General features: G+C 34.6%; 2 protein-coding genes across 2 annotated transcripts in view; both read right to left on the bottom strand.

Moving 5' to 3' along the window:
* LOC117332136 overlaps positions 1-3,073 on the bottom strand; it is a 3,400-nt gene extending 327 nt beyond the window's left edge. Inside the window, exons 1-2 of the mRNA XM_033891020.1 lie at positions 1,577-3,073; positions 1-1,390 (exon numbers count right to left, since the gene is read on the bottom strand). The exon at positions 1-1,390 is cut by the window's left edge and continues 327 nt beyond it. Coding sequence (XP_033746911.1) covers positions 833-1,390; positions 1,577-2,308 — 1,290 coding nt within the window. The 5' untranslated portion in view covers positions 2,309-3,073 and the 3' untranslated portion in view covers positions 1-832. The remainder of the gene's footprint in view (positions 1,391-1,576) is intronic.
* Positions 3,074-46,151: 43,078 nt separating this feature from the next.
* Positions 46,152-63,022, bottom strand: LOC117333203 (multiple epidermal growth factor-like domains protein 11). Its single transcript, XM_033892377.1, has 12 exons — positions 62,915-63,022; positions 56,331-56,466; positions 55,326-55,513; positions 53,304-53,444; positions 52,681-52,815; positions 52,167-52,307; positions 51,561-51,698; positions 51,126-51,266; positions 50,530-50,664; positions 49,315-49,447; positions 47,222-47,346; positions 46,152-46,841 (listed from the first exon to the last, which is right to left on the bottom strand). Exons 1-12 carry the CDS (start codon positions 62,970-62,972, stop codon positions 46,810-46,812), a joined length of 1,503 nt encoding a protein of 500 aa, XP_033748268.1. The 5' UTR covers positions 62,973-63,022; the 3' UTR covers positions 46,152-46,809.
* Positions 63,023-72,089: the final 9,067 nt, after the last annotated feature.

The raw sequence follows: 72,089 nt of genomic DNA, 5'->3' as shown, positions 1-72,089 counted from the left end.
ATATCTGAAAAGTGTAACAGTCATAGCTTGACAAATGAATCATAAAATTTCATTTGGTGTGGCAATGATATATACAATTTACATATAATTCCAAATCTTGTGACACAAGAAAATATAATACAGATTCTGTTACAAAAAAGTAAATGTAATAGATGCAAAAGAAATCTACAAATTAACAGGAGACCAGGGGAATCTTGGTGTACACCATTGAACAATCTCTAATGGTTCTATGTCAGACTGATTTCATTACTTTTCCATTTCTTTTTTTCCCTCTTCATAATCTGATGACAAGAACAAGTGAAGTTTGCAAAACACTCCTCCAGTACTTTAAGAAATACAATGTAGCTACAAAAATCTTCTAGTTCTCAAAATCAAAGATGGCCACCTGTCAGTCATTTTGTTTTAACACAACTGGGAACTAAGGGGAACCTACTCATCATGTTATAGAAATGTACCTCCAGTACTTTGACATAATGATAACAAGGATTGTTATGGACATAGAGATGATGGATGCAGGGCGATTTGAATAGTCCACCATCTGATGATGGCAGGATAAAAATAGGAATGATGTGACAAGAATTTTCATCACTGAAATAAACTTGTTCAAAAATAATGAAATTAAAACCTTTTCAGGGTAATACAATTTCCTATCATAATTATAATGAATACCAAGTTTCAAAGAGATTGTTAGAAAAATGTAGGAGATAACAAAAATTAACAGACAGATAAACTACACCATAACACATTATTCATCAAATTTGACCAGTCCTAATAGAAATTGGAAGAGGAAGCTTTTCCAAACCAATTGGTAGCAATAATAAGCTATGAATGTCTATCTATACATGGCTTCACAGAAGCAGCATTCGTATTCCTCCTCGATGGCTGCCTTTGTCGGAATCCTGCAACACTTTGTGTGGAGCCAACGTCCACACACGCAACACTGGACCCATCTTTTGTGTCCTTTAGGTATCCTACAATCTGGCATGTCACACTTAGAGTCCGACTTTGCTGCTCCAGCATTGAGCAAAGATGCCTTAACATATTGTCTATATCTTTGGCAATGCACTTGTCTCATGACTGCTATGGGAACATCCTTGGCAATGCATTCCGCATTCATCAGGGTGAACACACCGCATGAATTACTGTCGGTCTGTTTGCTGCTTCTGATCTCCGGGAAGTTCCACACACCAAACTGTTCAGTAACATCTGGAAGTCTGTCCCGATTGGCCATGAATTCTGCCCACATCCTTGTCCATTTCTGACCAACCTCCCCATTCATAGAGTCCAGAACGTAGACAAGTCTTTGCTTTACGTCTGCAACCAGCAACACCCAGTGATTCCCATTGATGCATATTGGCAGGAATACATGAGTGTATTTGGAGAACTGAACCTGAAAATAACAAAATAGAATTGTAAAATTTCTGCTTAGTATATATAGAAAATTTTAAAAACCAACGCTGACGCCGGAGTGACAATTAACATAAGCTCTCACTCTTCTTCGAAGAGACGAGCCAAAAATTGCACATACAAATTTAATTCAATGCTTTTAAGCTGAATAATTAAGAACTGCTTTTACTTTGTCGTTTATCCACTTCCCATCCTCTAGAGTTGCCATGTCCACCGCCTCTAGTGTCTCGCCGCCAACTGTGAGTCTTTGTGTTGGGTAGAGTTGTGGGATCTCGTGAATGTCAACATCCTCAAGATGGCTTGGTACCTCCTTGAGTGTTTGTGCAATGGTCATCAGTGGCTGAAACTGATGACTGGCCATAACACATACTGCAGATGTAAGCATAGCCACTGATGTTTTCACTGACAAGTCCAAATCCAAATGTCTCAGATGAGGTAACAATAGTGTACCAAAGCACTCTAACTCTGCCTCCGATACACTGATAACCTCCTTCAAGAAACTCTGTTGTGGACAGTGGTGATATTGAAAACCTAAAGTGTTCAGAGATATCTTTGATAAGTTCAGTTCACTTATAAACTTAAAAAGTTCATTCAGACTGCCATCTGAACTGACATCTTCAATGTATTTCCCAACAGTGTCCTGCATACAAGAAACTGTACCCTCTTCAGAAGTATTGTCACAGGTGTCCTGCGCACACAAATCTGTCTCATGAGCGGTCTGATCTTTGAACAGTTTCAGGTGGTCTATGTTTGTTTTCCTCTTTAGAGTATGTCCTGAATCGTTCTGAAGAGTGGCACACTTGCCATCTATATTGACTACTTTATATGGACCATGGTAGTTCGGATCTAGATTTCCCTTCTTCTTTGTAGCAGCCTTCCTTGCATTATGAACCAGAACCATATTTCCCACACAAATGTCCTCATAACGCCTCCCTTTTCGCTGTCTTTCTTTGAAGTTTTTCTTTTGCTTTTCATGGGCTTTATCAATGTTCACCTTAGCTGTCTGGGCAATCCTCAGCGAGGCTTCTTCCCTCTGCTCAACATATTGACGTTTGGCCTCTTCCGTTGTTGTCGATGCCTCATGATCAGCCTGCAGTTAAAAGAAAACTATTATAAATGGAAATGCATCAATTGAAAATAGCATTCTCGGTAATTAAAAAAGAAAAGAACATTAAAATCTCAGAGCAAGGTTACTTCTTTTTTTTTCTTGCAAAGTACATAATTAGACTGACTCCCTTTTGTCATTTCATTCAATATTAATAAGCTGGAACACTTGCCCACTTTCTTCTGTTTGATAAGTAATGGAACACATTGAGTTTACTTATTGCCGTTTTAAACAGAGTCTTGAATTGAAACTCTACCAGGCCTATTTTTGAAACATTTACAACATGTACATTCATAACGAACGTTATTTCAACTAATTTCACAAATATATTACTATGGACACATATTACGAGCACATCATCATAACAGGATAAAAAGAAAATAATGTCCTTTCTTCGTCAACAATTCTGCGACCTGAACATTTTGTAGTGTTATAAACCTTTACCCCTTGATAAAATGATTAAGCTATATTATCCCCAAATATCCCATTAACTTTACTTCTCACCAGTTGCGCAAGAGTCCATTGTAACATAATTCCCTATAATGGATGTATTGAACAGGTGCATACCATCAAACTGTCATCCCAGGCAGATAATGTTAATCATGTTAGAATGAATCCCAATAGGTCAATTGGTTTAATTTGAGTCAACGATAACTATATATAGTAAGCCAGAGGTCCTGTGTTTGATCCCTAGCTCTCAGTTAGGTGCTGCAAGTATGGACTCGTGAATAATGAATTGCATTACATTTAAAAACATCTCTATAACTTATGGAAAATCAAGGAAACATTTTAACTTGAGAAGGAGTATATAATGAGCATGCATACAGTGTTTTTCCTGTCTGTATAACTGTGTGCGCAAAAGACTCCATTCCCCATCTGTTTTAGCCTTATTTTCCCCAAAAAGGCATTATAAATACCCAGTTGTGTCCATTGATTAAAACTTCCAAAAAACACAAAAAAATAAAATGGCAATTTACAGAAAACTACTGATCAGAGAAGAGGACAGTTAATGGTAAAAATTGGTGTGTGTGCCATGATATATACATCTAGAATTTAAACTGAATTATGAAACTTGTAAGCATGATATACCAGGGACGTATAATAAGATGTCCCTGGATATACTAATGAAAGAAGGCCATGTTTTTTAACATAATTTGGTCAATTGAAATTTTCCAAAAACACTGTCACAAAACTTGTTAGTCATGCAGAGGTCCCTATCGTTTGCTACATGTACCTTAATTGTAAAAGCATTAAAATAATTATACATGTAATTTATCATGGGAATATTATCTGCAGCATGGCCGTATATTTACCTGGTAACATATTTAAGATATAACTTATAAAATACACAAACTATATAATTTCAGATGGACGGTTGCTCATTGAATAGTATGTTTTAGGTTAGCTTCTTGTTGTTTCTATCTTTAAATTGCCTATGTCAATAATGTTGGGAAATTATCTTTTACTTGTACACGTGCTAAGCACCTATGCTCATCCAAGGAATAAGGAAATAATAAAATAAAGCAGTAAATTCCACAGTACATTTCTGCTATACTTACCTTTAATTTTGGTACACCTGCTTTCCCAACCGTTATATTTTTTTCTGCGTTGAATCTTTGTTTACATCTTGTATGCAAACGAGGTGTAACATACGCCGCTCACAGACAACGTTTTACAGATGCTAGCGTAGTATTCGCGGGTTTCCCGACACACTTAATATAATTATGTGATTCCAAGATCTTCACTGTGGTGTTTTCGAATGTTGACACATTTGATTATCATCATTAACAGTGAAATACTTGTATTATGATCTGAAAACTTGTAACTCTCACGGCGGAAATGACAATTTTCATTGCACATGCGCGCATGCAATTCTCACGGTACTTGCAAAGTACACGCTACACCGACACTGAGATTGACCTAACCAGTATCCCACCTAACCGCCGAATAAAACGACCGATGGAATGGCAGCCAAATATCGGTACATAGCAGGTAGTGTGAGCACATAAAAACATGAGGATTTCTTTTATTAGGTGTCACATATCAATTTATCTACATCTCTCCCTTCTTTAGCTTAGTAAACTCTGACTGCGTTAAAATTAGTGTAAAGCAGTGAAAACAAAAGGCTCAGCGGATTAATAAGCACAGGGAATCGATAACATAATTACGACGGCGTCTATTTGTGACGTTACATGAACGTCAACTAGACGGTGTCATTTTCAAAGGACTAATCTACGCAATTTTAGCGTTTCCACATTTTACCCGATGATCTCTGTACAGAAAGAAAATGTTAAGTGAGTATTTTGTCATAAATTAAACTGCAGATTGCGGAAATGAGTGAATATTTAACTTCTGCACCAGTTCGTATGGAACATTCGACCACGTCACTACTAAATCTGTGTCAATACATGCTGTGATTGACAACCATAGTTCATCCATGGTGGAACCTGTGAATTGTGAATGTATCAATTAATTAAAAAACGCGAAGGGCATTAAACAAAAATGTTGAGTTGTTTCTTTTCATTTTTAAGGATTAACATCAATAATTTTTTCTGTTATACAGTCATAACAGAAAAAAACTGGAGTGTACTCTCTTCATAAACCGCTTCGCGGTTTATTTAGAGTACACTCCAGTTTTTTCTGTTATGACTGTATAACAGAAAAAATAATTAATGTTAATTCTTATAATTTAATTTCGTCTTATACACACCAAGATATTTCACTTTCTTTGGCGAACTCTTTTCTGTGATAAATTATTACGCAACGTCATCAGCCAATCAAAAATGACGTTACATTTCGCAACGTCAAAAATTTTGTTATGGAGGTATAACAAAATTATTTCAGCCAATGAAAATGCGTGTTTCATACAAAATTAAATTATGTTAAGAATACTTGTGTATTCCCGTAGATCCATGTTATCTTAGCAACCATTTCTACCGTAGTTACCAACGTCGCAACACATCCCAACTTTTACTTTCTTCCTACAGTACGGTATTTCAACTATTTAACGATTTATTTGATGTAAATATTTGCATTGAACGATGTTTTCATTGTGTTTACGGTGGTATGAACGCAATGGGATAAAGACATATTCAATATATAGCGCTAACGCGCAATATAGAATATGTCTGTATCCTATTGCGTTTATACCACCGTAAGCACAATAAAACACCATTCAATCCCTATATACGTATACTGGGCCATGAATTAAAATTGAAACGTTTGCCATAAGCCATCATAGTTAACTTCCTAACACAGTACAGTTGTATATTCAGGAAAATAGATGCCAGTGTCTTTGAATTCTGCATTATAGAAAATAAATATTATAAAGACAGTTATTTTTCTGTTGTATTCTAGTAAAAAGTTAATGCCTTTTATCAGAACAAAACTTACAGTCTATTAAAACATATGTTATTTTCATCTTCTTATACACTATGTCCGAGAGTACAATTTACACGATCGATTTCCTTTACCTGATCAATTTCAATATCAAACATTGATCAGAATGGAAGTCGATCGATGTTTTACCGTGATGGGAAAACTAAGTACAATGGGAGAGAGTAATAATTTAGACAAATCCTACACTGACGGTTTGACGAGGAATCTAACAGGTTTGTATACACCAGACTTGTGTACAGTAGTCACATATTGATCGAGGCGCTTTAAACCGTGAATGACAGTCTTGATTTGGTCTAGCTAATGGACGCATGGCTAAGTTTGCTGAATGAGATAAAAGAATTTCGAATGGAAAAAAATCACAGGATTCCTGGTACAACACCAAGGCTCTCATCGAAATTCATTTATCTCATACAGCAAGCTTAGCCATGCGTTTTTTTTTAATAAAGATGCTACATTATATTACACTGGGAAATGGATGTTAGAACCTAATCCGTGTCAGTTTCTCCCTTTCGCTAAGCCAAAACTATTTTTCCCATTACTTCAATATAACTAACCTTTGAGACCATCTTTAGAAAACGTATAACCTCCACGTGTGATACCGCCATATTTCGCCCTATGAGCGTAAATATATTAATTAGTTTTTTTTTATCAGTTATTGCTTAACAGCTTAACCTAGTTATGTACACACATTTTCAACTTAAATTTCCTACTGAACTTCCAAACATGTGAATGAAACCGAGGTTAAGACGATAACTGAAGATATTATATCTAATCCATTCGTGAAATTGTACGTGCGTGTAACCGTTTCTGTTGGGTTTTTAATGACTATATCGTATCAATGTAGCGGTAAATGCAAAATGCAGATAAGCAGTTAAAAACGAAACAAAGATAAGATTGTATGCGGTAAATGCAAAATGCAGATGTACGGTTAAATACGAAACAAAGATAAGATTGAATGCAAGCTGAATAAATAGATTATCTTTTTAAATGACACATTATTAAAATCATATTCCTGATTCAAATCCAGTCTTATTATTAACAAAAATGATTCAAACTGATATAATTTTGTTATTCGTGATAAAACGCTTTAGTTCGTTATTTTTTTCACTATCAGTTTTACATTACAACCACCAGCATTAAAACCATGCCGTTTATCTTTTTTTAAGATATTTCTTGTTTGGATATGATTTTAAAACCATTATGCTCGTCTGTAAAAAGTTTCATTAAGGACGATTACGATTTTCTTTCACATTTACCAAGGACAGTTAAACCTGGCTCTAAGCTTGTCTCCTTTGATGTAGTAAGCTTTTATACCAATATACCCCATGATTTGGGCCATTACTTCATTGTTTATACCTAACACTGGCCATTACTGCATTGTTTATACCTAACACGGACCATTACTGCATTGTTTATACATAACACGGGCCATTACTGCATTGTTTATACATAACACGGGCCATTACTCCTTGTTTATACATAACACGGGCCATTACTGCATTGTTTATATACATAACACGAGCCATTACTGCATTGTTTATACATAACACGGGCCATTACTGCATTGTTTATATATAACACGGGCCATTACTGCATTGTTTATACATAACACGGGCCATTACTGCATTGTTTATACATAACAAGGGCCATTACTGCATTGTTTATACATAACACGGGCCATTACTGCATTGTTTATATATAACACGGGCCATTACTGCATTGTTTATACATAACACGGGCCATTACTGCATTGTTTATACATAACAAGGGCCATTACTGCATTGTTTATACATAACAAGGGCCATTACTGCATTGTTTATACATAACACGGGCCATTACTGCATTGTATATATATAACACGGGCCATTACTGCATTGTTTATACATAACACGGGCCATTACTGCATTGTTTATACATAACACGGGCCATTACTGTATTGTTTATACTTAACACGGGCCATTACTGCATTGTTTATGCATAAAACGGGTCATTCCCGCATTGTTTATATATCATTTTGGGCACGCACGCACGCACGCTTCAGACATTATCTACAAGAATATAATTTCGGAAAAGTCAATGTCAATGTTTTTTGCGTTATAGTAATTTTCATATTTTGAAGTTTGGTGGCCATATTGGATTTTGAACCATTTAAATGATTTAATCACATGTTCGTATTATGTCCTTTATTTTTACTATGAAAAAATATCTGTAAACGGTTTTAGAGACATTAATGCTAGAAAATGTCCAACGAAGAAACAGAAACATAACACAAGCAATTGGTGTTTTCACCGTTCTGTTTTATACATGTACATGTATTACAAATGATAATATTGTCAGCAAACAAACATTGTTTACCAGGCCGGACAAGATAGTTAAGGTAAAGGGAAGGTATCGCTATCATTCTCGCACCAACTTTTCATGCAACATCTTAGTGTTAACATCATATTTCGTTTCTTTAACCATGTGCCATGTGTGGTATTTGTTGTATCTGCTAATATCTATAGAAAGCTAATCGAATACATATTTGCAGTACACGTTTGACGATACAAATAACAAGAACCGTCGATATTCCATTGCAGCTTAAGAACCGATTTACACACACATTAAGCTATTTGAATTCATTTATACGTATAGCAAAGCACAAGGATCACAGCACCGTTAAGTAATTGTATACATCATAGTATGGCAATAGTAAAGGAGTACCTCACGTATCCAACTTTACTTTGTAACCTAACCATTAGAACTATATTCACATCATTTAAATACTAGTCAGAATGTGACCTAAGAGGTTCATTCATCCATATCTCCGCCGCCATAACTCTTTCGAACAATCCTCTTCACTACACACACGGTTTTGTCGCATACTCGAAAGTGATTAAAAACTCCGTTGCGTGGTCTGCTTCGTACCAATGATGATTAATTAGATTCATTAATGTTCTCCTCCTAGCATCGTCATTATTGTGTGCTCTTTCACATATCTGCACTTAAGTAGGATACATAACGTTGATGCTAGCGGGAAAGTACCGATATTTCATGGGTATGCCATTTTTATACTCAACGTCCCCATCTAGTGTCGTGATTCGCTGTCTGTGGTCGGTTATTCAATATTTCATTTCATTCAGTGTTTCTACCAATATTTATCTTTTTTTTTTCTTCTAAACATTCCTGTAGCTTGACCAAATCAGGTATGTGACTCACAGTTTAAATCGCTTTGCTCAATAGGTGACAACTGTGCACAACAAGTCTGGCGTATACAGTAAAAACCTGTTAGATTCCTCGTCAACCCGTCAATATAGGATTTATTTCAATTATCACTTTGTAATTATTCTCCCATCACAGTTTCACATCGATAGATTTCCATTCTGGTCAGTGTTTGATATCTACTTTAAAGGTCCTCGTACAATATCTTTTTTCCCATTCCAAACCCATTCAAACTCAGTGTGTTGTTCGGACTAGGGATTTAATCCTCGTACAACATCTTTTCAAAATCCATCCTTCAGTACATCCTTTCATTCTATTCCGTCCTTTTAGTTTCACTTGACACCTATTTTCGATTGCATCCTTAATGCGTGCCTTTTGTGTGTTGCTTCTCTGTAGCGTGTTCTTCTTGCTGTACAGTGTGCGCCAATTTGATTGGTTAGTACAGGGACATATTGATGCTGATTGGTCCCGATGAATTATCACGCACTGACTGAGCCCCAATGTTATATCAGCACAAAGTGTTCACGTGACAGCCGTAGGGGATCACCAACTGACAACATCTAACAGTGACCCCGGACTTATCACCATGCATTTATTCAGAACGGATGTCCTACCACGCTAATGCACCCGTTTTACCGCCAAACTCGCATACCGCCATCCGCCATCATATTTCCAGAACAAACGGTAAAACTAATATCATCTTGACCTCGTTAATATCGCCAAACTAAATCAGGAACTGCGGGACGTGTATTTATGTTATTATTACGTGACTGACTGCCGACTGACAGATAATTAGCTGTACACACCGTGAGCGCTTGTACACACATGAAATCAATGAACCATGGCTAATGATTTGTAGTTTTTCTTTATGTAAGTTTCGTAAGGTATGATGAATACAACTCATTTTTGTGATACCGCTTCACGCTTTTTTAAAATATCATGTGACTTCAGAGATAACAGTAAGATGTCGGATACACAGATGTATCGTACCACGTGTTGACGCAACGTTAACACTAATCGGAAACCCCGACAAAGATCTACAAGCATTATTCGCGCGAGTTAATGATGAAACGTTCTCGAAATTTCTAGAACACAAGCATTCTGCAGCTGAATAAGACATTCAGAATTCTCCAACTGTTTGTTTTGTCAGTTTGCCGGTTGAAGGCAAAACTGACGACAACTGACACGTTTCTCAGCGCCGGGTAGAACACGTACAGTTTAATTCCTTAAACGAGGTAACAGTGGAATTCATGTTACGATTACTAGATCTTGTGATGCAAATTACGATGACATTCTCCGGAAAATAGTCAAATTTGATATTTATTTCTTATCAAAGCATATATATGTAAAATTCGATGCAATATTTTGATATGAATAAATTGTTTTTGATTTTCAAAGTCAACAGTTTATTTATAGTGTTTGGACAGCAAACTTGGGTTTGAACGGCAAACCCGATATACCGCCAAACTTTATATATCGCCAAAATCGCGGAGAACAGAAGGTGTCGATATAGCGAGGTTTTACTGTACGTTAAGTATTAGCATGTATACATATAATTTCAACAATACATAAAACATGTGTAAAATTACCTCCTTACATAAATACATGTATATTTATTGCTTTTCAATAAACTAAATTTATGACAGCTAGGTAATCTGTTCAGAGACTGAAGCTTGTTTTGTTGCACATCATGGATAAAACAACAAGGGATTGAAATGTATTAAAAAGGTCATTTTATTAATGCTATTTATAAAAAAAAATTGACACTTTAAATGCACACTTTTAATGCATTCAAATATGATGTATATCATTTAAGCATTGATGTCATATTTTTTTAGTTTCATCGGGGTATGAAACAAATTTTGTTTGCAAACTGTATGAATCCGCGTAGCGGATTCTTACAGAATTTTGCAATAACAATAACAATTAATGCATTATATGATCATGAGATGGCATCTCTACCGGCTGAAGGCTTAACCAGGGTACCGCTCTGAGAGCTTCCTGAAATTGAAATCGAGACAGTTTGTCAGCAATGAGGTTTGTAAAACATGGAATGTGTTTTGCCCAAAACAATATGTTATATTTCAAGGTTGCTAATACCAAACGTCACACTAATTTCATCAACATGGTCTTCATGGTTCTACTGCTATAACAACTGGAAATAGTTCTTTCATTGTTATATGAAACATTTGTAATTGCTCTGTCCACTCCCCCACAAACCAATGATGACCAAGAACTGCCGCAAAGCCCCCATGTACACTCGTTGCATCCGAGAAATCTTTATTGTTTCTGTCAATTCCCAGATAGAAAACATGATCTTCATTTGTGTTCGCACAGAAAGTTTAGCCACCCTTGAATGTCAGCCCGAGTTTCTTTGTTCCGGCGTATATGATGTTTTTTTTTTTATCCCTATCGATAGATCAATCAAGCGTCTCAGGAAAGCCCGATCCGGAATGATAACTGTACAGCATAAGTTAAGTAGACCTATGACTGATTGGAGGTCCTGTAACTTAATTCTGCATTTGCCTGTGACTTTATGGAGCAAATACTTAATTTTCTCAATTTTATTAGTTGGCAATGAAGCTGTCATAGTATCTGAATTGATCTGAATGCCATATATGATGATCTTTGTGGAAGGACATTGATCTTTTCCGCTTTCATAGGGACGCCAATCTCTTTCGCTAGTATAAAAAAATTATAAGGTCATTTTTACACTCGTCTTAATTGGCTGGTCACACACAGAAAAAATCCAAAAGGTGAGACATGCTACAATTGTAGCTTTAAAGTCAGTTTTGATGATCCACTGCAACGAACGACTTAAACCATCTTGCATAATGATGAGTATCCCATAGGTTGACACTTATCGTAATAGTACTGATCTTTTAATTTAAAACCTAAAAATTTGAAATTAGATGAGTGAACAGGGATTATTCGAAAAGCATCTTCAATATTAGTTTTGGCGATGAGACAGTGAGTTCCTAGCTGCTTAATGAAGTCTATTGCATTTTCAATTGTTTCAAATTGTACCATGGGATGTTCCTTTGTAAGAAGGTTATTAACAGATCGACCTTCAGGATATGATGAATGGTCCTGCAATTCTTCCTAGTGTTATTTTCTTTCTAATTTTGAAATTATCACAGCGGAATTTTTTTAATGCCGAATCATGCTTCAATGGTTAAAAAAAACGGTGTGTGTCCATGTGAACCCCATGCAAAAAGCTTCTGAGAAACCTTTAAACAAAGGGGCCGTGATAGATGCCTCGCACATTTAAACAAACTTGGTAGATATTCATGCCAGCATGTTACAAAACAAATATTAGGTCCCTGGGTCTATTTGTTATTGGGAGGAAGTTGAAAATGTAATGCACCAACCTAAGCTCATCCATGTACATTGTTGACTATGATCATATATGTTACTGTTAGAAGTTAAGAATCCATAAAATCACATAGAAGATTGATGAACAACCCTAATTAACCAAGAACAGAGAAGTTATAACTTTCATACTTTACGTAAATCCAATATTGTAGCTTAACCCTCCATAATTTCACTGTGTAGAAGAAACGAGACGATTAATATGATGACATCATCTATTTCATATTTTTCAGTTTGATTAAAACCATTTAATTTCAATGTACTTGATATATACAGGAGTCTTCATCCAAGAGGAGGGATATTACCATTCAAACCTGCAAGCTGTAAAGGAAAGAGTGTCCTTCCTGAATGGAGAAATCATAATTATTTCCACAATCACTACATCTACAGAGGGGGAGTGGCCACCAAAACTGCGCAAGAAGAAAGGCAAAGAAGCGCAAGTATATTTTAGGAACTTGGGGTGAGAGGCAGATAGCAAACGCTGAGAAACTATGTTCCTGTCCAGTGGCAGACTCGAGAGCCAAATCAACTACCCTCTAATGCGTCAGCTTCTCGTTCTTCAATTGCCAGCTTTTTCCTTTTCAGTTCCAGAAGGGCTTCATATGTAGGAGATACATTCTGATTAACTTCGCTTCATAATGTTCAAAACAAAATACATGTATTCATCAGTGAAAAAATGCGAAATTTGACCTTGATATTTAGCCCTGTAACCTTGACGTTTGATCTTCATTATTGTCCTCAGTATGGAATTTTATGAATTTAACAACTTGATCAAATAGCTTGACTACTTAGATTAACTGATGAGAACTAAATTTGTGGATGGACAGAAAAAATAGACAACACAGTGATTACTATAGGGCTTCATATTTCCGCTATGGGTACCAAATTAAGACTAAATCTTGTCATTTCTACAACGACGGATAACAGATGATAGACTCCACTGTATGGCATAAACCAAACGAGCTAATAACAATCTATAACAAATTTTGTAAAGATACTCAAATACCCAAAACATCAATTCCGAACTCTACTTGTTTATTTATAAAATTTTATGAGCTGCATTACCGGTATTGGTTACTTAGACGTAAAAATTAATTCAATAATAGAAACAAAATCTTTCGCCTACCAGTTTAACAGCAGATGCTGTGTATACATAATTCAGGAAAGAATGAAATCTACAAAATAAAAATAGTCAGCCATTTGATTTAAATTCACAAAATGACAGTGTAATTGATTATCATATAACTGATACCCAAGTACAAGTCAACAGAAAATAATTGATCTTAACCAGAACTGGACTTTCATCCAGAGTCATCCTACATGTATCCTTGTCTTCTAAAATGTTATCATTATTATGACGGTCATTTAATTAAATATCATCGTTTTGAATCAACGAATTGAACTACATCAATACAAACATTGTTATCATTATCTGATATGGTTAGTTCAAAATCTAATTGTTAGAATGTAGCTGTCCATGCCTAGAGGTCAAATGTCAAGGTTATCGTTTCTATCGCTAGAAATTCAGTCCATGTACAATATCTTCTATTGAGTCGGTCAGTTGCACTCAACTATTATTCTAATGATTCCTAATGAGATTGCTTTTCAGACCAAACTGTTAAGTTCACTGTTTCAAAAGCTAGAACAGGAAACATGTTTTCAAAATACAGCACAATGGGCTTTGCGGGATGCCAAACTTTCTGATATTTTACGCTAGTTTTTTCTCAATTTGCAATAATCTAGCGTCTGCATCATTACTTAAAGATAAACGTGATAAAACGAAAAAGGAATGATTGAAATGTATTAATTGAATACATGATAATTACGGAAATATTTCGATATAGTATTTTTCAACAAAGAAACAATTACACATAAACAACAACAGAAGTCTTTTTTTTTCTTTAATCCGTGATATACCAGTAAAGAACTGTTGCAACAACTGTGTAACACTTGTAATGAAATCTATATACTGCTGCAAATTGTTATTTTACTATCATTTAATACAATTCATTTAGATACTGGTAGTATCAATTTGTAAACAAAAATATCTAAACTGACCGGAGAAGATTCTGAAACCTAGTCACGCTGTTTCTTGGTTAACTAGGAACCGCTATACCAAGAATATCATAAGAAATAAAGTGTTTTTGATATGTTTTTATGTTCTATATATCAATACATCGAAAACAAACAAATATGACGACCCATATGACCTTGATTTTTGATCTCTTGGTCAACTTTGAACAACTTTGTTTCCGAACATCATAAGATATCTATCGGTTACAAAAATTACATATATAACCAATGGAGCATTGTCCTTAGTTAAGTGACTACTTGTTTGATTATATCTACCATTTTTCATGTAGAGATGAGAATTATGAGGTAGTTTCGTTATTGCCATGCCTTAATATAATACAACTGATCAAAGACGAAAGCAAAACATATGATGTCACAGACCTCCTATTAAAAACAAATCTAAAACGTATATCAATATGTTATAATACTAAATATACCCACAGGACAGTAAAGTAACACAGATGCCTTTAATAGTCCATTTTCAGATGTACAGTTTTGTAATATTACGTTAGTCCATTCAATATAAATTGTGACTGGTACCTGTGTACAATACTAATTCGGCACAAATTATAGTTATAGAAATTACCACTAAATTGGTAAACGTTCCTACATTACAAACGTGCTTTGATTCTTTCATACCAGGATGGAGTTGAATAGATGAATCAGTCATTGCTACACCGTACCTCAGTCTGATTAAAATACAGATAAAATAGTGTATAACGATGATCATTACGTAGGTCAGATTGACTGTAACGTTCTCCCTTCTCTCCCATGAAAATCATCGCTGCGAGAAATGTTTACAGATAAGGCACGCTGCGGTGGTAAGCAAAGCAGTTTTTTCTCAATGTTAATAGAGGACGGCGTTTTTTTGATATCGTGACATAATAACGAGAAAAGACCTATATGAGCCTCTATGACATACTATCCCGTGGTGACCTCAGCGTTACATTCGGAACCAATGATGTTATCGCTTGCATATAAGGAAGTCCCTATGGAACTTATGCCCACCAATCCACCTCTGCAGGATATATATAAGGAAATGTAAATTAACGGTTCGTAAACGAATCAAGTATGCTTTTAATACACAACGGGATACCACACGTCATACGCAAACTAACGGAGACTTAAGTCTTTTTTTTCTATTTATGTTCATATGAGGATCCTACCCCTAATACCCTTTCTGCCAACTTGATTTCGCACTTTTGGATAAGCAGCTTCTGGTCATTCGACCTGCAAGTACCAGACCTAATTCAAACAAGATTTGTTCCTAGGATTTTTTGATAAGTGTCTAAGTCTGTGTTGTGGATGACCATTACAGCGAAGACAGTCTGCTGAACGTACCTATTACATACAGTATGTATTTAAAAAAAATGTTAAAATTTGTGTTGATTATTTGAATTCTTTGATTCTATTGTTTTTTTTTAGTGTTTTTTTTGTTTGTTTTTTTTATTTAATGTTTTTTTTATTTTATTTTTTTTCCTGGTTTGTATTTACTGTTTTGCATTATTTATCTTGTAGCACTTATATCCTCAGAAATAATCATTTCCAACTTTACTAGTTTTTACAATTAGCTGATAAATAGTTTTTATTAGATCTCCAAATCATTCCTTTCCGAATTTTAGACTAATTTGACACGTCATTTCTACAACGTGGGCAACCCATAGATTAAGAACATCCACAACGTGCACAGCGTCAGTCTTTGCATATTAGTACTTAGCCGTTAGAACATCGACAGACAAATGGAATTAGACCTAGCAATAGGCGGATTCGTGAAGGCAACAAAACGGTAACTAAGTTAACTAGAGCTACTTTAACTCTTGCTGTTTACAACAAACACTATTGCGTCTTTTGTTAAAATAAACTTACTCAGTGCATCTTAAACCCTTTAATGGTAGAAAATATTTTGATGCAAAATTTAAATATCTTCAAAAGATTATTAGCTATAAAGCCTCCAAGCAATGCGGAAATTATTTAGCTTTTTATTGGTTAAGAGTATAATCAAAGAGTGCTTTTACAGAAAAAAATGTTTTGAAATTGGCAATTATTTGAAAACTTTGTAAAACATTTTCAAGTCACGTGAAATTTATTCAGACTGACTATTTGACTTATTCAAAATTGCATTAAGTGATTTTGGAGAAAATTGTTGATAATCAGGTAGTTTTTCGATACTCATTGATATTTACCAACGCGCTATGCACATTTTTTGTATTTTTGTGAAAAATTTGCATTACCTTTTCTGAATCGTTTGCTATTTAATCTCAATCAAGTAACATGACATTTATTCAGCTTTCCACTGATTCAACAGTGGGATAGATTGAAAAATAATCCTGGAGAAAGTGATTTATAACAAACATTATATTTCTATTAATCCTAGATATTTATTTCAAACGCTATGCAGTCAAAATAAGGTTAAATATTCGCTATATTTGTGTTTAATTTGATAAGATTTTTCCAGATTTATAAACTTAACCAAGCTATGTATTTGAATTTTATTTATTTATTTTTTGATGTTCAAATAATTTTAAACAGATCGATCGTGTTCCACCTGTGGGTTAGATAGATCTAATAAGTACTTACAATATTGCTATCTTATCCTATCTCTGAATTTCTATAAATGTAAATTTACAACATAACTGGTATTATTTATTCTGATTTCTCCAGAAAGACTCCGCAGAGAAGCAGATTAATAATATATGATGCAAACTTAAAAAAAAAAGATAAAGTAATGTTAGATTTTGTGATATCATTTAAGTATTTGACAGGGTTCGACATGATGATTTTATTTTTCAATTTCAAAACATTGAATATAATTAATGATATGCTTAGCTCGTTCTTTTATCACCTAGTCGATTGGCGTCACCGCATTATTTTTACTCTTGCTTGTATTACATAAGGGTCAGTAAATATTGCTGTTGCGCTTTCGTATATGTACTTACCCCACGTAGATACACTTTGATGCAGCTGCAAACATAAAAATAAATTCTTTGATAATTGACGGGTTGAAATATTTAAAACATTATCAGCTGGTTTACCAAAGGGTTATGTCATCAGTCCATATGTATCTTTTAATTACGTTAATAATATAGAAAATGAAATTCCATCAAATTTCAAATGTGCTAAATGGTAAGTTAAAGGTGGCTGAAATATTCAATCTGAATATAGAATCCACGTAGAATGATATACTTTTTATCCCATATATTTATATATATACATAACGACATAGACGCCATTTCTTTTGCAAACAGAATACAATACTAATTGATTGACTGCGTTTTTTTATTCATAAACAAGGCCGACAAACGAAAACAAAAGTGGAATTCTTCCTGGTGTTTGTCTAAAACGTCGATGGTTCAGGGTTAGACCGCATCAATTTTAACTGATGAAAAAAAACGTATAAAGAAGCAAATTTAGAAATAATAAAGTAAAAAAAAAAAATTAAATGATATATTATCCAAAGTAAGGACATTCTTTATCGTAAAAAGAATGCTTATGAGGATATTTATCTGCAGTAGATATTATACATATGATGCAAGTTTCAAAGATCCTCACGGTCAACATATTACCATGGGGGTATTGGATTGGGGTAGGGATGATGGGGAAAGGGGGCCGGAGATGGGTTCTCACTGAGCACTTTGGGATGTAACGAATTTACTTGGTGCGTATAAGCCAGCAATATCGATATAATGCATTTCTACAAAACTCATGAAATGTATGCATCAAAACGCATTGATTAAGAATTGTTTTTATATAACGTTACTTAAACCAATGCTGAATAGGTAACAACACTTGTAAAAAAGACTGTGAATTGTACATTCCTGAACATTGAACAAACTTCATGAAAGCACCAGAGGAAATGTTCCCTGTTCTATTTAGCAATGGTTCTTTGTTGGTAACTCTTGATTTTTCATGTTCATGATATTACTGATACAGAATGTCCCTTTTAATATTCGTTACGTCTGTCATAGTTGTATGTTTAAAAAAGCATATGTTTCCTTCGATTAAACAAACAGCCGACTGTAAATATAGGATATACCACCAGCAGATACACATAATTACCAACACTTATCGTAAAATCTTGTAGCAAGATGATATAACCTCAATGTGTTACTGCATGTTAGCGCGTTCAGATTTAATGCTTATTACGTCTGTTAGTTATCATAAATCAACTATTCATACCACTGTATCGCACTACTTGAGTGATGTAATGAAAACATGTAACAATTTCAAGGTTATTTATTAATCATACATCAGCCAAAAGACGTACTATCGGCATCAACAGTTAATTCTTTCATAAGTAGAATAAGCATTGAGAGGATACTTTTATCTAAAAACTGTTTCACAATTAACTTATCCAATTATTATTTTTGCTGTATATTTGATTCCGGTTAAAATGATCATAATTGGTCATGTGTTGGTATTAAACTTCACTTAATTACCTTTATATGACATTATAATAGTCACCCATAGTACACCAAATCTTTCCATCTTCCATTGTAAAGTCTAAGGGTTTGCTGATAATATATGTATAAAGTGTATTCGCAACTACTATTCATTAAAACTTTTTCTGATATACGAGATTATCGATACAATATCCGGTTGAATGATAAGTGCACGGTGCCTAAGTATGTGGCATCTAACTTTTCTGTTTTCGTTATATTATTTCAGATCTTCATTGAAGGATGACGCTGTCCATGATCCTAGTTCTCTTCCTTCAAATATCTACCACAGTATCTATAAGTGAGTGGAACATCGTTCATTATCCCTGCTTCTGATATGTAAGATGAATTCCTTTTATTTGTGGAGGTGTTTAAGCGTATCATATAAGAAATTATATTTGATATTTGCTAAACTATTCTAAGGCGTGTTTTGTTTGATATACTTAATAGTTCCTTATCATTTTTGTTAAGGCTTTCAATTGGCGCGCATGCATTTTATATAAAATGCACTTAATTACATGTTCAACGTTCTTGGCAAAAGACGTACAAGCCAATGAATTTATTTAAGCATTAAACTACTCTCTTTGGCAAGTAATGGTCTTATAATTATCACAGGGATTTATGAAGGAATAATAGTAACATACATGTAACTTTCGGTTTTGTCTGGTTAGATTATATAGTGACAATGCGTCAAAACGTCAAATGTGGATTTTAATTTGTCTACATTGAATGTCTTATTTAACTGTCGAATAAATGGTAAATTAATTCCCAACAGTGAAATACTTAAAAAAGAAATTATTTCGCTTGGGATCTATTTTCACGACAATACGCGATCAGAGTTAATCGCGAATACAAATCCTTCGTAATTATTTGCACGCAAATAAAAAAAAAAAATTCAGATGCCTATTTATTACAACGTTATTATAACTTGCTTCTCTAGACATATCTGTTGATTTTATACATATGATATTAATTAACCTTAAACAAACCTGCTAGTCGCACATCACTTTAGCTTCAGACATTTTAAAAACTGTACTTTTAAACATTTCCTTTCGACTGACTGTAGAACTTCACAAAATGCCGACATCCATGCACTACAATAAGTTTTTACACCCCGATCTTATTTTTGTGTTATAAAATTGCTAAAATAATCACAAAAACAGAGTTTAAACCTCGAAAAACATTCATTTTATTGAGTTACAAAATAAACCACAGGGAAACTGTCAATGTCATTTCTACTGTGACGATTATAATATTTATATAATTAGCACAGGCACTGCATATAAAATATTAATTATGGTAGAGGTCTGTGTGCCCTGTAAACGACAAGGTTAGTAACTCCGCCGCGAGTGAATGGCCATCCACCTCATTTCAGTCGACTAAAATACACATTAGTTTAAACTGAAACGGCGATATCATATACATCTATCATCAAGTAACATTCACCTTTAACCTACCTTGTTACTCAATGAGAATTCTTACATCCAAAACACAATTTCCTGTGAAAACATGGCCGAATCCCTCATTCAGAACACCATTTTGCACTCCCTGAAAGGTCATGTGGGTACGTAATCGGCTGTCTCCGGGTGCACTTTTTCGGGACGTCTCTGTCTCTGTATTCATTTTCACGTCTGTTGACAACCACATATTGTCCGGAAAACTCTTAAGCTATTTGATGAATTCCGCCTAATTTACGATATATTTGTAGAGTTTTGTCTACTTAACGATGATATAATTATCAGTTATATATTAGTTGAAACGTGAGAGTCTCGTGGACCTAATTTGACAGCACTTACAAAAAAAAAAAAAAAACAAGATCGAGAGTGCCCACCCTGCAAGCACATACATGTAGGTCTAGGCTTTTCATATCCGAAATTGAAAAAAATACGGAGGGAATGGTTAGCATGCTTTTGTCATAAAGTTAGAATCAAGTGTTTATTTATATGATTAACTCTTGTCAGTTTGCTAAAATCAGACCAAAAAGAAGAATAAGACTATCATCTGCTTATTTATAATAGCGAAATTGGAACGTATGACAACATTGATTACTGTCTTCAGACCTATTTATTTATTTCCATAAATATAGAAGCTGTGTTGTTGAAAAAAAGACTTCCAAAATGTTTAATTTCATCAAGAAATTATGTGAGTCCCGTCAAAATTATACATCTACATACAGGACGCAGGACTCGCGTGTAAATCAAACAGTGTGTGATTATCGAAATATTGAGGATGAGTTTCAATTTAGTTTGAACATTTTTATTCATATTTAAGTATCAAATACTTTATTTGGTAACTAAACTAAATATAATTTTGCCGCTCACATGACTTTCATAAAAAAAGAAGAACAACACGATAGCCCATTTCATTTGCGAATTTCAATTCATTTCTAGATTATGTATTCGCGAATATGTCTGAAAAAGTAAGCTCGCGAAATAAAGTATTCGCTCAATTACAGCAGTGCATCAAAGAGGAAATACAAAATAGGATTAAGAAAAAAAATGCTAATTAGAGATTAAATAATGTAAAACATTCCCCCAAATGGATCATTAACTGAATGATATTACATGTATATATCTAAAATTTATATTTCGTGTATCAGATGTGCGTCTAGTGGATGGTCCGACACAGAATCAAGGTCGTGTAGAGATTTACCACAACGGAAAATGGGGAACAGTCTGTGATGACGAGTTCGAGACTGATGAAGCCCAAGCAGTTTGTAATGAATTAGGCTACAGGTTTGTATGATTGTTTCTATATTAGGGATAATTCAAACTGAAACATAGTTTGTTTATATACTTAATGTTATGCCATAAGATATCTTCATGAATATTTCAAAATATGATTACCGAGGAAAATGTCAAACTGTTTCAAATAATCAAAGAACCATAAGCAGATATGATGCAAAATTAGTTGGCTATAATGCCTTTAAAAAGATGACCTTAAATTGAAAAGCAAGACCATTAAAATAGTAACAGACCAAGCATTCCGCAATTGTCTTTTCCTACATCAATGATATAGACCACATAGTAAACTATAACTATAAGAATAACGTGCAATGATCGAATAATAAAACTAAATTGGCATTTTCCAATTTTATTTATACTCCACAGACTACTACGCAATTGTAAACGGCAAGAATTAACTTTTAATTCAAACTCAGAATTAGATTAAGAAGACAAAAAAATGATTAATTTCGCTTGACCACATACATGTGTCTAGGCTTTCAAGTAACGTTGGATAGTTGATGTAAGTGTACACGACGGATGAAACTCAAAACAGGTGGAAAAAAGTGTTAAATTTTAGATGGGGAGGTACAATAGTCTCATTATATATTATACTTATCCGGATTGGATATGTAAAGAACCACAAGTGCATGTGTGTTTTCCGAACCTTTTAATGTAAATGGATTGCGATCTTATGACTTTACCCTTTCCTTTTCAGCTTAAGAAGAAAACTATTACAATTATAGTTCATACATGTATTTGTAGCGTTAACATGTTGTTTTCGACAGATATGGAACTGCCTTTGAGAGATCACATTTTGGAAATGGATCTGGAGATATTTTTGTAGATAATCTGGACTGCTCCGATCGCTCCTCTGGCTCAGCCACGTTACAACTGGGAGGGATATTATGTCATTTTAATGGATGGGGTGACCATAACTGCAATCATAGAGAGGATGCCAGTGTTGTATGTAAAGGTACATATAATACTACCTGAAACAGCTATATATACTGTTTACCTGCAAATATCCACCCTAGTTATGCCACCACGCTATTGTCTTCCGACATTAAATCTTAAAAATTAGCTGCGAACCGTTTCTTTTATACACATGTTTTTCCCAGAAAAAAATACATCAACAAATTACGACGACATAAACGTTTCTCCCGCTTTCAAATCAACATTCAGCTCAACATAGTTACTATCAAAAGTTCAAAGGAAGCACACACAACATTCCTCAAACGCATGCGGCATACAAACAGGCAAACGGTTATGTGGATGAAATTGATTGTGATTGATTCAATCAATTATAGATAATTCAAAACATCATATCTTCTAGGATGTTTCAATTATTCATTGAAAATTGTAGATTCAACACGGGTAAAATCATCGTCATTTTGTCATGACAGCCGATCCCAGCCGTGATCAACAATGCACTGGCGAAGCGAAAGTTGAAATCTTATGCGTACATTACATTCCTATATTATATTGTTAGTTTGTCATATCTCCTCAACTCATTCATACTTAAACTACAAAAAACACTAAAAAACACAAGCTGCAGCCTTCGTGTCAAGCAGTGCAGACATACCGGGGACATGTCAGCAATGTGACATCATTGGTATGCAAAAGATGCAACAATGTACAACGATGTATATTTTATATGAATACTCTAATGAGCAACAGAATGGTGCTTAACATTCTCACACGAATTGGAGAAAACACTGAAAAAGAGTATTGATGGTGCCACCTGTCACTTTCAGGTAATATACACTGTTCAGACACGATGTGTCAGATTGTTCTCACCAACCTACTGCAAATGTCTAGAACAGTGAAAGGTGTTTGATAATGAACATAGGGAAATAACTGAAGGATTTTAGATGAGATGATAAAAACCATGGGAAATTGTGGTTGCCATTGTGATCTCATTTTGAAATACTCTACTTCCTTATGCGATATAAAGTCAGACTATTTGGTGCTTGCTGGTGTGGCAAGTGGTGCAGTTGTCACTACCCTAATTCCATTTGAGACTGTGACATAACCCGACTTTGACCTAGATTTCTATGGCGGGTGTCGCCGATAACACAGAAGCCAACAGTTGTAAAATGCAGATCTTTATTTCCAACTGTTGTATTTTTGTGAAGCCACAGCGGCGTCCTTTCTTCACAACATCTTTGCCTTTGATCACAAGCCATTAAGACATTTTTTTCCAAAGCATACTTTATTTTAAATTAGTTTTAATTCGATTGAAATAGTCACTACCAGATTTTACTATGAGGATACACTTGAGTCTATAAAATACTCGACCATTTCCTCTCCTTAAAATCCTCTGATCTTACTTATTTTTTCAAAGATTTCATAGATATAATGTTAGCCGTTCTCATACTACCATTGACATAATTTGAGAAATGGTATTTTGTCAGATTCGCCACTACATAAAAAAACATATAGAGAACTTAATAGTTAATTTGGGTATGAATCTTTCATTTGCGTTAGCTATTAAGTAAAAGAAGGTATTTAAAGGATTTGTTTTATCATACTAATCTTACATATCAGGGCTCTGCTCTGAGCTTTTTTTAAGTTTAATTAACTTTTCGATCAAAATTCAATTTTGTATGTACAATATGTAGGTCAACGTGAAATTCTACCCCAGAAGTGTAAACGTATCTATAGATAATGTAAGTTTCATTTAATCAAGGAGAAAGCCTTGACTGTATTTTACTGCCTATCCGGGCAATTTGAGGTTTTTCTCGTATCTACCTTTCAGTCAGAATGTTTTGCCTAATTATATATTAAGTGCATACCTGATTGTTCCAGTTCCAATTATAATCAAGAAGTGTCACCATCATACTGAAAATTAAAGTTGGGCAGGTATCTGCATTTGTTCCGCTTACATTTTGTTTTCGTAAAATTCTAAAACCAGAAATAGATTCGAGAATTTAAATTTCCATGAACTTGTTAATTTTTTGTAAATGTAAACCTTAATTGATAAATTTACATTGCTCGGATTTATTGGCACGTACCTCCCAGACCACTTAATTCCATTTCAAATCACAGTTGCATTTCTTCCAATTCCATATATTTTGTACACTATTTGAAATAAAGAATATATGAACGGTGGCCGTGAAGGAAAATTGTTTAAATTAAAGAAATGACGTATTGTATTCAGTACTTGCGTCGTATCTACTAATCAATTAAAAAATAAAAAATAAAAATAATTGATTGTTACTTAAACATGTAGAGGTAACATGAAATCAGGATCTCGTGCGATTTTAGTTTTCCAATTTTCATTAACAGTTAACTCCCCATTTGGACATGTACAAAATTACCAATGTCAAGATGGAAACTTATCATAAATGATCATTAGTAGATAGTATATATTGATTTTTTGCAGGGTGTGCACAAGGACATTTCGGTCAGCTCTGCTCCTCCAAATGCCATTGTAGATCATTTGAGTGTGATCCGGTAACAGGAAACTGTACACATCCACCAAATGGATGTCTGGATGGATGGACTGGAGCTCGATGTGATCAAGGTAAATTTTACATGTCTATCAAATCCAACGACAGCAGATATCAGTTGCCTGTAACATTAACATTCCAATTAATGAGTTCTTTTATTTTTAGGTTTTCTGGAAAAAATAATTAATATTGCAAAAAAAAAGGGGGGGGGGGGGGGGGGGGATTTCAACTGTACCATACAGCTGTTTCATCAGTGAAGCAAATTTGAAATCAAGGTGAGAAATTACGAAATAAGTAAAACAATGGCACATTCAAATTATGTTTAGTCAGCAATTTATATATTGATAACATTCATCGATAGTAGTGGTCTGGTTTTTGCATTGATATTTGCATTTCCGTTAAAATTAATATGAAAATGTGTATATATCTAAAGGGCTGTTCATTGCATATTATCATTTATATGTTTTCTATAGCATGTGAAAAAGGTTCTTTTGGTCCTTCATGTAGCCAGAAATGTCACTGTGAGATAGCCGGGTGTGACAGTGTAACTGGGTTATGTACAAGCGGAATCTGTTTACCTGGATGGCGAGGGACATCATGTTCACAGGGTAAATGTTAATAATAGTGCATCAACCTTAACTAGCTGAGGAGAGGCTCAAAATATAATTAAAACATCAAGTCATATGTGATATTATTTTATCACACAGCTCGTCATTCTAATCTTAATATGCATCAATTGCAGTTATCAAAATATCAAAACATTATCGAATTGTATTTTCATATATTGATCAGCCGTAATATATCCATATCCGCTGAGATAGAAAAGCTTCAGTCATACTATATCACAACATCATGATCTGTATGGCAGGGTGTAGTCAAGGGACATTTGGTCAATCCTGTTCTTCTACATGCAACTGTAAAATCTCCGGATGTAACCCGGTCACCGGTGTCTGTACAAATCAGTCGGCAGGATGTTCTGATGGATGGACAGGGGATGGATGTGACAAAGGTATTTAAAACTTTGTCAGCCATATTCACAACTGTAGAACTCTGTCAGTATTCAACTTAATTACGAAGCGATAGCTTATCATACCTATGTGATAGAGTAATGAATAAAAATTAAAAAAAAGACGACTTTTGTATGTTTATAAAATCATACCAATTAGAACAATACTCAAGCTTATATCAGTCAATCATAAATGCTTAGTAAGCATTACTGGTACTACTCTTCTACTATCAAAGTGTTCTCTCAGTATCGATATGGTTTATTCCATTAGCGTGTGGATATCAGACCTTTGGCGAGTCATGTTCCAATACATGCCACTGCAGATGTTCAGGATGCAACCCAGTAAATGGAGTTTGTGCAACTCCTCGAGATTGTCTTGAAGGATGGACAGGAGATAGATGTGACCAAGGTATTCTTATGTACTTAAAAACTTGTAATCCTTTGTACCTTCATACCCTTCTATACATTGACCCAATCAGTTTGTGTTTTGTTTGTCTTGTGAAAATAGTACTCCCGTTTTGTTTTCCAGTTGAAAGCCTCACTTTCCTTTGATTTGATATCTGCATATTTTCTTCGTATCTGTATGTCCTCAATATTTCATATATAAATTGTTCTATAGTTCAAACTTTAACGTTTGGTTACATGTCTATTTATTCTTCCTTGCAACAGCGTGCGGAAATGGAACATTCGGTAATCTATGTTCCTCAAGGTGTCACTGCAGGTCTGCAGGTTGTGACCCGGTAACTGGAATCTGTACAAACCAGGAAGAAGGCTGTGAAGATGGATGGACTGGAAACTCATGCAGTCAAGGTATTGGTGCAAATACTGGCGTTGGAGAATCATAATAGATACTTGAAATGAATTTCCACTTTTGTTTTGGATGGTTAAAGGTTCCTTAATTCCTTCCTCTCAAAACATATTTCACTACGCGTTGTTACATTAAGCAAGTATCCGGAATCGATCAATGTTGTTTGTAAATGTACTGTATAACGTAGTTTGTGTCCGTCCATCACCGGAAGTTCTTTTTATGTTTAGTTTGGATAATAAAAAAAGTTGCAACACGTGTTTGACATATTTTGTCAAGCGATCCCCATGCATACATTACAACACAACATGGTGGAAATTCTAAATCCCGGATGAAGATGTGAGTGAGCTTTTGCTGACGAGTTTGCATTGAACACATATTATAGAAATACTGTATGTCGGTGATGGAGCACGTGGTTTGTCTGTATTGGAAGTTTCGTCATGTCAAGTTTATAATCACAGGACCTAGGGATACCCTCGTGCATAAGATACCTAAAACACTATCGAGTTCAGCAGTGCTGATACAGCAACAAAGACTGTCTGCAGTCCCATTGAAATCACGATGAAAGGTGTTACTAGGGGCTACCAGTATGGGTATGTAAAGTGTTCATTTTCCTACTAACATCGCCATGCTATATTCCATATGCCTTGGAGCGAGGAACGTTATGGAGGTGAGGAACTTTCTGGTAGAGAAGTACACGCGCAAGGACAACATGCTACAGTAGTGTCATTCTCCAAACCCCACCCAACCCCCATTTTCTGGAGGATGAGTTAAATTTAATAAAGGAACTGTATGGACTATCAACTAAAATGAAACGATGTCGAGTTATTTCCATCGCGTTGAAGCTTTTTTATTAGTTGTCAGTGTATAAATTGTTTGAATGTAGTTGACATTATGGTGATTGAAAAATAGATTTATTTGAATAATTCTAATTCTTTCTTCACTGGGTTAAAATAATGTTTTAATTATCGGATAGAGCATTAACATCATATGTTATCTAATCTCGAATTTGAAATAAACACTTCGAAACTTTTAATACAAAAGAAATTAACATATTTCACATGTATCATTTATCAAGTCATTTATATGTCAATATTTATTTACACATTATCATTGCCCTTTAGTCATATTCCGAAAGTATCATATTGCACATCATTGTTTTCCAAATGCTATTAATGATTTCTCATAAAATCAAATGTATTTCAGAAATATTTATTGATTAAGAGTAAAATATTTGTTGATCATACTGTGATAACATGTCATATCGCTTTACAATCTAGAGGATGAGCATATGTCATTGAATCTATTTTGGGTGGTATTATGTTGTACGCCATGTATTTTGACTTCTATGCTTTGAATGTATTCAGTAATATTGAGATCTATTTGTTTCATTATTGAGGAACCATAAGATGATGTCGTGAAATTTAAACGTATATGAAGCTTGGGTAAGGCTGATAAGGATATGTATAAAGCTGGCAGGTTAATGTTATAAATTGATTAATTTGTGCAAAGTTTCGTTACGGTTAATAACTCTTTAACTTTTAATCACATGGTCTTATGACGCAACATGATAATGCTGCAGTGATATAACCAATTGGTTGAGTATAACCAGAACAAATTTGTTTGATTTCATTTAATTATTTATTGTCTTTATGAATAATGAGCTCGATAACATATTCTCAAACATTAATATGATCTTTATATGATTTAATCATTGCTATGAAAGAGACCGCTAACGGGGAATTTAAGCAGATATTTTACCCAGTTATCAAATTATTCTAGAAAATGTGGCATTTGTAAGTACATTTGTGTGCTGATAAAGTTGACAAATTGTTCAAATAATGTATGTGAGTATGAATGTATACAATGTACCTGTAGCTTGTCAAGCTCATGTAATTATAAGAGTTTTGAATATAACTATGGTCTGTAATAATATTTTCAATTTTCAAGAATTCTTATCATTCACCTCAATGTCTGCTGGTTTGAAGGAAACTTACTTTTGTACATTATATAAATCCATATATTTTTTAAAAGAAATATTGTTGCACTCACTGGATGGTAAGTGAAATATTGGACGCGAATTTTAGTTTGGAGGATGGATGTTATATATATCATATATAGTTGTTTTTTAACTTCAATCGAGAATTCCGCTCCCTGTCCATTTTGTATGTTAGTGTACTGTAGTACGCAATTCGTGTCCATGCATCACGGTAAGTTGGTTTTTATGTTACGTTGGGGAATACAATAGTTGAGTTGCAACACGTGCAACCAATCGTACACTACAACACAATATTAGTTAATTTAAACACTATACGGTATCTCCGTTATGATTTTTGTTACTTTATTGTTTTGGAATATGATAAAATACACATTGATATATAAATATGTAATATATAATATAGCGTTATATTGTTTACAGCGTGTGGACTGGGGTTATTCGGTAATAACTGTTTAGAGATGTGTCACTGCCTAGTACCCGGATGTGATCCTGTAACTGGTGTTTGTAACACAGGTGACTGTCATTCGGGATGGAAAGGACAATCATGTGATATAAGTATGTATACATGTGAGTGCGAAGTCATTTGGAATGGAAATATATGCCCATTCGCCTTTTTCCTTTCACTCTTAATATTAACAAAATCTTCATTGCAATTCAAAGAACAAAATTGTTTATGAATGTGTGTGTAACATTTAGTACTTGGGCAGCACGATAAAAATATAATTTAATTTTCAAGTAGAAGCACTTCATACAGAAGAGTGTCCAGAGTTACAGATCTTTGAAACATAATGAACTGGTTGACACAATAAGATTGAGAACAAAATTAAGCATTTCGGAAAACTGGTCTTGTTCTCCTTATACTTTTTGTTCTCGGTGAACATCTATATTTTGTGTCCATATCGCGCACACGTTTTATCCATATTGAGTTAGAAATATATTTTATATATTAATAAGCGTTCCATAACTACGTTAATTTTCTGAAATATACGTTGGCACATAGGTTTTCTAAAACATTTTTTTCGATGTTCAAACGTTTTACAGAATTGTTGCATTATATGATGTTTAACTTGCTAAATACTTTTTTAAAGTGTGACTTGCTTGAGATTTTTTTAATTTTTACTTTTGATATTTTTAACAAAGGCCTCAAAATGGAACGTCAGGTTAATTCTCCGGAACCTCGTGGCAACAGCTTCGTTATCGCCGTAACTTTTCTGGGTGTTCTACTGGCTGCTTCTGTTGCGATAAACATTGGCCTATACTACTATATCACTCGCAGGCGGTAAGATAACGTCAGATGTTATACATATATACACATATTGTATTTATGTATATGCCAGAGGAAATAAATTTGCGACAAATTTTTGCCGTTCAAACATATTCCATATTATATATTTAAGTTCTGACTGATTACTTTAGAATGCAAAACATTGGTACAATTAAATGGATAACGTGCCTGTTTTTTTCCATTGCAATTTCATGATTATCTTATTCATATGTTGTGCAAGAACTATTTTATTATATAATATGTTATGAATATTATATGTTGTGCCAAGATTATTTTAGTTTATATTATGTTGTGATTATTACTATATGGTAATCAATTTAATTATATGTTATGTCATGATTATTACATGTTATGTCATGATTATTACATGTTATGCCATTAATATTATAATTTGTGCCAGAATTATATGTTATGCCATAATGATTGCATTAGTAAAAAAACAAATATGATTCCAAATTTACGGCTTCTTAACCATTAAAAAGGAAACAGACTTTTTCACCAACATAAAATGGAACAGCCAAGATGATGATTTGAGAAGTGAAAAAATATCTTTGTCAAAGTTTAAGAACCTGAACATTTAGAATTTAGAGACATGTTATTTTATTTGTATTATATGTTTCCTTTAAAACAATTTTGGAAAGATATTTTCTTAAATGCTATGCCATGATTATCATATTGAATGATATGCCATGATTATTATATCATATGTTATGCTATAATTATTTTATTATATGTTATACAATGGATATTTTAGTACGTTCTGTTATTTCTAAGATAGGAACTGTGTTTTATTCTTATTGAATTTTTATTCTGTTTATATCAAATATCGTTTTAACCTCAATTTCCCAAAGTAAATCGACAAGTAAAAATAACAAAGACCCCTACGTCTCGAATATCCTTCATCATCAATCCGAATCCGCTATGATATCACAATTAGACTATGAAGCTAACGGAATACTCGAAAACGTCTGATACGAATGTAAGTCTATTTGATACACTTAACAGCATACTATTTGTTGTAGTAATGTGTTTAGATTATTGCAGAATAAATAAGTAAATAAGGTGGATTTTGGTTATCAATTATTAAACTCTCGAGAATAATGAAATCGGTTGTGAATATACAAAAATAATGCTCCTGTTTGGTTATTTTCAGAAGAATTTGACCATCTAAAGATCAAGAGGGACGGCACACATGAGAATACTTTTCCAATGCTACATTGGAGTGCCTTTTCTCAATATTTTATTAAACATTTAAGCTAGAAAGTACACATACTTTTCTCTCAAGTATGTGAACGCATGGATATCATGTTTGCTATTTGTGCATATGAATTTTCCTTATCACGCTAGCCTGCACAGCACAGTTGAAAGGAAACCCACTGTGATTTGATATAAACATTTGATATACATGTATATAAGGATGAGAGACTGATTCATAAGACTCAGGAGCTCCTTTCCACAACACTGGATGTACATGTTACATCCATACAGAGATAAGCACACATATATATCAATAATTATGAGATTAGTTTAATTTCAAACATATGTAAAGAATGTTAAAAAAAATATATGTATATATAAAGGAATTAAATGGGGGTTGTGGTGTCGATTGTCAAAGGATTTGTTAAGATAGTAACAAAACCCTTTCTTGTCTCTAAGAGTGTTAGGGCGGATTTTTAGACAGAGTAAGAAGCATTGCTTCTCCACAAGATATATTTCTAAACTGGAACATCAGTTAAAAGTATATAAGGTATCAATCAAAGCACACCCCTATCGAAAAGATTAAAGCATGTAATGAAGAAGTGGTTCTTATCTTCTGTATCACCTCAAAAAAAGTGTTGGGGCAGACAGATTCCCACTGAATCATCATTCAGCGATTTTGCCGGAGAACGAGAAACAATCGTCATACTCAAAATGGTACTGCAAATGCAAATATCAATAACGTACAAAAAGATATGCGAACATTGAACCAACCTTATAATATATATATATATACTTTGTGTATATACAGTCACACTAAGTGCTTTACATCTAATCCACAATATTGAAATAAACTACATGTTACTTTCACACAATCGGAAAATCACGGCGTATTCAAGAGAGTACCATTATGTATAATTTGATAATATATCGTCTTCAAAGACTTTAATAGTTATGACATATATACTGAAACGAAAAAGAAACGCAACTTCAAATTGTAGGTTTAATAAAATAATACTTGTGAGCATTATGTTTAAATTTCATATGTAATAGTTAATATTGAATATTGATGTAACATTCTTTAAATGTTTAGAGATTTTTAAGAACAGGTCACTTTGCTAGAAGGTCATGATTGGTAGTACCCTACGTGAATCCAAGTTGAAATGGCAGCAGTTTTGAAACCGTGCCCTAACATCGTGTGTGTCCTCCTCGAACAGTTATCACATCTCTAATTCTTTGTTGCATTGAGTTCATCAGGGCATTGACTTTCCGTATTGGAATGTTATTCCATTCTTGGACGAGTGCATTTGCTAACTGAGGGAGGGTATTTGGGGGGTTACGGCGATTTCGAATTCTTCTGTCTAATTCATCCCACAAATGCTCGATTGGGGACAGGTCGGGGCTATATGGAGGCCAATCTATAGGAACAATGTTCTGTGTCGCAAGAAAGTCTCTACAGACTCTTGCAACGTGTGGTCTCGCGTTATCTTGCTGAAAGGTTAGATGATGCTGCCTAACAAACGGCACAACATGGGGCCTAAGGATCTCATCCCGATAGCGTACGGCCGTTAAATTCCCATTGACTATCACCAAAGGCGTCTTCAAACCATGGGAGATTCCCGCCCAAACCATAACTGATCCACCCCCAAATCGGTCGTGTTCCAAAACACAGGCGTCAGCAAAACGTTCGCCTCGACGCCGGTACACACGTTGACGGCCATCTGCTCGAAATAACGTGAATCGAGATTCATCGGTGAAGAGCATAGACCTCCAACGTCTCATAGGAAAACGTCTGGGCATATGTGCCGTTGCCCATTGCATACGACGTGCTCGACGTTGCGGTGTTAGTGGTAAACCAACGTACTGTCGCCTTGCACGCAAATTAGCCTCACGCAGTCTGTTGATCACTGTTTGGGGATGAATTCGACGGTTATGATTACCAATCGTATTCCTTGCCGTTTCAGCGGCCGTTAATCTCCTGTTACGCAGGTGTGCCAACCTAAGAACCCGGTCTTGACGTCGCGACGTTACGCATGGACGTCCTGATCTCGGCTGGTCATCGACTCTTCCTGTTGCGTTAAGACGTGAAACTAATCGACTAATAGTCGATTTGTGAACTCTGAATTGTCGAGCGACGTGAAGTTGCGTGTTCCCTGCCAGAAGCATCGCTATAGCACGTCCTCTATCAACCTTTGATAACCGTGGCATAATTGTAAAAGGAATTATTGTTTGCAAAAGTATTGGCGATGATGTGGCTCAATGTTAGTGATGAATTGATACTGGTTTGAATGAAAAAAGAACGCATATGTTTGTACAGGCACGGTTTTTGATGTTTTTACCGCGCCGGAAGTGCATAGGTCTCTAGTCACACTTGGGTGATTTTGAAGATTGGTATGGGTGTTAGGCAGGGTGCATGTTTATTTCCGCGATTTTTATACAGATATGTATATTTAATACAAAATTAATCACAATTTTCCATGTTGCGTTTCTTTTTCGTTTCAGTATACATTAGTAATAGATAGTATATATCGTTCGGGCCGCGGTGGCCGAGTGGTTAAGGTGTCCCGACGCTTTAACACTAGCCCTCCACCTCTAGGTTGCGAGTTCAAAACCTACGTGGGGCAGTTGTCAGGTACTGACCGTAGGCCGGTGGTTTTTCTCCGGGTACTCCGGCTTTCCTCCACCTCCAAAACCTGGCACGTCCTTAAATGACCCTGGCTGTTAATAGGAGGTTAAACAAAAATGGGTAAACATTCTTCTGAATATTGATTGCAAATATAATTGCTAAGAATAAAATGTGATTTTTTTATGCCGCAAAGTATAGACTATTATAATACAAAACAAAGAAGAAGAAAAGAAACGCACTTCTATGATTATTGATCAGACAAATAACACAGCCATGTAAATTAACAGAATGAGTATACTTCAATTCATATAATCACATTAAAATATCACAGTTCATAGAAGCTCAAATAAAAATAGACATTCGTCCATCTTAGAATTGAGTTCAGGTATTAATGTTAACAAATAAATTGTATTGATACCAAGGAATTTATACAGGAGTACAACAATAGCGTATCACTATTAATGCTGTCCCTCCATTACATAAGCATCTTAACTTCGAGAATTATTTGTCCATATCTTTATTTCCCTATTTACAATGTTATACGTGCTCAATAAGCATTTCAAATGAAAGGACACGTTGTCCTCTGAATAACGACGGCCCTCTCAGGTCACTCGCATGGTTAGTTATGTCACGTGACTGGTTAATGCGGTAATATTAACACCATTACAGAGTTTTGCAGAGTGCAACCTGTAAATCACTTTTTCAACGAGGTATCTTTAATCAATGGAAAGGGTATATCGGATTTTATCTATCCAAAAAGTCTCATTTCATATTTTAAAAAGTTTGATACATGGTTGCATTTTTTAAATATTGCGATCGATATTAATGTTCATATCCCGATATTGGAACTCTTCAGTGTTTTTAGTGTAGAAAGGCGGCATAGAAAGGAGCAAACATCACTACACGAATGCAACAAATCGTAATTAACTAAATTTATTATTTTCAGATAATTTTCAAATACATATTGCATTATTAGGAACGGTGTCAAGTTATACGTACAAGTTTGTACGTATCATACATGTAATTTGCTAAAACTACGACCTCTATCGTTGCCATGTCAGTAGATCCTGGCGTCGTTTCTCGTTCCGGTCTTTATCTAAAAAGTCCCCAAAACACAAAGGAAACCCATGGCATTCAATTTCTGGATGTACATGTATAGACCAATATAACACTTACGTTAACTATGTTTTATAAACCATTTACATTTATACTTATAAATACACACTCTGACATCTATATAGCGATATACATGGATGGAAAATAACACCTACCCTGACAATGGGCCAACTAAATTTCATCTGGATTACCCAGTACAATATTTGGTGTCGCTAACTTCTTTAAAATGATCAGTCACCAAATCCATGCGTCCGTAGGCAACGGCCGCCTCTGTCATAATTCCGCCAAGTATCGGACAATGACCACCAAAAGAACGAGACAATACATGGACACATACATTGATGACATCACACAGGTAGACTGGACATACGTACACAGGTGGACACGGTAAAAACCTAATATGAGGAAGCGACATTAAAATAACCGTTTTACATTGCTGTACTATATCTGATCAATTAAAACATTGAAAACTGACAAAAAATTCAAAATGCAAGAAGTAGCCTTCGTGTCAGGCAATGCAGACAAAACACGGAACCTGTAACCAATGTGACGTCATCGAAATGTTGAAGTTGCAACAAAGTACAACAATGTATATTTTACATGAATACACTAATGATCAACAGAATGGGGCGCTGCATTAACAGTGATGCGAACACTTTCTAAGGAATCAGAAGAAAAAGAGCTTGAAATAAGTTCTGAGGAAGCAGAAGAGAAAGACCTTGAAATAATCTTAAAGTCATTTGCCGATAACCGATTACTTGGAGCCATCAGAATGACATAACACCGTGCACATGTCGATAGAGAAATCTTTCTACCTACTTAATAAAGTTTTAGTTCGACCCCATTTAGATTATGAAGCATGCATATGAAAACAATTCAAACAACAGGACATTGAACTACTGCTAGAAATGAAAGCTTTTCATACGAGGAAACCTTACGTCGTCTTAAACTCCCGTCGTCATTCTATTGGTGTGATAGGCACGACATGGAGTTTTTTCAAATCTTGACGACGGGAGGCTATCGTACAACACCATTACATGGGCTTTTGTAATTCAAGAAAACAAATGAAGGTTACGCATCGAGGTACATTTATAAAGCCTAGATAAATCAAGCAGCAGACTGGATGTCAGAAAATATACATTAACGTAACGAATTGGTAGCATTGGCAACTGCAATTCCTTATCACAAAAAAGTATTCAAACACCGGATGCAGTAACTTTGAAAACCGCATAAATGAATTCGAGGGGAATGCATCGTCGGCTACCCACGTGACTCAAATATTCAAATTCGTGGTTTTCACCGTTGAACATTAAAATACACCGTAATTTAGATGATGATGATGATGATGATGATGATGATGATGATGACAATCCCCATGTTGTTTTCTTTCTTTTTTTTAAAGGTAAGACCTGATTTAATGATCGTGTAAAAGCTCTACGTATACTCATTTGCTTTGAAGGAATTCAACACTAGCATATGTTATTCCACACTTACTGTTCTTATCAGTACGAACAAAATAGTTCAGTTCAAAATCCTGGAAAGCTGAAGGTGATGTGTTGAAGCATTTATAAGTTTTTGTAGACAAGATAGAACACCAGTGATCAGATGGTAATTAACTGTACAAACATTTCAAAAACTTATTGTGCAGCAAAGTAGTTATCTTGTCCATCATAGCGAGCTTAATGGTACTGATAATGGCACTGTTTGTGGGAAATTGGATGCTTAGATTCCACTACAAGAAGTAAAATTGCAATTCGGAAATTGAATTGTGATAAATCATATAGACCTGATGGTTTGTTGAATAAATGTTTAAATGCTGGCGAAAGTTTACTTATTATAACGTTATCTGGGGTATTTAATTATATACTAGAATCTGGGTATTTTCATTCTTATTGGTCGTCAGCCTTAATTATTCCGGTGCATAGGAAAGGTGTTCTTAATTACACTAATTATTTTACAGGTATTAGTTAAATTAGCTGTATTTGTAAGCTTATAACCTCTGTACTAAATTAATGTATTTAAGATGTACATTTATGAATCAAACATAACCTTATTAGTGATGCACATTTCGGATTTCGTCAAGAACTTAATACGATTCGAGCAATCGTCGCATTACATTCTATTATAACGAAAACTTTATCTTTAAAGAAACATTTATACTGCTGCTTTGCTGACTTATTGAAAGCGTTAGATTTTGTTGATGTGTGGATTGTATGGCGTAAACTGACCTGGTATACGACGTAAAATGATATCCATCATTAGGCATTGTAAAAATCAGTTAATGTTTCTGTCTAAATTAAAAATAGATATTCTAATCAATTTTGTGAACACTATAAGGTTAATGAAAGGGGATATATTATCTCCTTTATTTCTTTGGGTTTTTTGTTTATTAATTTATTGAAAACAGGATGTGACTCTAATGAAAAACACGTAATTTTGTTTTTGTTAATTGATGCGGATGGCTTATTACTATTTTCCGAAACTATTAAAGGTTTTTCATTCTTTGATATTATTCGAATTAATATTCGACCTCATCAAAATTTACAGTTAACAAAGAGAAATCCGAAATTGTTTTTTTTTTTAGAAATTGGGGTCTTAAACGAGATGGAAAACGATGAATGCATAATAGTGCGGGGTGAATATTGTAGATGTTTTCAGTTATCTAGAATCTAGAAGTAAAACTTAAATTAAATAATAGGTTCAATCATAAACGAAAACAGTAATCTGACCAAGGAAGTAAGGCCATATATACTCTTTTTCAAACTATTCCAAGATGATCCAAGTTATACAATGTCATTGCATTTATTTCATGCGTATGTTTGCAGTATATTGCATTATGAACGGGCAGTTTGTGGATTTACACAAGGTATGGATATTGGGAGAATATACTTACACTTTTGTAAGAAGTGGAATTGTAATGTAATGGTGTAATTTGAATAAGGTCGATATCATTTACATGTATAAGATAATTTAGAATGATAAAATATAGGTTAATTCTAATGGATTCGAAAAAGACTGCATATTCCTTCTTGAGTAGCAGCAATGTTTATAGATAATGGCATTAAATGGGATCATTATGTCAAAATTTGTCTTTTCTCTCCCAACATTCGCAGATATATTGACAAATTACGATTCTTATAACAGTCCATGATAAAAAAAAAGAATATTTGATCGAAGTAACAATATCAGAAAGGGGTATTTGAGGCACTCCTAAAATCTATTTTATATAGCACTTATCAAACCACTATAGAGACCAACCAACCAATTGTTTTTCCATAGACTTCAGTGTTAACGTTTTGGAGTATTTCATTCAAATTCTTGAATTCAATATGACACTTATGGTTTATAACAAAAGTTTAGGGTCTCATATAACACTTCATCAAAAAAAAGTTGGGTCCTTCAGCTGAAATTTTCTCCAGGGTAGCCATTTTGAAAATAGGGTAAATTTCGCATTAAAAATTCTTTAAAATCTTAAATGTTTACCTGTTAATTATTATTACCTGAACTTTTAGGAAAAAATTCAATCGGACTTAGGAAATTTATATCAACATTTCTTATCGATAGTTATCTATCAGGCTACATATCTATTTTCTAACTTCATAACATACTGGCCAATCAGTGGCTACCAGACATTTTATCCTTGTTTCAACTTTCTATACACAGGGGATGTTTCAAATATCTATTTTTTCAATTGGTTGGTTGTTCCCTATAGCATCTTTCACATTTTTCAAATATAACTTTTCTGGAACAGGATAAAACCGTAGGTTAATTCTTCTATTGGTACCGGAGATGAAATTCTTATGAGAAAAAGACATCAAAATTGAATCAATTTTGAAATGTTAATTTTAATATCTTTGAATTTGAATTGATGGCTTTTGGTTATAACCAAGTATGTATATCCTGCTACTAAGAAATATAAACGAATAATATATAGACTACAGATCAGGGGGAGATAACTCAATGTTATCTCCTCCACCCCCTAATTTCTGGACTTTTTGCAAACAAATGAAGAAAAAAAGGGTGAAGGAAAAATCAGGAATAGAACCATTATTTAGATACCGGACTAGAGACAACAAAACAACCAGATATATCACCAAACACTGAACAGGAGTAGTGACAACAGAACAAGGAAACACATCACCGATTACCGAACCGGGGTAGTGACAACAGAACAACCAGACACACCACCACACATTGAACCGGTGAAGTGCCAAAAGTACAGCCAGACATGCCACCGGACCCCGAGCCACGCTATATACCGGTACCATTGAAATATACAATGTCCGTATCTTCCCTGATCTATGGTCCTCCTTAAAACTCTACGTGGGTCATATTTTCATTATAAATCCCCCCTGAATCTAAATTCCTCTCTAAATTCTGCCACAATGCCTCCAAGATGAGAGTCCCAGGCGAAAATGTGATAGTCGGTCCCATCATATGGTTTCCAGGGACGCTGGATGGCACAAACATTCAAATGTGGTAGCTCGCTATAGGGATAAACCAACCAATTGTTTTTCCATAGACTTTACACAGGGGATGTTTCAAAAATCCATTTTGTCAATTGGTTTGTTTTTCCCTATACTCTTCAATACCATTTGACATACTATATTCCTATGAAATAAATTCAATATTTACAACAATTCATATTCAAAAACTGCATGATGTGCAATTCAGATATAAAAAACGAATGTCATTTTATTTTGATATGCAGGAATTACCATAACCTGAAAGTAAAACATATATATATACATAAACATATATACAGTCTGTATATCTGAGGCTAATAATGCACAAGTGACTTTAAACATGTATACATAAATATATATATACAATATATGAACAAAACATTGAAGGTTTATACAAATGTTCACATGTGTTTACTGAAATTTAGAATTTGTTTGTTGAAATCATGATGCAACTTACGTGTTTTTGCTATTTGATGATGATGATGATGATGATGATGATGATGACGTCACAGTTAGAGTTAAATTGAATCAAATTAACTCTGTTAAGCGACACAGCAGAGTTGCATGTGTTTACTTACGCAATAATGGAATACACTGTTTTGTACATCCCACGAAAAAGTCAACAGGTTTGTTGGTCAGATAATACAAACTATAAAGCCGGAACACGATATCACTTCTTCGGGATGCAATTTAATATATTTCCACTTTAAATTCAAAAGATATAATTCGAGGCTCATATTTTTTTAGAGTAATGTCAGCGTTAAGAATATACCAGATCACAGCTTGCTTTATCATGACGCAATAGCATCCTTTCCCGAGGATCCCGCTTTAACGGAACATTATTCCTGTAATCATTGTAACAGTAAATTGAACAGAAATAACTGTTCACTAGTGTAAAAAGAGAAAAAGTCAACGGTTCTACACAATTTGTTATGTACATGTAGCGTTTGGTTACACACCCTAAATTATACAAGCAAAATGAATTGTCAGAATTAAGAATAAAAACATCCGTATGCTTCGGTGTAAAAAAATCCTATTAGCACCCTGTGTCTCATAAAACCATTACCTATCGCAAAAACCAAGCACTTAGTTTAAGCCTGCATAGCATTTTATTGTAATAGATTTAATTAAGAGGAAAAGAACCCTGAAAATATCCAGGGGTGCCAACAGGTGGTTTTAACTTTTAAATAATGTCAAGAATGCAGGAGAGGTGGAAGGGGTCAAACATTGGGGGGTCTGTTTCTAATTTCATTACCTTCGTTTGACTTAGTTTATTCTTAATGTTGTCATAGCCGCCTCTTGATTCAAAGCATAGTCCGTATGTTTTTAAACATAAAATATGACATGTTTTCGCTATGACTTTACTCCATTGCTGTTGTCAATCTGTTAGCATCGCTTCCTCAAAATTATTTATGCAGTTTTCAAATCCTGCTACAGTTTGTGCTTTAATAACATTTTCATTGAGATATAATATTGGTCTATGCTAACAATTCGTTGAGTAAATGAACATTTTCTGACATCCAGTCTGCTTCCAGATTTATCAAGGCTGAGTGAATGTCCTTGAGTGCTTCACTTTGACCTTGCTTAATTGACAATGGTCCCTGTAATGTTGTTGTTTCACAGCCTCCCGTCAGGATTTTGAAAACTTCATTCATGTCTCTCCTATAAAATAACGATACGAGTTTAACACGTAATTTTTCTTCGTATGAAGAATCTTTAATTCATAGCAGCAGAAGTCATGTTGTATGAATGGTTTCCATATGCATGCTCTGTAATCTAAATGGGATCGAATCAAAGCTTTTTAAAGTAGGCAGAATGATTTTTATCTAAGTAAATATTATTTTATGTTCATCTAACGACTCTAAGTCTTTGGTTCGGTTTATTTCCTGCGGCAAATACATCGATTCTGATTCTTAATTTACTATCGACAATACCAATAAATTCTCTTCCAAGGATTACCAATGGTTTCAAACATCAATATCAATGCAGATTGAATGATGTATTTGTAAACAGCCATACTTGTATGTTTATTTTTATTTAAGTTTCTATGAACTGTGATGGTACTGTAACACTATGATGTTTTTGAGTAGTTTAATGTGATTGTATTAGTAGACAAATAAGTATTTACACATAAAAATTAATGGATTATTACAAATAGTAACAAATTAACGAATAACAAAGTAAATAGCAGCAAATAAGTAGTAATAGATAAATAGTAGCAGATCAGTTGTAGTAAATACACCAATAACAAATAGGTAGTTAGAAATAAAACGTAGCAAATAAATAGCAACAAATAGAAAGTTACAAATAAGTAGCAGCATATATGATTATTATAACAAATAAACAGTGATGAATTAAACAGGTAACTAACAATAAGAAGTAATTAATAGGTAGAAATAAGTAGTAAAAATCAAGTAGTTACAAAAAGTAACAAATTGTTAGAGACAGTAACGGGAAAATAATAACGAATAAGTTGTTACATATAAACTATGTTCAGTACAGTCAGTAGTCACATATAAGTACTAGGCCTAGTTTACTAAGCAGTATTGATTTATTGATATATAACAAAATGGAATTTTAATTAGATATCCAGACAATAATTGAATTATCGGCAATACTTCATAACTGGGCATAGATACAAAAACATGAATTATGTTTATTTAATTGTATCATTGTCTACTAAACCCCTGGAAGGACAGTGTTTTGGATTACCATGACAGCATTTATTTGTTCCTCCTTATTTGTTATTATGTAATTTGAACATTAAAGCGATTCAATTTACAACACTTTGAAATGTATCAACTTGGACAACTTTATAGTTGAATCGTGATGGTGTTTAATCTAAAAGACACATTTCTGTATTAATTTATTCCTGTCGGTCCTTTGGTGCCTCTTTAATTATTTCGAGTCTCTCTAGAATGCTCACAAAAAATAAGCAGAATCCGAATAGAACATCCGGGTCTCTCTTTTGTCTACTACCGGTGAAAAGTCTATGTTGGAGGAGACGAGGTACCTATTTTATTACATTTAGCAAAGTCTTGCTGTCGCTGTCAATCAGAGCAGACCAGAAGTCGTGCAAAGGAAGACATGAGGCCGGTTATTAGTGACATCGACAAAGTCCGTTAGTGGTATGTGTTCAGATGTTGTCGGTTTTGACAGCTTGTTAACTTTTTGGCTGCAGACTGACAGTAGTTTTTTTGTATTTTCATCTTTTAAATCTACGCAAAGTCGTGTTATCAGTTTATATAACAGCCCCATTCCCCGTATATACGTTCATGCTGCTTCAGACTTTAGTTAACTGCAAACTCATCACTAAAGCATGGGGAATGTGCACAGTACTTGGTTATATTAAGGGGTATCATCAGGTGAAAACAGGATATTAAAAAACATGCACATGTAAAGTTGTTACACATATGAACGTTTTGATACATTATTAGCTATTCACTGACGTCTATAGAGAATAAAATAATGGGAAAGTTTTGGTAAATGTGAATTTTGTCGTTTTTATTTTAAGTTATTACATATTTTGTCGCTGTTAACGGAGCTATCGGATTTTGTGGACATGGAAATGAATGTGGTGTTGTGAAGCTACTCGCCAAATTTTTTTAAACAAACTCGATAGATAGACATAATGCATAGGTACTGTAAACGTGAAAGTGAGAAAATAATTTATCTTTGATGTATGGTGGCATATTTCTGCCATCGAGTTGTCGCCTTACGACTTAAATATGTCGAAATATTTCTGAGTAGATGTCGACATCATAAAAAAACCCGAAAAATATGTCGACTTAATAGTTTACGTACCGAGATAATATTGCCGTGATAATTATCTAGGAAGTGGCTGGCAGAAATATGCCACCTTGCGATATAAAGCCGAGTTTCAGACTTCCTAGATAATTATCACGGCGTTAATATCTCGGCAATTAAGCTAATAAGTCGACATATTTTCGGTTTATGTCGACATTTTTGTTTATGATGTTGACATCTTCTCGGAAATATGTCGACATCTTTATGTCGTAAGTCGGCAACTCGATGGCAGAAATATGCCACCATATTGATGAAATGGGAATACTGCAGCCCCGTGAAAAATGTCATTACGCATGCAACATTTTGACAATGGCAGCCATAGAATTTATGTTCATTGCTAATGAATTGACTCTTTTCTTCATTTGATGCTTGGTATTTCAATCTTTCATAAATGAAGTCGACGAGTACCCATGCACATTTAGCCTCATAAAGCATCGTTTACGACAACTTAAGAATTTTAATATGAATCTGATTAATAGATAGACCTGTCTTTATAGTCTCTGCTATTCCAAATTGACATTCACGACTCACAAATACTAAAACGCACGCTACGCTGTTCTCTTGCCTGATGAATAGTTTATGCCTTCTTGATACGTCACCGATATAGACACACCAAACTGACATCAACCGAACTATACAATTATTATGGCTCTTTACAAGGAAAGGTTTGATATTTATGTAATTAAAACACATGGCCACGCACTGTGTAGGGTGATAAGTTTGTAATATTATAGTTTCGATGGAGTGGATATGAATAAAATCAAACCGAGGTTACTTTATCATTGGATAATAAACATTTCAATGTCCTTTTAATAATGTTGATGCTTATGTAAATAATATAGGCAACTTAGCTGTGTTAACAATGTCACTTTATACAGTGTCCACAGTTTGGATGTTTAGCATTGAGATATTGCTACCTTTATCACTTTTCATCAGTTGGTGGACTTTTCAAATCGCCATTTATATATCCGTTGTCTGTATTCAGCCCGTGGTCTGTCTGTAATCAATCTTGGCTATCGCTATTTCTTGAGAAGTACAGGATATCTTTTAAACGAGACGTGTTCCCTAGTTTTGCCTGTTTATTTACTAGTCTGTTTTGGAAAGCAAATGACCGACAGACTGCAACATTTGATTTTTATAGTCAAAATTTGTTATTGCTATTTCTGGAGAAGTACTGGAAAGAAATTTGTCAATCTTCATATCAAATATAAAACTTCATATAGATTTAAGATCAAAACATGATATTTCCATCAAGAAAATGATGAGGTATGTTTTTGAACGAAGGTCAACGATTTGCTTATATAACTTTTGAAAACAGGCCTACACAATATGGATGTGTCAAATATCAGAGATGCATATGCATATTTTTGATAGCTTTTAATTTTTAGTGGGAAAATAAAACATTTTTATTGTAATTTATGCGTCTTTTTATGATATTACCTTACAACTTTGAACATAACATCATGGAAATATGCCCATGAACGTACAAAAGTGTATGATCAAGATAAAAAGTTCAATTGAAATTTGAAAATTTGATTACTTAAATTTGACCCCTGATTTAAGATCAAAACATGATATTTTCATCAAGAAAATGATGAGGTATGTTTTCGAACGAAGGTCAACGATTTGCTTATATAACTTTTGAAAACAGGCCTATACAATATGGATGTGTCAAATATCAGAGATGCATATGCATATTTTTGATAGCTTTTAATTTTTAGCGGGAAACTAAAAATTTTTATTGTAATTTATGCGTCTTTTTATGATATTACCTTACAACTTTGAACAAACCATCATGAAAATATGCCCATGAACGTACAAAAGTGAATGATCAAAATTCGATTACTTAGATTTGACCCCTGTGACCATGAATCGCGATAAAGTTAAGCAATAAGCATGGACATTGTATCTACCCTTACGTGCATATGTATTTGTCAATAAAGGAGCAGGGATATGTTTAGTGCATTTTTAGATAATTTTGAATTTTGGCGGAAAAAAATCAACTTAACTTCAAATTTTATTGTATTTAATTATATTGCAATATACATGGTGCATACCATCATTAGACCATAAGCACATGATAAAAACTGATTATGTGATTTCAATTTGACACATTTTGTACCCCGTAGCGAAGACTTGAGCTTCTCTGATAACTCGTCATCGAGATACGTTAGCACCGACGAAAACCTACACGATGCACCCAGTATCATTTACTTGAAAGTTGTTTTAATTTAAAAACACAGCATGAAAGGAAATGTTGTCATAAATGCTCATAAATGACCCTTTACTCTCGACTGAATGCTTTTCACGTATGATGCTTCACACGGTTCCTTGGTATTTCCTGGTAGAGCTGCATTATAAACAAGGTGGATCTGGTCAACATGACGGCATATATAAAACTACAACGACAATTGTCTGCAAGCGTGACTTCAAGACAGACGATCTACTACCTAGCCCTAAAACGCAAATCAGAACTGGAAATGTCGGCGGCTAGTGTGGCACTGCTATAGATGTCAGCTGTATCTTGGTGCGCTCATCTGCAGCAAATGTTGCAGAACTGGAATTCGATTCTTAGCCTTAGCAGGTGCTGCAACTAGACTACATACTTGTTCCAGGCGCAACTACCATAGTATCCTGAGATTGAAAGATGGCAACAGATAACAAAGATAAGGATGTGACGTCAAACCACGTGATATATTTTTTCATTCTTATATGAGGTAATATACTAACTAAGTGCTTACTAGATGTAGTATGATAATATTTCTACAATTACCTTGCACAGATAAATCGTCTCTAGCCAAATGCCAGCATATAATTTAATGCAAGCAATGGCACTGTCTGAAATACATCGTTTTCCTTTTGCGAAAGTTACTCATAATTTCGTTAAAGAATTATTATATTTCTTTTGTAACTGTAACATAAAAGTGTAACTGTACATATGAATAAAATTGAAAAGTATGTCCAATGCGTATATATGAGTGTGCATAGATATACCTTTACAGTAATACCTTGAATAATATTAACATTTCTGGCTTATTCGTAAAATGAGCCGATAGTGTATCGCAGTTTGATATACATGTATTCGTTATGAGAAAATGAATACGAATAGCAAACAGGGATATGACACATTCCATCATAGATTGAAATATATTCAGAAGAAATGCATGTATCCTGTCTCTAAAACGATTGTTTGGAATCATGAATAATTTCCGCCAGGAAAATAAATTGTTTGTATGCATAACTTTCTCCTGCGTATGTCTGTCTTCTTTCGAAAATCTATGAATGCGGTCTTGAAAACGTTGTTCACTTGTATACGTGCCGTACCGGTTCTTCATGCACTGATCTCTTGATTGCCATATCCTCCTGAACAAAATAATAAATAAGAGCGATATGCTTTAGATTTATATTCACAACCTAATTTCATTACTGACAAGTTATTATGATAAATAAATAAAAACAAACAGCAAATAACAAGCTGTTATTTTATGTAATGAGGTGACAGTTCATATTTAAAATTATAAAATATAAATTGATACAGATGATATCCTAGGACATTGGCCGCATGCAGGTTAGGATTTGTAAAGTAAGTTTCTTGAAATATATTTTGATATATCCGTGGTTGCATTTATTTCAATGATTTCAAATTGGAAACCCAATTAAATATCTCGATTCTACAACAAGGTTTACACTGGCATTGTTATGTAAACAGATATTAAGCTGTAACGTATAGCATATAACCTTACTTCCGTATCTGACGATTGAAGATACTCCGTTAGCTTCATTGTCTGATTGTGGCATCATCACAGACTCCAATGGACTATGTGGGATATTCGAAATGCAGGGGTCTTTGTCATCTTCACTTGCAGACCTTTTTGGAAATAAAACGGTATTTAAAATAATCAGAACAAATTATAGTCCCCAACAGAATGTCAAGTTATATGCCAAGAATGCACAGCTCTTACATAAATCCGATTTTTATTTCCTGATTATTGGTGCATTTGGGTGTATGAATTTTAGTGATATCATATGTGAGAACGAAAAGTTCACAAAGGGAATGTGACTATTTTGATAATGATATCGTCCAATCTAGGGTGTAAAATCAACCGCGCTTATTTGAACTGAAAGTAAAACTTATTCAAATTTTTTATTTTAAAAATCGAAACGTCGATGCAGATGTATAAGGATCAGCTGTATAAAAATTGAATATCTGAAATATACAAAAATACATGGAGGAATCTGGTACTTTTTTCGTGTGCATTGTCTCCATCACTGTAGTTCGGAAGTCTCTCCTTGATATAGGTCAAAGGTCGCAATGTAGGTTAGGTTGACCAAGGTATGGTACGCGACACATGACCTTAATTAAGGTGAATATATGTCTCATGTATGAAGTCCCAGTGTTAAGAAGTGTAGGGGTAGAGCCCGGGCAAACGTTTTCTTTGATGAGGTGAAAGTTCAAATTGTAGTTCAGACCTACCTACATTTGGCACACTGCATCACTTATGTGAACCCATACCAAAGTATGAAGGGACAAGTGAAAAAGTGTGCTATATAGAGTACGGACAATATTTCAATTCTATGTAGGTGAAAGGTCACACTGTAGGTCAAGGTCACCTACTTTTGGTACGCGACGCACCGCCTTATTTAGGTGAACCCATGCCCAAAGTATGAAATGGCAATGTGTCAAAGGGTATAATATAGAGCCCTGACACGATAATGTGCAGACAAATGAACGGAGGGACTGACGAACACAACGCAAAACTAGAGTATCCCTGGATGATAGATATCACTTAAAAGTAAGAGTAAAAGACATTTACTAACTTCGAAATGACATAACATATGATATAATAATTATGACCCAAATTTTGATAAAACAATCATGACCCAAAATATTAAAAAATAACCATGGCATAAGACATAATGAAATAGTCATTACATAAGATATAATACAATAATCCACGTCGTCACTCTTTATCAAACTAAAACAATGTTTCGCATACATCAGAAATCAATATAATAGTCTTTTAATCATTAAATAAATTAGTAACGAAATTAATCTGAGAATAAAAGTATAAGGATCTACTTCCAAATGACGTATTTAGAATGTTTAATTGCATGGATATAAATGAGTTAGCTATAGCATGGAATAAAGATGCTTTAATGTATAAAGACATGTAACTAGAATGTATTTATTCCCCAGTTACGTGTGACAAGTACAACGCACAAATTTTAAGTGATCCCGTAATTTTTAAATATTATATTGTAGATAGTTGATAAAGTATAGAACAGAGTTACGAAGGCTATTCCTTGTAAATACAAGACTACGATTAAGTAATCACGCAATGAAAATAAGACATATTGTTAATACAGGGCGGCTGACTTTAAATTAGGAAATAACTATGCTGTGATTATTCAGCTACCTAAACAAATCCCACTAAAAGATGATAAATTTATAAATATACCTATATTTTACGATAACTAACTTTCGGTTATAAGAAACTGCACTTGTAAACAGAGTCCTATAGATAGCACACGGATTACGCACTAATGAATTAAATTATATTTATAGCTTTTAATAGTATGTATATTTCATTACAGAGTGTAATCTGGAATAAATGTTAAAAATGCTAAATTAAATGCATTATTCAACTTAAAAAACATTCTTAAGTGTATTTTTAATGTTTATCCTCTGTAAGGATATCACCGAAGTGTTTCTAAAAAGACAAAAGGATCATTTGCACGCTTGTTTTAAAGGCAACCATTCACAGCGAATTATTGACCTCTGACATCCAATAAATAGATTATGTTTATACATTTATAACATCTGACGTTATCTTACCTCCTGCGAGTGATGTATAGGCCAATGTTTATCGCAATAGAAGCAGCCAGTAGAACACTCAGAAAAGCGACAGCGATAACGAAGCTGTTGCGACGAGGTTCCGGCGAATTCACTTGACTTTCCATTTTGAAGGCTTTGATTAAATAAAATGAAAAACAAAGTGAAAGTATCATTAAACACCCGAAAGTATTTAATAGTTTTACCCAATACTTTTGTAAAATATATACTGCACATAATAAATGAAAACTTCATAATGCTAATGTCCAATAAAATATCATAAAAATTGAAGAAAGGATGTTCCAGAGGGAAACCGAATGTTATTCCGTTGATGTACATGTATATTGGTGCAAATTCATTGAAACATCAACTGTGTAAGTATGAGAAGAGCATATCTGACAATGTAAAAACGAAAAATTCGAATAGCATTTTACAGCAATACTAGTTATTTATAAAGCTTAACTTCATTCACAAATTATAAAGATCCACTTGAAATGGCCGAGATGACAAAATGCTTACTTCTATTCCTGAACTGAATTGTTTAAGTATCACCATTTTTGTAATGCTGCCTAAGTGCTGAATGTTACACAAACATACAAAGCAAATGTTTGTTCTTTAAATTGCTAATAAATTGTAAATAGGGGTCGAATGTCTGAATAAAATATTAAAGGGTTAAATTGTACAATGAACCATTAAAAATTGGTTCAGAATCTTTTTCGTTCAGATTTTATTCCCCTTAAAACATTTGTCCTGAATTGCTACGAGCTTTAATACCCTATTTGTAAAACAACTCGTTGTATAAGTATTACAATGAATTTATTTTTGTCTGGTACATTGATGTCCCGCATTAAACCACCTACTTGGCGAGTCAGTTCTCTGAAGTAAACAGGCAGCCCAGTGACATAAAGTATTTCCCACCAACACATGAATGATGTATAGGCACGTGTGCGTACAGTGTGTCGACGTGTTAACTATACACTAACACGTGATTATCTGCGATTCAGGGAGAAACCCACAGCATGACACGTTTCTAATTGAGAGTTTATATATCAAATTTACATACGAAACTTTCTTTCCACCGTCGGTTTTTATTTTTGCATCTCAAGTAAGCACTATGAAGTGTATTATTTTTCAAAGTTTACCTTCAACAAGATGATCTGAAGGTTGGGAAAATGCTATCATGTTGGGAGAATATAATCAACACACATTTATACATACTTATATTACAGGATTGTCCCTTCCATCCAGATTGACATTCACCTGTGTTACAAACACCCGTTACAGGATCACATCCGGGTACTTGGCAGTGACACATCTCTAAACAGTTTGTACCGAATAACCCCAGTCCACACACTGTAAACAATAACGCGTTGTATATAAGTATACATTTCCATACATTTTTTGTGTGTGTGAATACTATACATACGATATATTGTTTAAATAAAACTAACGTATAAGTAAAGATATCTGTTTTTTGAGTGGAAAGAATTAAGGAGACTTACTATCCTACAATACTGTAAACGTGGTTATTTTCGCGGGATGGGGGTGGGGGGGGGGGGGGGTGTAATTTTGGGATTTCGATATGTAAACTATACCCGTTGGGGTAATTTTCGCGATCGATACACCTTTGTTTGTAGTTCGAGATTATGCAAATTGATATAAAAATAATACGCGTTGGGGAAATGTTCGCGATCAAAAGGACTCCGTATAATTAGCGTAAATTTCCCCCTCACGTAAATTTCCACGTTTACAGTAGTTAAAATGAAAATTCCATGCAAGGGTCTATTTTAATTCTCCAACGCCAATATTTGTACCTTGACTGCACGAGTTTCCAGTCCATCCAACTTCACACCCTTCTCCCTGGTTTGTACAAATCCCAGTTACGGGGTCACAACCTGGAAACCTGCAGTGACACTTGAACGAACAGGAATTACCGAATGTCCCGTTTCCGCACGCTGTTGCAACATAGAACATGAAGATGATGTTAATAAAACGTTAAAATTATAACTCCTAGAATATAAGGCAAATGCTCTAAAAGAAAGGGAAAATACATGTTCAAAGAAAATATAGGTCAAATCTAAGTGAGGTGATCTTCTCAATCGAGAAATATAGGGGAGTCATTGTATTATAGGAAGAACACGAAACACAGACTTGAGTTCAAAACTAGACACATAGTGTCAATGTGTAGAACTGTATAAAGGTACAGGAGATTGGCAGCAATTTTAGTAGACAGTAAATCCTAGAAATACCTTGGTCACAGCGATCTCCTGTCCATCCTTCCAGACAATCCCCTGGACTTGTGCATAATCCACTTACTGAATTGCAGCCCGAAGATCTGCAGTGGCATATATTGGAACAAGAGTCGCCAAAGGTTTGATAGCCACATGCTAATGAAAAAAAAACGGTCAAAATATAGGAATCAGATATCAAAATAGATAGAATACTGTATCGGTTCTTTGTCATCATTCAATAGTAGAAGGGCTCATCAGTAATGCTTACGAAAAAATCTTTATGATTGGCCAATAGAGGCTTTGTTTTATTCCGCCTTCTTACCTAAAGGCATTCCTGCCTTAGATAATAACATAGTTTTACAGTTGTAACTATAGCTGGCAAAGTTTTATATAGCAATATAAATCATAAGTGGAAAGGCTTTACCAAATATGCTTACGAATCAGATATGATTGACTGATATAGGCATGTGTTTAGGCCCACTGTGTGCAACTTTACACATGCAAAAGTCTCTTTGACCATTTATTGTTTCGTTTTCCTGTGTTATGCAATCAAAGTTTTTGGGGAGCAGGGATTTACTGTATCATTCGGTATAAATTGATGAGTATTGACAAAGTTTTAAATACCTTGGTCACATCTATCCCCTGTCCACCCATCAGAACATCCTGCCGACTGATTTGTACAGACACCGGTGATCGGGTTACAACCAGATATTTTACAGTGGCACCGCGAAGAACAGGACTGACCAAATGTCTCTTGACCACACCCTGTCTCAGAAGATGAATACTTTGATATTTACTTTTGCATTGGTGTCTGTTATCATAAATATATTTTGTAAGATATGTACAGGCAGTGTGATTTGCTGACTATGTTTTCAATTATTTACCAAACGTCATGCAGAAATAAAATTCCATGTTGTAAATGAATATACTTTTTGTATGAAAATAAAGTTTGGTTTGATGTTTTGATATTTCAATGATTGAAATTCATGTGCAGGATAATGAACTATATAATAGAATAAAGCTATACTGAATATATATTTGTTAGCCTTTCCTATGTTTCTGTTTGAGGATAATTATAAGCATAATTCAAGACCTGCAACATATCAAAAGATTTTTTTCTCATTGAAATAACATTTACCATTTGCACATGACGTCCCTCGCCATCCAGGTAAACAGATCCCACCTGTACATAAGCCAGTTGCACCGTCACACCCCGGTATCTCACAGTGGCAATTTTTGCTGCATGAAGGGCCAAAAGTGCCTTCTTCACATGCTACGGAGAAAAAATAAATGATAATATGCAATGCGCAACCCTTTAGATATATACACACTTTGATATTGATTTTAACAGAAATACAAATATCAATACAAAAACCAGCTAACCAGTGTTGTTGAATTTTATCAATATATAACTTGCTTGCTAAACAATTAGGCAATTGTCGTTTTACACATTTCTTATGTTTTCAAGATTTACACACCGTTATCACACACAGATTCTAGAAAGACAAAACAGTTTTATAATGAAGTTAAATTCATGTTTCGGAAATACAACCAAGAATCGATTGCCGCAGCTGCAAATTATAAATATTCATAGCTCAGTATTTGATACAATCGCATCTGTTCTATAGATCACATCTGTATAACAAAGTGCTAGTCAAAACATTTGTTTTTATCTTCCATACACCTAAATCAACAAAAAAAAAAATCGCCTTATTGGAATGGTCTCTGAGTTCGTTGTTTTTATAGAGAGTTAAAATGTACCTTGATCACACCGAGCTCCCCTCCATCCAGCCAAACATCCGCTTGGTTGATGTGTGCAGTTACCCGATACCGGGTCACACTCAGACGATCTACAATGGCACCTGGAGGAGCAGGATTGTCCGAAAGTTCCTTGTGCACACACTGGAAAAGATTTATTTGTATTGCTTTAATGTGTCAGGACAACCCTTTTACACAAAGGTAATATACTGAAACGAAAGAGAAACACAAATACGTATTTCAAAATCCTATCTAATTATCAACAAGATATAAGAGTACATCATTGTAAAAAGTAGACCATCATGATACTGATACACCGTGTATACTGCAAAATTTGGGGTAAATATCATTTCTCAAACTGCTAATGGGAATTGAAAACGTACAATCGCACGAACACCTCTTTTCATGTAACCTCTATTTAATTGTCGATTGATATGATCCTTAACGGAAATAGGGTATAAATTGATATGTAGAATGAAGCCCTTTAAAGATTTTCTCTTAAGGCAACGGTTTATATAATTTTGACCGGTGCTTTAACAGAAAATTATATAAACAAATTAAAGGGTTTTTATTCTATGTTCATGTCATCTCTATTTAAATATCGATTGCTGTGATACTTCACGGAACTGAGGTATAAATTAATTACTAGAATAAAGCCCTTAAAAAATTACAATTTTCTCTTTAAGCAACGGTTTATCTACTTTTGATTTCTAACGGGATACAAAATATATCGAGATATGAGTAAAACTCAAGGTGTCTGGGTAGGCAGTAAAATACAGTCATGATGTTCACCTGCCTTACGTGAATCTAATATAGGTTACTGATCAATTTACATTTCGTTGGATCGAATTTCACATTAACCCACACAAAAACTCTAACATAAATTTTGACTAAAAGTTAATTAAAATTAAAACCCTTATCTGAAGTTGAAGTTCGACAGGAAAGATAAATATAATTGAATCCTTATCAATTTCACATTTTCCCTACACTTATTGTCTAACCTTATTGTCTAACCTTATTGTCTTACCTTATTGTCTTACATTATTGTCTAACCTTATTGTCTAACCTTATTGTTTAACCTTATTGTCTTACCTTATTGTCTTACCTTATTGTCTAACCTTATTGCCTAACCTTATTGTTTAACCTTATTGTCTAACCTTATTGTCTTACCTTATTGTCTTACCTTATTGTCTTACCTTATTGTCTTACCTTATTGTCTAACCTTATTGAAAGTATCATAAAATAGCATCGCTCAATGCTTTATATTTGTATGTAGAGGCATAACTAATACAAACCGGTGAAAAGGAATGTAGAGCCAACGCCGGTGAGTATATAAGTGACTGGAGTACTGGGTTTCTGGGTCCCTGAGCTGGTTATCCGGATATATGCAAGGTGATTGAAGTAAGGTATATTGCAAAGTAGGAAGAGTCAATCACAATCAATGAGGTCTCCTTCGACTGTTGTAATATAAACCGGAATACAATTACTAAAACAATATGTAAATTGTGGTCTGAAAATGGTCAATACAATTTCCCTTTTGCATCTGTTTATATCCTCAAATTATGTCAAAATCTGGTAGCGATTACTTAAATTGAAGTTAGAAACATTAAAAAAATGTTTTGGAAAGATATCTTTATGACTTTGTATAAGCTAATTACAAAGTAATAAAGTATAGAAAAAGGCGTGTTTGTTGTGCCCTGAAGTAATGCGTTTGTTGAAGCGTCCACCAATACACCATGTCTTTAAATTGTGGATTAAGTATATTATCTCTATAGAGTTGAATTTTGCGAGGAATTTATTCTTTCATGTGTGATGTTTTCACTGATGGGACACTTATGCCTATGTACAGTCAATTTTTTTTTTATTTCTTTTTCAGTTTATTCAATACTTCATTTTTTGTTTCGTTTGATTTCGTTTCGTTGCGTTTGATTTCGTTTCCTTTCGTTTGATTTCGTTTCGTTTCGTTTCATTTTGCTTTCGTTTCACACTTTACATGTACCCGCGATTGCCTTTAGTATGAAATACCTTCACATACAACACTAGCATCCTCTCTGTGATTGCAGTTATGATCACCCCATCCATTAAAATGGCATAATATCCCTCCCAGTCGTAACGTGTTGGGGCCAGTTGAGCGATCAGAGCAGTCCAGATTATCTACAAATATTTCTCCAGATCCATTTCCGAAATATGATCTCTCAAAGGCAGTTCCATACCTGTCAAAAACATATAACTAAATGTCAACATCACAAATTTGAACTATAAGTGTAGTTTTTTTTCTCTTATGCTGAAATATGAAAGATAATGTCATTATAATTATGTTTGAAGTACTTCCGTCCCTGAGGTTTGCCCTAACCTGTACATCAAGTAATAATCAATTTCGATAAACATTTCAGGATATACACATGAACTTGTAGTTTAAAAAAAATAATCGAACTTGGATAATTTTGCAAAATATTATGCTGTACGGTCCTCAACATCTCCGTTGTGATATTTCTGTTGTTATATTTTGAATTTTAGCCAGCTTCTAATAGGTTTCGACACTTAAGTCAGTTGGCATTACTGACAATGAAAGTGTTTCCTTATCGCAAACAATGACGCAGTACTCTAACGAATGAAAGTGAGGAAAACATCATTTAAGTCTTATTATTTGATCATCACACGCTATTATATTAGTCACAGGAAAGGTAAACGACAGCGGAACATCTATCAGCTGTGAATATATGCTATTTTAGGTCTCATGTCTGTAGCATTGACCAGAAGATTTCACTTGTGGAGTATGATACGAAAGTACTTTTGCAATGGAAATTTAGATTTCATTCATACTTCGGTTTACTGGTTTTGAGTTAGAATTATGGTTTCTTGTTTCATCATTTGAAACAGATTGACAATCACCTCGGAAATTATGTTTGAAATATTCATCATGATATTTTATGACATAACATTAGCTAGTACATATTCGACAATTTGGTAGGAATTTCCACTTCATTGAGGTTTCCAGTTGCTGTGAAATGATGAAAGACTCATACAAACCTGTAGCCTAATTCATTACAAACTGCTTTGGCTTCATCAGTCTCGAACCCGTCATCACAGACTGTTCCCCATTGTCCATTGTTGTAAATCTCTACACGACCTTGATTCTGTGTCGGACCATCCACTAGACGAACATCTGATACAGGAAACATAGAATTTAAATGCATTGGATCATCGAGCATACTTTTTTTCATCTTTTATCATAAATAGCGTTGTGTCTCCATCCCATTGTCTACTTCCTCCTTGATGTAATTATTTCACTGGGTATATTGATTTATCGTTGTGTTCTTAGTTTAAGTACAAAGTAAACCTAATATAGCAAAACCTATCCTTTACAATAGACATTTTGGCGATAGTTCAAAAGGGAAATTTGGCTTAAATATACTCTTTTAATGTGTTTGGTGACCACAACTTTCCATGATAATCGTATTTTCTACGTTAGTGGAAAGCAGAGATGTTCCGGCCTATATAATTTCATGAACAGGGTTTCCCTTCTACGATCCTTTGTGTGCAAACTGTAAAAAACCTCTGTGTGGTCGATATGTACCAGCAAAACAATAATTCATAATTAAATCTGCTTGTGGTAAGTATTGATAGAAAAAATAGTATCCCCTACTGCTACTATATCATTAAGGTGTAAGATATGAAAATGCAGCGGTTGTAGAAAGGAAGTAGGCTACTGATTGGTCGACAAGTATGTTAGTACTGTTTAGGACTCACACAACTAAATAATTTACTATATGTTATTACTATTGACCCCATCCCTTTACTCGCTCGTTTGAAGTTCAAATGATGCGAAATTAAAGTTTGAAGTTTTTTCTATCGGATAAATGGATTTATTGTATAGGTTTAATGGCATATTAGAGCACACGGGTACTCGAAAGACAGTAACCCTGACCTTTACAGTACAATGGGTAACCCCCACCTGGGGAATTCCCGCCTTTTTACACCTCGAATCCTACGTCATTCTATTTTTAGTAGGAGTGTATATATTTGATTTTCCAAACCTCAAGACCCTACTCTTTATTCTCGTATATAGAAAGTACCGATTTCATATGGTATTTACTCAGGAAAACAGCTACAAACCTAAGAAACACATTTTCCTCGGGGACTTGGTTCAGATGAAACATCAGCTGATTGGCTGATTTAGTTGTGTGAGTCCTTTACAGAGCTGGCGGCAAATGGGATTGCTCCTTGCATATCACTCTAAAATATACTGACTACTTCCGTTCCACAGTCGATGCATCGTCGATTATCACGACTGCTTCCAAATCATTGTCACAACACAGCCAACAAAATTATCCCAACCGGAGCCAGGCGTGGTAATTAAAGGGTAGGAGAAGGCAGTTTAGCAGCAATAAAAACAGACCCACTGTGTGTTTGTTAACAATGACAAATGCCATATGGTATTATGACAGCCAAGTGATTATTTGTTTGATAGTTACATACTAAATTATAAACTGTATTAATAACAACTCGACAAGTAAAACAAGGAGACCTATGTCTTTTATTGTATTTTTTGCCAGTGAAATATAGAAATTTAACAAACTAATAAAACTTGTATTTTTAATGCAGCGATGAGCAGTAGTTTTGTCTTGGACGCTTATTATGCCTTGTATCTGTCCTAATTGTAACAATGAGTTGTATAATGCAATTTTATTTATGTTCATGTAAGAAAGGACGATTCATTCTATGACAAAATACAGCCTTGTACACCCTGGCAAATTAAACTGACAAAGATTCGGTCCTCTCCCGCCAACACGTCTAAAGCGCAAACAACCTCCCTTTGTCCAGTTTCAAAGCAGCAGTCGTACGTTTATAGCATTGAGAAAGGCGAAAGACGAAAATTGTACAATTAAGATTAAAACGTGAACAAATAGATGTAATATCATCTCTGATCAACCATAATGTTTGAGACTTTGATGATGTTGTGGTCAGTAACCCTAGAGCATATCTAAGGAGAAAACACAGCATGTTATCTCAACCAATGAAACTGACCACCGTAACCAAAAAATAGTTGAAACAGCATGTGACCACAGTGTTAAATGTAGTAGAATGTCTTACAGTGACCATGAAGATGACACAACGGAAGGGTGTGAAGACTGTTAATGTAATCCATGCATTGCTACAGATGTCCAAGCATGGCTGGAAATAATGCACCTCCACATGCACGAAATTCATTTATATGAAAAGAGAATTGTAAAAAGTTTTGAAAGATGAAATCACAAAGAGGTATATGTCAAACCATATATACAAACCAGGCACGCATAGGAAGAAGTGAGAACGATGGATGTAAGTGGACCAAACGGAAATTTTTTTTATGTTTCATTAACAGTCCGAAGCTTGTATTCAAACCGACCTAGTAAACTATACATAGGTCATAAATGGAAGTAGGATTTTCTCTTTGTAATGGTGTAGTAATAATCACAATTGTACCAGTACATATACTTAGCTAAAACAGCAACAGCTTTGTTGTATTAAATTTTTGAATGACGAAGTTATTCCCTACCTGTGATTTGAGACATAATCTTATATATGGAAAATAATATTGACTGAATGGTACGTAAGTATGCATTTTTAATATTAATATAGCGCATACACTGTAGCGACATGCTGCACAGAGACCACGCAGGGCAGTCATGTGGAAGAGTTATGAACTATATGGTAGGTGGGGTTAGCAAAGGTCAACGCTCCTTATTTGGAACAATAAGCTGTCAGATCAACAGCGCTTCAGGTTTTAAAGGGCCTGTTTCCAGTAATGTTAATTCTCCATGGGAGCCTGCCCCCGTATAATTTCTTATCTAGCTCAACTACAGGTTTTTTTCTTTTCCGGAGAAAAATTTTACACCTTTCCGACACCCAGATTTCATAATGTCAGTGAAAATGTATGTTTATAAAGTTGTCATTTTGAGCATCGGATGAAAATGCACTTGCAAAGACACAATTATGAAGAAAAATGCCATAAAATTGCAATTTCTCCCGTTATATAGTTTTGGATGCAAATTTCCATCACAAAATCGGATAGAGCTTTACTTGTTTCATATGTGTACCAACAATCAGCTAATTCCATGTGGTGGAACGTTCTCATATCGCCGCCTGAATGTGGTTGTAAATTGAAAGAAAAGGGGAAATGAGTAACAACCTTGTCTGAAACCCTATTATATAGCTTATTATATACAAAATTTTACATTGAATATCAGAGCGGATATTTTCATGACAGTTTTATGATATCTAACGACTAAATAAACATCGGTGGCTTGCTATTTTGTTACTTTATCGACGCTTCATAAACCAATCGTTATTGTTTCAAGATGGAGGGTAAATGTGTTGGAGAAGGCTGTCAACTATACTTCAAGAAACGTAGTGGCAATAAGAACAGAAGTGCACGCAATGTAAATAGTCCACAATATCAATGGGTCCTAGATACGCTGGTGCAACAAGGATTGATGTCAGCAAAGGAACAAGCACTTATTTGCCAGAAGTGCTACATCTTCGGAACAGCCTGAACCTGAACCCGAGCAGAACCAGGAAATAGAGGAAGAAGACGACTCCCCGTCCCATATCCTGCCGTTGCTGACCCTTCATGATCTTTTGAATGGATCCTCTTCACACACAAAATGCTGTCTCTGTCTTGTTACCTTTGCAATAAATGGAACAAAATCATCAGTCTTACCAAAATGTGCAAGACATCACCTGATCTATTCACACAAACTGTGGTGTCCCACCTCATCCCGCGTCTGCTCCATTTACCTTATTGGTAACGACTTAGATCCGTCTACAGAGTTTGTCCTTGATGGTAGAGGTTCCTTGGAATCTCAGTTACCATCAAAATCGTCCGAAATCATTAATGACCTCCTAGAGGTGTCGCACGTCCTTTCACAGAACCAGTCTGCGTTTGCAGTAAGCTTTTCTTCTCTTGATGACTCGGCATGCATGGCCTGGACAGGTTGGTCTAAAGATCAGTTCCTCGAAATCCACTCGCACTGTTCCCCATATCTTTCATCTGGTATATATACAAAGACTACACACGATGCTCTATTACTGTTCTGGGTAAAACTGAAAACCATAGTACAGGCATTAGACACATCGATAGTCCCACAATTTCTAGGTCCGGATCACTTGACAAGAGAACAGTTGCTCGGGCACAATACTGTCTTTTCAGAAGCATTTTTTTTGGAGATAAAGCCACTGCCATATTAGATGGCACCTATATTTATATCCAGAAAAGCTCCAACCACAAGAGAATGTCCTACTGTGGCTAGAAGAAGAGAAACTATCTCAAATTCATGAGCATCGCCTTACCAGATGGCTACATTCTGGACACAGTAGGACCATTCACTGGCAGCGAAAATGATGCTACAATTACAAAAAAAGTCATGGACAAGCTAGTTACTTGGCTACAACCAGATGACAATGTTGTCGTTGAACGAGGTTTTAGAGATGTCCTACCAGTTTTCGAAGCCTCTGGCCTCAATGCTAGCATGCCGTCATACCTGAAACTCGGTCAAAGTCAACATTCTGACGTCCAAGGAAATCTTGACAGAACTATCACCAAATCGAGGTGGATTGTGGAATCCTATCATGGTCGTCTGAAACACTGGACGTTTTTCCGAACGCAATTGGTGTCTAACAGCTTTATCAATGTCATCGAGGCTCTGCTTCGAACCGTCACAGCCTTTCTGAATGGTATTAGAGGACCGATCTACCAGAGATCTCCAGAGAGAGATGCCAAAGATAGGCTAATGGCTGAACGTATGAAGGACCGTTTGACAACACCGAATGGTTTAGCTCAGAGAGTCAAGACAGATCCGGATCCATCTAGACGAGCAAGGTCCGAGTTTGTCAAGATGGATACATCTTCCGTACTGTTTCCCCGTCTCGATCTCGATTACTTGAGAACCATTACGTGTGGAACGTATCAGATATCTCTGGCTCCTGGTTACATCGCCGAACATTTAAGTGATGACGGAGACTATGAGGTGTGGCTTTACCAGCACTCCCCAGACCTTCTCCGATGTCAAATACATTCTCGACACAAAAGCCAAACGAAATATAACGTTTGGATACGGTTCACCGTTTCACCCGATGATGAGGCCCCAATAAAGGACTACTACTGCCAGTGCCCAGTTGGAGAGAGAACGATGGGAATGTGTGCGCACATCTCCAGTATCTTGTACTACCTTGGGTATTACAGGGCGCTGGAAAACCCTCGACCATTACAACCACAGGTGAAGAAATTCCGACAAAACTTGAAATAGTTTTCCATGCGGCAACGGAGTGCATATGTCGAAAGTATGTTTTGGGCTCGATATGAAAGATCCCCGTTACCATGTGACTAACCAAACTTATAAATATAGGTATTATACAATCGCCCGTAGATATGAACACTCCCGTAAATGCGAAAACCAACCAAAATCATAAGGAACACGTTTTGTTTGTTGTTCTGTCTATTTGTCAGCCAATGTCTTCAACCACGGGGACTTGAGAAGTAGCCATCTTGGATTTTTTTAATGAAAAAGTGTTTCTCTCACTTTTTTTCATATCTGTGTACATATTCTCAACATACCGAGCAAATACTCTCGTGTTTTTGTTTATTATCTGAAGAAAGTCGAAAATCGGCAATTCAACCATAGGCTAATTCAACCCAAGATTTGAAAATGTTCCACCACTTACATGTTGATGATTTTTCCTCTCATCAATAGCATATTACGTACTGTTTAATAGGATAAAAATTGGTTTGCATCCAACGCCCATAAAAGGGTGTATTCTCTAAAAAACACAGTTTTTGTGTCTAAAATGATATCATCGAAAATGGCATTTTTGAGATTGTTTCTTCCATAAAACAGCCAAATGGCGCGATGGAAACATGATTTTTGTCACAATCATGCCATGAATGTATTCTTTAGGGTGACCATCATTTGATTAGATTTTCATTAATATTTTACATAACATGCACATTTTATCAACACTTAGACAGCTTCTGAAAGGTACAACTTTGAGGAGCCATACAAAACAAACCAAGTGACCTAAATCTTTATACTTTATAGATTTGTGACCACAACGGCATGGGCAATGTACCACCAACAGGAAATTTGAATCAGAGAAGGGGCCATTTTGGAAACAGGCCCGTTGTAATCAGTTATTATTTGAGTTAAAAAAAAGGTTGGCAGATTTGTGAACCATGTCTAGATGTACATGCGCCCTTCTTTTTAGCATGATGCATTTTTTAATCAGATATGTTTGAATAAATATTGCCCCTGAAGTAAAAACTGTGCATTTGATATTTTAGTCGGATTGAACTTAAATTAAAAGTGAATCGAAGCTCACCCCCACGTCCGACTTTTCTAGTGTTACACCTCGTAGATATAGTATGAGTAGGGGCTCAATTTATTTTTTCTTTAAATACTAACAGGAAACAGTATATCAAACGAAACACGGCGTATAATTGTTTTACAAGTATCAAGTATACCTTCTGCGATGCTTTAACAGATCCACACATATCTAGATATCATGACTTCTAATACTTTTAAAATGAATTTGTCTCATATATGAAAAGCAGGACTGATGAACGATACTCTACTCACTTAAAGATACCGTGGTAGATATGTGCAGGAAGAGAACTAGGATCATGGACAGCTTCATCCTTCAATGACTATGTTGTGATCTGAAATGATATAACGAAAACAGAAAAGTTAGATGCCACATACTTTCGACGCCGTGCGCTTATTAAACAACATTGACTCTGGGGAAACCTCCTAACTTTATAAACGCTAAAATGAAATCTTTGGAATTTTGCAATCTTTGGAAAATGTACTTCCTACGAATATCATCAGCAAACGCTTAAAATATATGCTACAGAATATTGAAATATATGGCGTACGTATTCACCGGTGTCTTGGTATAAGCATAATAACAATTTGATATATAACTTTGAAATTGTCATATTTCGTTACATACTCAATGCTATGAGCCGTTGATTTATGATAACGAACAGACGACATTATAATGAACTACGGACGACTTCTGTGTAGCAACACATTACGTATAATCATATTACCCCTAGATTTTACGATAGTTAATAATGTGTTTTGGCTTGAATTATGTGCTATATTTACAGTCGGTTATTTGTTTAATCGAAGAAAACAGATGTGATTTAAAGAAATGTTTATCTGACATGCTCATGGATTATTAAAATGTCTTTTCTGTATCAGTAATATCATTAAAATAAAAACAAAAACAAAAAACTATAGTTACCCACAGATAATCGCTAGTTGTACAGAGTAAGGAACATTACCATTTATCAATTTTTACAATGCTCTTGAATGTACAATGCGCATTTCATACCAGTGAGCTTACCTATTTAGCTAACTAACGATAGCTTACGTTATATACAAAACAATCTATTTGACACATTTAGTAGAAAGCCAGTATATTAAATGCATCCTTTTTCGTGTGATTGGTGATCGATAATGATGGCGATAAACTAGTAACCGCTTAGTACAAAAATATATCCCGTTTGGTAAGGGTAATGTAATTGACTACCGGATAGCTGATAAGAAATATCAGCTTTTTACATCTGTAAAACGTAACAGACGCCGCCAGGAATGCGAGGTCATCATGCAAAACCCTGTCGAATGCTTAAATAATATCACAAACTCTTGTTTCTTTTCTTAGTTAATATTTTAGGGGATGGGAAAACAAGCGTATTGCTCATATTAATTCTTTTCTGCTTCTCCTTTGGAATCAAGCTGTTTCAGTTTGTATCATTAATTGTTGATAGCTGATTTCCTGAGGGGTCTTTTTTCGAGAAAAAAGAATCAATAATATCAGTTATGTTCCTAAATAAACAAGCAGTTATGTGTGTGTGCTTGTGTGTGTGAGTGTACTTGTGTGTTATTGCTCATTTACACATACTAGTAAGCCTATCCCGTAATATGTTTACTGAAAGCTGATAACATATTACGTTCATCTGATGTGGAGCCCACAGAACGAGCCCGATTCATCTGTTTAATAATCATTATCTGATATAAAGAAAAAAGAATAAAATCCATGTGTCTGTATTACGTTTATATAGCAAGTATTTAGAAAAGGTTATTGAAATTTTTCACCAGTATAGCTAATTTTCTCTTATATCTGTAAAGTGTTTGTGGTAAATATGCTACCTGATTACCAACAATGTTCGCTTAAATTACTGGTTGCAGTTTTGAATCAGTGAGACGCTGAATAATTTGCAAATTGTTTCATAGAGATTTAACGTCAAATGGCTTTGAGAAAGTTATCAAAGTGTTGCATCGGGTCAAATATACTATCTTTTTCTCATTCTCAAAGGGTTTAAAGATAATTACATAATCGCCTTTCGGTTCGGCCATTGAGTGAACAAGTCTTGCTTAGGTAATAATTACCATGGTGAGTTTGTTGTAAATAACAAGGATTACAGTGGCTCTCGATAACTAAGCTATCGTTTTAATGCCTATACGACTCCGCCCATTGTTAGATTTTGCCTCATCGATTATAAGTGTTCTGTCGACGTTCTCAATAATTTCCCGGCATAATGTCAAAACGTAAAGACGCATACTGCGTAGGTTTCCAACCAGGTGGATGTTCTTATCCTATGTGTTCGCCAAGATGTAGGTAAACATTTCAAACAAGTGTTAAAAATATCGAAAGTAATGATTTGGAAGATCCAATACAATTCCAGTACTTCTTGTAAGCTAATTAAAAAATTGGTTAAGATGGAAACGAATGTTTGTGTGAATATGGATTGTTTTTGTTCCCACAACCGAGCATAGGTTAATAAATGCAAAAGAATTAACACAAAAATAAACAAAAACTATACATGCTGAATGTGAGCCCCTGGACAAAAGATCGAAAACAAGGCCATGCATGACCAATACTATAATAATGATCCGAAGAGATGCTGACTAAATACTCCCTACCATACCTGAGCATCCAAGACGATCCTCCCAAACCTCGCCCTTTATAGGACACTCTGGGCGCCAAGCCAAAACTCGTTGAGGTACGATTGCCTACCGGTACATATAGTTTAATCAGATCAATACAATGTATCTCAGAAGCCTTGTCCCGTTTGTAAGGATAATACTGTAGATAAGGAACACTCCATCTTCTTTACTCTTCATTAACACAACATGGAGAATCCTAGATACTATCACTCTACACTCTAGGCTTAGGTCTAGTGACTCCAGGTCGAACAACCAGATGCTGCTAGTCCAGAAGTGCGAAATAAAATTGGTGGGAAGGCTACACAATAAAGTATAGAAAAAAGGAGGAGAGTTCTCATAAAAAACATAAACAAACCACAAACGACTTACTTAATCCGCCGTAGATTGTGTATAATATACATACATATATATATATATTACCTCCGTTGTGCATGTGACGCTTGTATGTTTCGTTTACCAACAGTTAATTTTAATTGCCTTTTATATATCCTGCCCATATAGTATCACGCGTGCTTCTAACTAGCGTAATTGCAAGAACCACTGAGAGTCGAGGGGTCCATGCTGCAGATCGGTGAGCAAATGTGTTCCATTGGGACTGCGGCATATGCAAGCGATTACCGTTTTGGTTCCAAAGGGTAACCGCGGGGTTATATGTCAAAAGTACAGTTACATAATGAGGCCCATAGGGGGATTCTATCAGGATACAGAAAGGCACTGTTCAATGTAAACACTGAGATCAAGCTGCTGTGCTTGATATAAGGAAGATTTGTCACAGCGTTGTTGTTAATGTTAATTGGACACAGCAAAATGTTAACTTTTTAATACAAGCTTTTACTTCTTGGAGTACATGTATACTGTATCATTTGAGGCCGTTTTGTGTTATATGCTAAAGACTATCTAACGCTGCTGTAAAATTGATGTATTTGTATTTTATAAATGTAGTACAATATAATATATACGCAAAGGATGAATACAAAATATTTCAAAACTGAAAAAAAAAGAATATACAGTCAAACTTATTAAATTTCTGATCATCAATTGTTTAATGATGATCTGTATTTTAATCATATTGAATTCGAGTTAACAATGACAGATGGTATAATCGTAATTTACTCCACCCTTGTATATAAAAAATAATTCAATTTTATTGCACAATGTCAAAATGTACAAGAGTGTAATTATTATCGCTATAGATATACATTGTATCTTATATATTGCACACAGCTACCAGTCACAAAGTAGATTTTCATGAAGTAAGGAGATCCTACAGAATTGCATTATGAAATGTTGATATAGATGGATTAGTTGTTTTCAATAGTAACTTTGCGACATAATCTTTTTTATACCTTCATTTTTGATCGGAATTATTATTATGCTACGTCATATTCTCCTTATCAGGACATGGAAATAAGATAAAATAACACAAGATGTCGACAAGTCATCATCATCATCATCATCGTCTTCTTCTTCTTCTTCTTCTTCTTCTTCTTCTTCTTCTTCTTCTTTTTCTTCTTCTTCTTCTTCTTCTTCGTCGTCGTCGTCATATACTGAATACTGAAACGCCACCACCCAAGCTATAGGTTTTCTCTGATGAGCAATATGTGCCTTATTTAACTGTTACCCATATCAGGGGTTATCGGTTGCGAGGTTAAATATATATATATTACTCATATAAATAGATATAAATATTACCCATATCATATCGTAAACAATGAGCATTTCGGTCATTATAACAGCATCTTACATAATTACAAATTGTTTTTTGCATATCTTTTCACTTGCTGTTATGCGCCACATGAAAAAATATTGATGTTTCGTTTCTGTTCTTCAGATAATGTTTTCATTGTTGTAGATGATATGTTAGCTTAACAAAAATTCCCATATAGTATTGTCTTTATTTTTATGTTGATTTTGATTTTGAAAATATCCGAAAGGTACATGTAGAAAAGACCATCAATTCACTGTGACGATTAATCGGTAACAGGCTGACAACATAAGTTCCATCAAGCCCATACAGGCCATGAGTCATGTCAACACGAATTGTTGTGTTTCTCGTGATGAACCATTTTCAGAGTCTGTGAGTAATTATTAAGAGGCACAGGGGTTTCTTATAAAAATACAAATAATGAGAATAATAAGACGAATATCGATAATGTTGCAGAAGTGTCGGCCCTTGTATGATGTTCAATATTGATTTCAACTCTATTTTCATTATTGAAATACGTATACTTCATATAAAAATCCTACTGAAATTTAACTGGTATAAGTCCACAGTTCTCAATTAATTATATATAAATGTGTTTACAATACATTTCTAGGTAAAATTGAATATCTTATTAGATATTTTACTTTTTCAAATTGTTTACCATATCTTGAGCAATGATTTCAAAGTAATAAAAAAGCTTGATTATCGCAATCAAGTGTAATTGGTAGTCTTAGGTAAACAGAAAACTAATAAATTGCGTTTGAATAGATTACATAATTTCGTTTATAGAGTTATAATATAACCCATTGTAGCTGATCTTACTATATCTCACTTCATTCATTTCTAATATTAAACACTACATCTGTTTAAATTTGGAAATATTTACTAATAACAGTTATACCAGTGTTAATTGCCTACTGTAGTTAAGTTCAAAGATATAACCACACATTTCAGCTGATGTTGTGGTCAAAATGATCTGGAGTCGCTCTACCCCAGACACCTTATTTAAATTGACAAACGATTTTAAACTACAAATGTCGATTACTATCACATTTGTTTTTTTCGAAATATCAAAACAACTCCCTTCTTTCAGCATTCTTTAGAATGACCCCGTACTGTAAAATATCTGTCGACAAATACTGGTAGATATTAATCACTGTCACTGCCAGGAAACAAAAAATAAACAGCCTGAAAATTAAAAAAAAGTCCGGCAAAAAACATTAACTTGAATCTCGACACCTTCCATTTTTCTCATCAAAATATCATGTTAAGAATCTCCCTCCCCCGTCCTAGCTGCTGAGGGAATCGTGCACATCTACAACTGAAACGCGGTTTCTTTTACGTACTCTTTCCTCTAATAACTATGGAATGTTCTCTGAGAATTCGATATCTAATGGGGGACTTACATTCAACTGAACACAAACCAGTCTTAAGATGCGAACCTGAAATAAGCATGTGTCATTTATCCACGTCTACAATTAGAACGCATAACAAGCGCCCAAGGTTATTTCGTGTTAGTTACAATGATTGAATATGGCACACAGTTCCTGACACTGCAGTGAAGATTGACTTTTTCGCATTTATCTTCCGTGTTCGTCCGCTATTTCAATGGTTCAGCGGAAACGTCACAACCACAGACAATACACATCGCTATATTGTGACAGCTTTTTAATCATTCTCTGGTAGTACAAAATATGTTCTTTTGATCATAGAATATTTGCATAAGATTGTTAGACCGTTGTATGCGTTGTATATATCGACTTTATTTTCATTGTCCTCGAAACTTGTGTCCCATAAGTGAATCTGTATTAGTCAGCGTAGTAACAAAGTCAACGCAAGCAAATCGACAGCGGTAGATTTTTAACCGGCACCGTTATAGGTTGGAACAAATATCAAATTTCCCACCGATGAAATATTACTGTTATTCGTTAAGAAAACAAGGAATATTCTCTTTTCAGTTTTATAATACACACAAGACCACTATAATATTCATCTGTAAAAAAGTAGCAAAATGTGACTTTGACGTTTGGTTAGCTGACTCCTGCCTTGATTCTGACCAACGTTGCTAATAATATCTAATTTAACTGCTCATCTGTAAAAAGATACAAAATGTGACCTTAGATTTTGACCCCTTTACCTTAACCGTAAGTCTGGTTATTCCTTATTTTATTCTGACAGACTCTGCTCCAAAACGCCATTACAATATGTTCATTACTTGAAAGATGCAAAATTGTACCCCAATCTTTGGCACAGTTACTAATGTGACCATGATCTGTGACAAATTTACTTTGATCATTAATACGCCGACTCATTTCTTGGTTCCTAGTAACTTTCTCAATCATGCCATAGCAAAATATCCATAGGTAAAAAGATACAAAAAGTGAGATTGTCCTCTGATCAAGTGACCTTGACCTTTCGCAAGCTCCACCTTGATTAATTCCAAATTACTTAGCTTCATTATGTCATAATAAAACGGTCATCATTAAAAGCGACCTTGGCAATCAACACAATTACCTTGACATTTGGTGATTTTACTATTTCTTCGATTTTAACCAATATTGCTTCATAATATCATAACAAAATATTCGTCAGTGAAAAGACACAAACTTTGTCTTTGTCCCAGTGAACTTGATCTCTCGTCATATGACTTTGACATTTGTTCAGTTGAATCCATCTTCAAGTCTCACCAACTTAGCTGAATAATGCCATGGAAAATGTTCACCAGTTAAGAGCAAAAATAAACAAACAAATAAAATGAATTTTTATGTTTTGATGTTAAAATCTAAGATACTACTCCTACGCGGAATGCAGAACCCTAATAGATAAACAAGTTAATGTTCAGTAGCGATGACAATAACCTCAAAGTAACTGTGTAATGTTTAGCCTAAAATGGGGAAATCAAGGTATGGACGTGAAAAAATGGAGATTATTCAGCTATCAAACTAACTGATCTTTAAGGAAGTAAGTTTATCACAACTACCATTCTGACTAGAGAGGTGACCAAAATAAATGGAAGAGAATCTATGCACTATACCCTTTGCATGTAGGTTGAAATTTGGATGTTTGTCCAAGGACCTTACAGTCAGGTTAAAGAATCACTTGAGCTATTTACTTGTATTGAACATATGTGGCCAAGCAAAGAAAACAATATGCAGCATATACCTAGAACTGGTCAACATTTACATCCTTTCACTCGTATTATTATATCATATTATTTTCATATTATACAATTATCATTTTTATATCCCAACTCTATTTTGGATCTATGTGTGATGTTCAAATAACATTCTGGGCTTACATACTTTTAGAAAAAGGGTGAATAAATGACATAAAAATGGGTTTGTATGAAAAAAAAACCGACTGTATGACGTTGATGTTAAAATAAAAACAACTAATTTTAATGTGTTCAGAGTTTTTACAATCACAACTGATCGAAGGGCAACCAAAGGATAGCATCGTTTTCCATCAATGTCGAATTTGTAAAAGAGTAAAGGCTGATTCAATAGATTTTGCCAGCATGTGTGGTTGGCCCATGCACCATAAACAAGTGTAGACAGTTGCAATTTTTTCAGTGTTCAAACTAGCGTTAATAAGAGGAAAGTAGATAAACCACCATAACATTAGAGTATCAATATCTGCACCTGATAGCATTTTCTTTCAATCAAGGTTAAAGATGAAAGTTAACATTTGACTTAAACCCCTTATTACGCAAAGATAGAACAAAAAGGAATATATAATTGTTTACATTGTGCAACACATGTGTGTTTGCACTTGAAAAAAGATAACGATATTCACTATCAAGTTCAAAAAGTTAAAAGGTTACAGGGTCTGTTTTAATGGATATTCCAATCCACTGTCTAGATAAATGGTAAGTTTAACGGTAAAAATAGGCATCAATAGTATTCTTTGCACAAACATTTTTTTTCATAAAATCTTCTAGATCATTAAGACAAATGCCAAACAGAAATAAACACATGTGGATAAATATTCCCCATGTTTTACTCTGACATTTAATAATTTCAGATTATTTGTTACCATTTTAAGTCTGACGTATTTGAAATGTCTGAACACCTTTCATGAATTAATATTTTAAACGGCCTGACAAGATTAAACTTGATATTATCAGATATCCTATATAATCTGTTGTTAAGTAGGGATAAAAAAAACCAAGACATTATCTCTGTTGTGTAATTATCGAAGTCACGTGCATCATCTTTTCATTTATATACGGGTTTCATAACCCCTATCTTATGGAAAGCAGGCATGAAACATATACTTAATATAACACCACATGGGTTTACCTTTCAAGTGCACTGAATGATAAGATACACATCTCTACATCAAAATCACACATTGATCTTGTTTTTCAGATACCAGTCTCGAAAATGACCCGCAAAAGCATTTTTCATGTCATGTGGTTAAACCAGCACAGGACCATGCCAGCAAACGTACTTAAGTTCCTAACAGAGCGGAAATACAGATATACGAAACAATTTGTAGTAATGACGATTATATAAATCATCATTGTGCACGCAAAACCGTTACACAAGGCATATAATATATACAATGTTTTGAGTTCCTAAACAAAACTAAAAAAAAAAAACAATGCAAGAGTATTGTCTGATTTTGATGCTGTATATCTTATAATTTAATACATGCGTAATGTAAAATTGATAATATACGTACATATCAATGTTGACAAAAGAATCACACGTGGATACTTAATGCGGGACATCAAATGTGTTTTTTCTTATGTACATGTGTGCATACTATTTGTAGAAATTCTGTTGTTGTGACAGAGCGAGTTGAAATAGTACATGGACCGAATGATTATTTCTTCCCCAGTTTTTATTGCGGCTGTCTATTTACAAACCAAGGGTTAAGTATTCAAGATCGGTTCATTCCGTGTTGATATTTACGATGTCATAAGACATGCACAAACTACGACACAAGTATCACTCCCCCTCCCCACCCCCTTTGTCCCCAGTGTTGACTACAACCTGAGAGTTGGCGAATGACAATCCGGTGATGGCGGTTCCCCCTAACGGTGTGAACTGGTAATAAAAACATTGGATAATAAATCTGTTTTCATTG

The sequence above is a fragment of the Pecten maximus genome, chromosome 8 (genome assembly GCF_902652985.1).
Source record: "Pecten maximus chromosome 8, xPecMax1.1, whole genome shotgun sequence".
NCBI classification, from domain to species: Eukaryota; Metazoa; Mollusca; class Bivalvia; order Pectinida; family Pectinidae; genus Pecten; species Pecten maximus.
This window is presented reverse-complemented; position numbering and strand designations above follow the sequence as displayed.

Bases quoted from the DNA above. Each gene is read 5' to 3' on its own strand.
- LOC117333203 (XM_033892377.1), bottom strand. From the start codon at position 62,972: ATGAAGCTGTCCATGATCCTAGTTCTCTTCCTGCACATATCTACCACG. The intron at 55,514-56,330 runs GTTTGTATGAGT...TGTTTTTGACAG, and splicing joins TGTAATGAATTAGGCTACAG to GTATGGAACTGCCTTTGAGA. The intron at 52,816-53,303 runs GTACATTTTAAC...TTTTCTCCGTAG, and splicing joins GGGAGCTCGGTGTGATCAAG to CATGTGAAGAAGGCACTTTT.